The sequence below is a fragment of the Amblyomma mixtum genome, chromosome 5 (genome assembly GCF_055824585.1).
Source record: "Amblyomma mixtum isolate Tamu chromosome 5, ASM5582458v1, whole genome shotgun sequence".
In the NCBI taxonomy this organism is placed as follows: domain Eukaryota; kingdom Metazoa; phylum Arthropoda; class Arachnida; order Ixodida; family Ixodidae; genus Amblyomma; species Amblyomma mixtum.
In genome coordinates, this window is record NC_143016.1 from 169,297,046 (window position 1) to 169,368,556 (window position 71,511).

A 71,511-nucleotide genomic window follows, 5' to 3' on the forward strand; every position below is an offset into this window, starting at 1 on the left:
GTCGTCCAAGCGTTGTACGCGAAAAAAACGCCAAGAATCATAAGCCTGTCATGTCAGACACTAAGAACCGGAAGTATGACAGCAAGAAGTAGACATGAGTCGCCAGACAGAGAATTCTAGGTCGAGCACTGCGATTACAGCGGATGGAGCCGCGCGCTGGCGACTGGCAGCAATTTTTTCTCAGAAGCAGAACGATTTCAGCGAATGGGCGTAATGAAATCACTTTATTGCCGTTACATTTAATCGCAGTAGCATCTTTCTGGGCGTAATCACTATCGCATGCCAGCGAGCGCATATATTTCCTAATTGTCCTTTTGATTACCGGTATTTAATTGTTTGCTTATTAGATAATCTACACCATTGCCAAAAACCCGCCTTTCGTTGCTTATTTCCGTCACGTGCAAACAAGAATGTTCTAAAAAAAAAGAAGCTGCACCAATCTGCACCAGAAGCTGCACCAGAAGCTGCAACAACCTTCCTTTGGTAATACTAGTAGTAATATCGCGGGTTTAACGTGTCGAGTAGACATTGAGGCTATAGGATATACGGTGTAGTGGAGGGCTCCAGATTAACTGAGATTAGCTGAGGATTTGCGGCATGCGACAGAGCACACTGGTTTTTGTATTTTTGGAATCAGCAGCAGAGCTCCACAGCCATTTAGCCATGTTTTTCTTTGTTGCCCTACATCGTGAGGGATTTTATTTAGAACCTGCTGTCTGAGACAATGAGCGCCTACAAAAGTAAATGTTGCACTAAGTCTATGCACTAGATCATCTCATTTTGTCCGGAAACAAGAAGTATGCCGAAATGCAAAAAAAAAAGTGGGTCTGAACCGGCTCCCGAACCGGTTCGGAGCGGTTCCTTTGATTCGTTCCGGTTCGGGTTCAGTTCCAAGATGGCAAAAAAATTATGGGTTCGGTTCGGTTCCGGTTCCGGGCGAAAATTCGGGTTCGGTTCCGGTTTCGGGTTCGGGTTCGGTTCCGGTTCGACACCCTGAAGGCACCCCACGCGTTGGTCGACTCCGCCCACCGTACGGGGAGAATTAAAAGAAAAGGCGGGAGCTGGGCGTTAATTCGATTTAATTAGGAAAATCGGCCACACAGGGCAATAAATCGATTTTTCTGAGAATGCTCGCAACATGTACATTGAGTTCCCGCGGCAGAAAGACGAGTTCAAATTCCTCTTCACTGCACCTTTAAGGGTGAATAAAAGAGAGTGTTTTCCAGGAGCAACAAAACGTGTTTGCAGTGGTTATCCAAGTAATGGTTAGTGTGGTCGGGTGCTTGCTAGCGCATTCAAACCTTGCTCTTGCAGAGCATGATATCTCATTTCTCTTTTATTTTTGACCCCTCCACCTTTCCCTCATTAAAATTCATTTCTCTCTCTCTGTTGGAGGAATGCATTAGAAAAGCAAGCGACATAATCCTACTCATAATAATTCTACTCATAATAAGCAAGCGACATAATCCCTCCAGTTTTTTTTTGGTGTTTTCTTTAGAGCGTGAATAGGAAAGCTATTCTTCCCTGAGTACAGAGTCGATCACGCTTCTCTAGAACGCTCGAGCGGTGCCGTCCGGTAGTAATAATGCAAAATTCTAAAGTAGGCATTGACTTTCACTGATAATGCTTGTACTGGGGAGAAGGCTAATAGACATGCGCACCACCCAGGCACCAGCGCCTTACCCCCAGCGAAGCAGCTGCGATCAGATTTCACTTCAATTGCACCCCAGCATGCCACTCGAGCTCTCTAGGCAAGTGCGATCGCCTCTGTACTTTTTTTGTAACAGTTTTTTAGCCGTGTCGTAAAAGCCTGCGCCCAGTGTCGCATTCACTAAATGAGCGCGATATGTCGACAGCGCACACTGTCCTTTCGGGTCAGTAATTTCCTGCTACGTGCAGCCCTTTTATATCATGGCAGCGCGCTTCTGCGCTAATGGCCAACTGCAGCTGTATAGCAACAGAGCTGCAACCGTGGCACTTGCTACAGCAGACATCGCCGTTATGCTGTCCAACGAGCTTCACATAAAAAAATAACACACACACAAAAAGACTGATGCACAGTGAAAGCGTTCGACCTCCAGAAAATGTAGGGAAAACAGTCCAAATACTATATTTTTGTGACGTCGAGACGAGGGGAGATTTTAAAGCGAATTCGAAACAACTGCTGTCCATAAGCCGGCAGCCTATGCCGCACTTCTGCGCAGTAAATGAAACAGATGTACATTTTCTAGTGGAGCTAGGCACTCCCAGCAGCGCAACAGGAATGAAGAGATAAAACAGTTGCGTCACGTGCACAAGCGTCACGTGCGCAGGAAAGGCGGTATACTCTTTTTCTGGCTAATTGGTCCAAATACCGCCTACATCTGCGTACATAGGACGCACTCTGATTGGATAGGGTTGTTGCTACGCGCATACTAGAGGGGCTTTATAAAGCGCGGCGACAAAGTAAACAGAGAAAGAACTTTCCTTGTGCCGGGACTTAGGTGCTGAAATACCGCCTACATCTGCGTACATAGGACGCACTCTGATTGGATAGGGTTGTTGCTACGCGCATGCCAGAGGGGCTTTGTAAAGCGCGGCGACAAAGTAAACAGAGGAAGAACTTTCCTTGTGCCGGGACTTAGGTGCTGAAATACCGCCTACATCTGCGTACATAGGACGCACTCTGATTGGATAGGGTTGTTGCTACGCGCATGCCAGAGGGGCTTTATAAAGCGCGGCGACAAAGTCAACAGATAAAGAACTTTCCTTGTGCCGGGACTTAGGTGGTGAAATAATGGCCGGTCGTTTCATTTTCGCATGCTTGCTTTCCCTTGCCTTGGTGGCCAGCGTGAGAGGCCAAGTATGCGGCACGGCAGCAGGCCCACCGTGCAACGCTACAAAGGTAAGATGAATGGTACTGGGCTGTGGGATGGGCAAGCGGTGAGCAAGAGAATGCTGCACTTGCGCCTTTAAAGCGAAAGGAGAAGTTTTATTGCGTTCAAAACCGTTGTTGATGGGCACACTCACGAAATCACTTTTTCGGAAATCTGGCAGTCCACGATGAATGTACTCAATATAGTTTAACCCAGTTCGCCTTTCCATGAAACATTTTTTTTTGCGCTCTCAGGAGATGTTCTAGGAGGCCAGAAAGCTTTGTAAGCTGCAAAAGCGAGCGCATTATAATAAGGGAGACGAAGCTGACTGCTTTATCTCCTACTCCCGGTGTCCGGTAAACAACTGCATGCCGAGCTTCGTAAAAACGCATTTGTAAACAGGTAGACGCATTCTTGCAGACTAAAAATCGGTTGGGATTGTTTTTCTTGCGCGACTTCTCTGTTTATAGATGTGTGTTAAAAGAGGGATGCGAGGGTCAACAACTCGCCACTTCATGCCACCAGCATCTTAGAGGCGCCCGATTTTAAGCCAGGCTGTCTATTAGAAATGGTTTTTTCCCTGTTCGTCCGCAGATATTCTCTAACTTCGAGATGAGCTATCTGGCGCAAGATACATCCCAGACGAGCCAAGGCGTCTGCACCTACCTGGCCCGAGATAGTGAAGAGATCGTCGACGGCAAGGCGAATGCCTCCCTTCTCACACGCCCCGAGGATGGAACAGATGTGTAAGCAATGAGCCTTACTTACTACCCGTCGAAATTGGCCAAGTGGCGTGAGAATATAAGAATGCAATGAGGAGTGCAGTGGACAGATTAGCTACTGAAAAAAATTCGGAAATGCCAAGCAATCGATCGGGTATCTTGAAACCCTCACTTGATGTATTGAGTTCAAAAATGTGAGGAAAAGAGCATACCTAGTCCTGGGACATGCTTGCGACTTTGTACGAAGAGTTTAAGGTTAGAATTTTTCAAAATTTTAGAAGAGATGTTCAGAACTCCAAACGGCTGGCGCTGCACATATAGATCCAAAATTTGTGGTTGCACGAAATGCTAATAAGCTGGTAGGCGAATGATTTTCCAGAACTGTGCAATAAATAATTGCGTACAGGGTTAGACCTCTATTAGAAAAACTTTCATAAGCAACTCAACTTTCTCTCATGGAGAAGTTCTGTTTAAAGCTCTTGAGAGGACATTTGATCTCAATATGAAGGGCACGACCCGATGGCGTTAATGGGTCCCTGCAGCAGCTCGGAGTCCTCTTTGCGTATCACTTAACAGACACAGTCATTCTCTGCATTCCTTCCGTGGAGCCAGCACGGGAATAGGCACAAACGCATTTAAGATAAAGCTCAACGCTAACACTATCACACTTTACTTACTGGAAAGACAACGCATATAGGGGCGAGATCACATTTTTCTTTGTGGTCTTTCAGAGATGTGATGAAGCACAACACCTGCGTCTATGCACTGCACAAGAAATATTTTTCTCTTGCTCTTCAGAAATTTTCCTCTGCGCAAAACATCTCAGATTGACTGAAGACATACTGACACATGCCTGTCCGCCATGGTCTATCCCCAGTGCGTCCTTAATTCCGCGCACCAGGTTGTCTCTGCTCTTTCCAATCACAGCGACCTCCCTGACTTTTACATTGCATTTATGGTCCCGATGATGCAGGGCATGATTGCTAGATGGGGCCTCTTTGACTGATGCCAAGTGTTCTCGGGCTGAGTCATTAATGAATCAGCCAGCTTCGCCTATGTAGTATTGCCCAGAGGAGGAAGGTATCCTGTAGATTACGCCGTCTTGGCTCGCGCAGAATTGCTCCTCGTGTTTTTTCGAGCAAGTGCGACGAACGCTGCTCCCGTTGACATGGCGGCACATCTTGTAACCATTGTTAGGGACATAGACCAGGACTTTTGCGCAGACATTTCTGAGGCTACCTTTTTTTTCAAGTTGTGCGTGATGCCGTGGATGTACGGCAACACCCCGTAAGGCCTCTTTTCGTCCATGTAGCCGGCGTCATCTGGTGCTCTGCCCATAACACGGGTTAGCCGATGCGCCGCCAAGTAAACGGGAGCAGTGTTAGTCACGCTTGCTCGAGAAAACAGGAGAAGAGATTCTGCGGGTGCAAAGAGGGCGTAATCTACAAGATATCATTTTCATGCGCAATACCACATTGGCGCAACTGGCTGATGTATTAATGTCAGAGCCCGAGAACACGTGGCATCCCTCAAAGAGGCCCCATCTAGCAACCTTGCCCGGCATCATCGGGACAATGAATGCAATGTAAATGTCGGGCATATCACGGCGATTAGAAAGAAAAGAGACAAGCCGGTGCAAGAAATTAAGGACGTAGTGGCGATAGACCATGGTGGGCAGATATGTGTCAGTATGCCTTCAACCAATCTGAGGAGCAAACAAAAGAATTCTTGCGCTGAGTATAGACACAGAAGTTGTGCGTCATCACATCTAAGAAAGAACGCAACAAAAAAAAAATGTGATACGCTCCTATACACGTTGTTTTTCCCTTCAATTGTGTAGTTTGATAGTGTCAGTATTGTTCGTCGTCCTTCATGTGTTTGTGCCTATTCCCGTGCAGACGTCTCTCAATCTGCGTACCAGCCATTTCAGATACAACCAGTCTTGTTCTACATTCATAAATCAGGTGAGTCCTCATACCACTCCTTAAACAGTGCTGTAGTGATTAAGCGATGCGCCACTGCCCCGGCCGCTGGATGTTTCAAATAAATCCACCGCTAGTGCTTGTGAGAACCAGCTTGCTCTTTCTGAGCAGCCTCTCGCGACCGATGGTTAACTTAACTGCCCCTTGCCACGGCGGGCAGTTTGCTCACAACCAAGTGAGCAGGTCACCACCTGCCACCGTTGGCAGGTTGTGATGATGTCGCAAGGTCGCGTGCCCTCTGTGGGAGGCGGCCATCTTGTGTTTCGCTCACAACGCCGAAGTTGGATTTTCTGTAGAACGCGACACTTAACGCTATCGTGCCTATATACGAATAGTAATTCGAGGTTCATTAGTTAATTCTATTATATAGTTGCTAATTATCTGTTTTAGGATTTTGGTTATGTGGTTTAACGCCCCAAATGACACAGGCTATGAGGAATGACGTCGGGGTTGGTTTCGAATAATTTTGACAACCAGGGGTTCTTTAACGTGCAACTACATAGCACAGTGCGCCGGCCTATAGCATTTCGCCTCCATCGAAATGCGATCGCAGCGGCCAGAATAGGGATATATTCCGGCATAGCTTAACAGCCTCATTGCTTCGGAAAGCGGGCTTAATCTGGTGACCGGTGTCAAACCAAAGGAAGAAACTAAATACTTAAAATCTTCATAGCCAAGTAGCCGGATTCGACCCCACGGCGGTGTGAAGTTCCGCTGGCCGTACTTCAGACCACTACGCCATGGCTATTCCCCCCGTCCCTAACCTAACCCGGGAGGACTGGGAGGCGACCCTGCTCGGCTGCCGCGACTTATTGGCCCAACAAGCCTTATAGGAGGGCGCGCCCGGGTGGCGGCCGCCGCCACTCGGGTTCCAAACTAGGGACTTCCACCCAGTGCTTGTAAGGATCGGTCCTTTACGGGCTGATCCAAACATACCTCCTGTCCCTTCCTTATAAATGTTTTCACCACCACCAGTGCACATTTACTCCTACTCCCTCGAGCTGTCCTTGGTATGTCGTCGTCTTTATCAACTACCCGCTTTCACACGTGTTCAATTGCCAACATCTCGCGCTGAAGTTTGGAAGCCGTCGTCTTCATCCTTTTCCATTCATGATCAGACTAGCATGATTTTATATTGTGACATCTTTCGAAGCGGGCTTAAACTGACTGATCTGGGTTGAGTGCTTGGAAAGACAATTAAATAAGCATGTGTGGTTTTTATGCTTATATTGGTGCGCACCTTGTTAGATGTATTCAAGACAATGTATAACGGTACTGTGTGTGTTTGTAATTGGGGAAATATGGAAATATGAGAGATGTCCATTGCAGACTGACAGCTGGTGATGTGTACGTTGATAGATGTCTATGTGCCATCTTTGAAAAAAAAAATAAACAGGCTGCGTTGTTTGCTTCCCACTTGTATGGATCTTTATGGCGCCTCACGGCTTCCACAAAGGTGAAAAGGTCTTGAAAGGTGAGGAGAAGGGTTTTCTTTACTTTTGAAATTTTTATAGCCTGGAGGAAGGTATTAGTATTCCTCTATGTGATTGAGAATCACCTGGTTACTTTTGGCAAAGACAGTAAGTAATGTGACCCGGCTCCAGCGACCCGCACACAAGAAAAACTACTACGCGGGGAGGGTTTCTAAAAAAAATTCCAGTTCGTGAATGTCCGCAATAAATTCTAGAGTTCTAGAGGATAAGTTATGGGGCCAGGCGGACTGAAACTGTGAGGACAACTTTGGCGGTGAACATCATGCTTAACCAAAACCGGTGAATGTTTTTTTTCATCGATTGCAGTGAGCATGCCTGTTTATATCGGACATTTTAATGCAGTCGTAGAATTCTTGGACACCGGCATTTTCACGTATTTTCGCAGAGCTCATGCGTTTCTTAGTATTCACCACTGAAGCTTCAACTCAACCTGTTTAAGTGCGCATATAAAAGGACGAGGAATGGCGTAAAATTCTTGCTGCATTACTGCGTAACTTCATATCGCATTCTGTGCAAACTATGGGGAACAACAGACGAAGCAGACAACACTTCCTCTTTCACTGTCGACTTCTGCAACCGCAGAATAATAGTGCGAGATCACTTGCGCACGGCTCTTTATGGTGCTGAGCTATCATTGGAGATCGCTTTTTGGTACACTTTTCACACCAAGTGGAAGCACTGAGCATTGTTTTGCCAACTGGCTGCATGAAGAGCTGACAATGGGAGAATAATAAGCTCCATGTTCGGCCTTGGGTGCTAAAAACTGGCTGCTTCATTATGGTGCGTAGGGAAGATAGCTGCAGTGATAGCAATGGTGGAGATAGACGGAAATGTTTGATCAAGTAGCGTCCCGCCATCTCGAATCGCTCTGTGTCAACCTGTCTAGTGTTCATAAAGGTATCTAAGTATGTGCGCATTTCTGGTAACTTCAATAAAAAACAAATGTTGACAAAGAAAAGCATTCTTGATAAGGAAGTTAGTCTTAACAGCGGTTGCTTTCAGGCACGTTTGCTTGTGATTAAAGACGGATTGCTCGATATGACTTGTTTGGTTTCGTTTGGTTTATTAGGGTTTAACGTCCCAAAGCGACTGAGGCTATGAGGGACGCCGTAGTGAAGGACTCCGGAAGTTTCGACCACCTGGGGTTCTTTAACGTGCACTGACCTGGCACAGTACACGGGCCTCCAGAATTTTGCCTCCATCGAAATTCAGCCGCCGCGGCCGGGATCGAACCCGCGTCTTTCGGGCCAGCAGCCGAGCAGCGCAACTACTGAGCCACCGCTGCGGGGTTCGATAGCACTTGTCTGATCTGCATTAATGTACTGTGTTTCACTGGGAAGCAATCCGACTTTGTTAGAGTCGTAGCTTCCGTAAATTAGATGTCAGAAGCCAGTATGTTAACGACTTCACAAGGGTGCGGACATGGCTTGGTAACAGTTCTGAATGCTAAATAAGCATAAATACCGCTCACATGTGTGCCATCATCAGGACCTGAATGGGGGAGGTGTTGAAAGCAGTCTGTCCTTCGGAAATGGGGCCTTGATATATATGGACCAAGAGAGGGGCTGTCCTCAAAAAGTATTTTAGCTTGAGAAGCCAGCTTTAGAGTGCTTTGTACTATGAATATTGCCACCGTACGAACCAATCAGTGGCGCCGTACCGCGGCCGAACTGTTGTAGCTGCAACTTGCCATGCCTTGGGCATTCGAGGTGCTCGAACATTGTCTTCTTCTTCCTCGCTCGAGCTCCCTGCTGTCTGGAAGGCCCATATCATGTTATTAAACCTGGTCTGTGCTCTTCAACCGTTTGTCTGCGACAATATTTACAACACCCGTTCCCAGTCACAAACAAGTCTGTTTTTGCTGATGCAGTATAACTACTATGTTTAGCATGTAGATGAATGTGTAGAGTGGCATAATCTCGGAAAATATTTTTTGTGCTGATTCTTTAAAGTAATTGGAATCATATTTGCTAGCGGTTAGTGAACACATGGGACAAGAACACAAATACACAGGACAGAGTCTTGAACTGCCGTTTATTCGAAAAACAATCAATATAAGACATCTAAAAAATGCCGAATTCGCACACGCGCAGTAGCAACGCCACGCTTCAGGAACATTTCTTTTTTTGATAGATTGACAGACGGGGTGCTGACGCATTTCGAACCTTCATTATCAATGCACATAGCTTCAAAAATTTCACGTTACGATTTGGTTTTAATTGTACCTAGAATGATTGTTTCTGAAAAGATTGGTTTGCAAGGTACAGGGTCAGAGTCGCCAGGGTGCCGTTCGATAAAACAGCGTTTGCAGTGCACAGTGAAATTCCTCCCACCGATATGGATTCCGTTGCCAAGCGGTGCTCTCTCAGTCGTTCATTTATGCATCTTCCTGATTGCCCAATATACGCCTTGCCACAAGTGAGCGGGATTTTATACAGAACACCGATTTTGCATGGAACGAACTTCTTTTGGTGGTTCGTAGTGCACACTGGCTTCCTTACCTCGCCGTTCCCGAGCGGGCACAAGCGCACAAGTTTCCTCGGGGCAGTCAATAAAAGATCGACGCCACACTTCTTCGCCACCTTTTTTAGAGGGTGCGACATATTGTGCACATACGGCAGAGCCACAAATTGAGTCCGTCGTTGGGGTCTTCACGGTTTTGTTGCCTCCCAGTTCTCACTTCTTTCAGCAGCTTTTCCGGAACAGATGTTAGAGTTTCCTCCAAAAACCCGGCGTTCTCTAAGCGAAGCTTTTGCAGTGTCACACTTTCGGTGATAAAATGTCGTGCGAGCATTGCAGTATTCGGCGCAGTATATCACAACCCACACACTGCTGATAAAATATTTCTACCACAGTGACCACATTTTAATGTAGTCAGAAGAAAAACTCGCGAATTCGAAATTTCTGTGGTGTATTTAGCTGTTTTAGGAGGCTCAGTATGTATCGAAACTAGGCTGAGCGTTTATGATGGTCTTTGAGATATGGAAAAGTTCCTTGCGGTAACTTTAGGATCACTTCATTGCAGGACTTCGGTCACAGGAACAATGATTTTTACGGAGAACCCAGATGCCATCACCCTCGTCTTTGCTAACGGTGAGTGCAGAACTGCTCTTTAACGCTCCTGAAAAAGTGGGAAAATCTGTGGGAAAGCAACAGTTCTAAATCATTTTTATGGCTATAACTTCGGTTCAGTCGAACAGCGCAGCATTTTCTGTTTGAATGCCCAGCCTATGCCACCGGCCTTGAGTAGTATGAACATCCTGTGGAGTCACTCACCTAATAGTTACGAACAGTGGACTGGGTATTAGCTACCCTAACCTGCCTTGCCTAGCAGAGACGTGCAATGAACTTTTTATTTGTGTATTTGTCGATGTTGGACTACTCGAAAAACCCTAAAGCCTCCTTATATACTATCATTATGCACTCTTCAAGCTGTTAACTTTGCCTGCTCTTTTGTACGCCATTCCACATTACCATTTAATATCGTCTCAGCTTGCTCCTTGATGCACCTAAGCCTATAATTTAATGTCCAATTCTTTTTGCTTGCTTTACTTTACAATTTTCTGCACGTCTCTCCTACGGTCTTTCTTCCTGAATCCCCTCCTCACGAAGAGTAGCATGTGAGGGTCTCTTAAACGCCGCCTGAAATGTCTGCTTTTCACTCAAGGATTTTTCTCCCACCTTTTTTTTATGATGACAAAGTGAACAAGAGACAGGAAAGCCTCGGAGTGCTTGGCCAACCTTTCGACAACAGGACTTCTCTTTGTCTGGGCAAAGTGTTGATCATTGACGGGATTTATATAGGGCCTTCACTCTCAGGGGGAAGGCCCAGTGAGGGGGAGGAGGGTGTCAAGTTGGAAGGGTGAATATTATCAAGGCATGATGGCTTCTTAAAGTTGATTAACTGGATGACCTGCAAAACTGTGAAAAGAAAAGGGCCAGCTCCGCAGAAAGGAGTTCGGAAATGTGGAGCGTGCAGAGACAGCGAGCATGGGTTTGAAAGGCACTGTGGCCAGCTTCAGCAGGTGGCTTGGTATGACTGGCTGCGTTGACCTGAGAATCTTAGATCAGGAATTAGTCAGCATGGCGGATCCAGATACCGGAAAAATTAAAATGAACGAAAAAGAGAAAACATAGGGGCGAATTCAGGGAAAGCGTGAAAAGAAGGAGGGGCGGGGAAGATTGGGGAAGCCAAGGGTTCCGAGAATTGATGGCAAGTGATGGAGGGCATCAGCTAAGGATAAATTGTACAAACAGAGAGAACAGAGAGAAAAAAAGGCCAAATATGCAATTGAGCGGTTGTAGGGGGGGGGGGGGGGGGGGGAAGGCCGCGTCGGGGGACGGAAGGGTAGGGTGAAACTTCCTGATCATAATCAGAGGTATTTCCCAGCATTTCATACCGCCGCTGTATCGCTTCTTTCACCGTAGCTTTCCGCCCCAACCCATCATTTTCCGCCGAAATGGCATTTTTCATTGCCAGCTTTTTTCTCTCTCTTTGTTCAATTTATCGTCAGCGTATGTCATGCATCTGTTGCCATCATTTCTCAGAAACTCCTGGCTTCCACATTCCGTCCTCTCCTCCCCCCTTCCTTTACCGCTTTCTCTGAACTAGCCCCGTGTTTTGTCTTTTTCCTTGATTTTTTTTCTGGTATCTCTTTCCGCCATGCTAACTCCTTATCTGAGTTTTTCAAGTCAACGCAGCCAGTCAAAGCACCTGTCGCAGCTTAATGCAACGTCTTTCAATTCCACGTTCGCTCTCTATTCACGCTCAACATATTCGAGTTCCTTCTTGCTGAGCTGGCAGTTCTCTTTTTACAGTTTTGCAGGTCAGTCGGTAAATGAACTTTAGCATCCATCATGACTGGACAATATTCACTTTCTCCATCCTAACATCCTTCCAAGTTCACACCCTCCTCCCTCTCAACGGGAATTCCTTCTCGGATTGAAGACCCTATTTTAACACCGCCAATGATGAACGCTTTGCCCAGTCGAAGACAAGTCCTGCTGTCGAAACATTGGCAAGCACCCCGATGTTTCCACCTCCTTCGTTCACTTTGTGATTATCAAGAAACATTTGACCAGCTTCCCTCTACCGTGGACTGCTATTTCTTTGGATGCATCAACGCTCAGAGCTGATGTCACCTTGTGGTACCACATTCATGTCCACAGATCCAGACACCGCCTACAACGTGGAGCTGCCGTACGCCAATTACTCAGCATGCTTCGTAACTAAGTTCAATGCATCGATTGGTGAGAGCTGCGCATCATTTTGCTGCTCCTAGGCGCACTTCACTTATTTAATTTTGTGCTCCTTTAATAGATGGATATTTTCTTTGACAGTCGGCACCAACGATAATTTGTTCTATTTCTGTACCCTCGTTCGAGCACTATTTTAGTTGCTTTCTCATGCTTTCTCATTAAGTAATCAGCATAGAGAAGCTCGTCTGGCATGTGCCCGTGAAAAATTTCATGTCGAATTGGAGCATGTTATTTAAAACATCCACCACAAACAACTCTGGTGTGGTCTTCATTAGGTCTCGCAAGAAAGGAGTTCTGAAGATTGAAGATGTAGTTAGAGAGCAAAAAGTTCGGTGAACTACGCGGATTCGGGTGAAAGTGCTACGAAAAGGCACATGAGCGCGGTGTCGGGCTAGTCAGTACTGTGGAAAGAGCCAAACAATGTGTGAAACAAGGACAAACACCAATTTGTTTGTAGTGAGCGCTCAAGGGCGTTTATTGGCCTTTGTCTACGTTCCTCGCTGTCCTGCGTTTGAACGAAAAACAAGGAGTGATTTCGATCTTGGTCTGCTAACGAGTACTTTTGGTTGCAGTGCCCTTTGGTGTAGTCTGGCGTATGTCTTTGTTTAGTTAGATTTATTGCAGTGGCTTAAGTAATTAGTACTTACGAGATGTAGAGTGAAGTTGTAACTAAGCTCGCGAGGAGTCTACTTCAAAACTTCATCGCTGTGCTTTAGTGTTTTTGTTGTCATAAAACAGTCATGCATTACCCTAGAGAAAGAAAGCTGTGCAATGATTTTCATCAATTTTGCCTGCTGGAAAACGTGCAGCTAGTTGCGACCGTAGGAGCCCTATTTTTAATCACCTTTAAAACCGCCTCGTCGAAGCCCTGCTCTTAGTGCATGTCGTGGGTGTGTACCACTTCACCAGTCGCTAGGACCAGGAGGTGCTTGTGTGGTGTACGGTTAGGCAGACATGCCAAGTAACAGTTGAAACTTCCATCTATGCCATGTTGCACTGAACATGATTGTCAGTCTTTTGGTGCTTATTAGTGCGAAAACATTTCTAGGCTATGTCGGCGGGATCGTGTCAACAAAACTTGCCCGCAAAACGTGTCCGCAGCAGTTGTGACGTTCTCAGGAGAGGTAGCATCAAAAGAGTGGCTGTAATCAAAAGAAAATGATGTGACCATGCTGCGCAAAAGAAATCATGTAGACAGGATGATTAGTTAATTAATTAGAGTCAAAAATGCCGAAAAATTGTCGGGATGGCGCGGACGTCGTTAAAGTGAGAGGACGGGATAACAGCCGTGGACGGCAAAATAAGGAAAAAGAGGAAAACGAGAGGAAATGAAGTCTTAAATGAATTGAAATGTATTTGCTGAGTAATAATTAATGGAACAAAAATTTCATTGACTTACATTAATTAATTAACTATCAGGAAAACCATTAGACGGTTGAACAGGCTGGACGGGGATAGAGTACGTGGACGGGAGATCAAACACGGCGCCGAATTTGAAACAATGTGATTGATTGAGATAAAAGAAGGTATAATAAGAGTATAAAGGTGATATTTAATTAAATAATAATATAGTTACACTAATTCAGTAGTTAAATGAATTAACAAACAGAAGGAAACAGTAAACAGAGGCGACGAGTGCCGAGGAGGCGAACAATGCTTTCGCATTCTCCCAATGCGGGTCGCCGCAGTGATGTCTAAATTTTTTCAATTCGAAGCTATGGAAATGCTCGAGCATTAGTTTGCGTCGTTGTAAGACGAAGTAGCCTCAAAAGTGATGGAAGGCTACGAATAACAACTCTTCTATCGCAGGTTGCCGTCTCTGGGTGTACGAAGGCACAGCAACAGAAACGGTGGAAGCCTGCAAGGAGGGCAACGCCAAGGTGTGCGGTGAAACCTACAGCACCTACAACGAAACCCTTTGTGGCAGTGGGCCAACGGGATCCACGTAGGGCTCGGCGCATGCTGTTTACAGCAGCGCATGACCCGCTCCTGATTTGAATCACTGAACCTAAGCAAATAAAGGGCTTTGATAGTCCAGCAGAAAAAAACGTCCTACTTTAATGGTGGAGAGTGTCGTCGAAAGCCGTGTCAACTAACTGCGATCCGCACATGGACACCGATAAGTCCTGGGCGCTAATAAGAACATTGAATAAACAAAGGCATATAAATGTTTCCTCTGAGCGAATTAGGGTAATAGACATTCACCAACCGATTGTCTGGACCACAGATAACTGACACTGGTCCAGGGTGCGGTGTGCAAGGAAATCTTTTGCTCTGGAATGCTTACGTGGTGAACAACATGAATACCTTGTACAAAGCCGAAACACGATCTAGTATTGTTGTACGCAATACGCTGCAGAGAGAGAGAGAGAGAGAGAGAGAGAGAGAGAGAGGGAAAGGCAGGGATGTTAACCAGAAAGGATTCCGGTTTGCTACCCTGCACAGGGGAAGGGACTGAGGGGAATTAAAGAGGAAAGAGAGAAGTAAAGGGAAATAATCACAGTCTGTCAATTAAGGCAGTCGCTCTCAAAAAGCGAAAGAGTGCCTTGTAAGCCTTGATGGCAGTTGACTGTTGTGGCCACGGACCGAAGATCTTGGCCTCTGTGAAAGGGCGAGGGTCCAGGCGGTCCAGAACACATCGCAGCTTATGTCTTTCGGCTACAAACGCAGGACACTCACACAAGATATGGGTGATTGTCTCATCACAGGTGCAGTTCACACAAGAAGGGCTGTCGGCCATCGCGATCCGGGAAGCAAACTTATTCGTGAAGGCAACGCCGAGCCATAGACGACACAGTAGTGTTGCTTCACGACGCGCTACATTACACGGAAGACGGAGGCGCAGTCCAGGGTCCAAAGTCCTGAGGCGACGGTTGCACAATTCACCAGAGTTCCACGCTGAAAGTGTGAGCTCCAGCCTCAAGGAAAGAAGCCCACACGCTGCGTCAGCTCTCGTTACGGGGATACTAACGGGGATTCCGTCATTGTGGGCAGAACGGGCAGCTTCGTCAGCCTGGTGATTGCCATGAATGCCGCAGTGGCCCGGCAGCCACTGGAAAATTATGTTATGTCCTTTCAATGTGGCGTCATGGCAGAGCTTGCGGATTAATACGCTGCAGAGTCTAAATTACAGTTATAAGGTGAAAAGCGGATTTCAATGAAAAGCATTTCTGGATATTGTCACGTAGTGGTGACTGCAGTCCAACGAGCAAAAAAACAGCCAGAATGGCTTCCAAACGAAACTCTTTAGTGGGGCTGACTTGTGCCCGCAAATAGCAGTCGCGGCGGCGTAGCAACAAGCGTGCTCGGCGGTTGTCGAACAGACTGTCCGCCGCTATCGGCCATGCTCTTTTTAAAGCTGATAGCGAACGTTCGAGATAAAGCGTGCAAAGTTACTAGAACATTCTGGAATAATGTAGAGGCGGCTCCGCCTGGATGCGATCAATGGAGATAAATTTGGTCGCTTCTTGAATCCCAATTAAAGTGATAAAGCGGCGCTGGCAGCTTTAAAGAATGAACAAACAAAGGCCAAAAAGGATACTCATAACCAACCTATGTTTAATGATTGTTCCTGATTTGCGCAGTAGAAAATCAAGCTTTCTACCACGAATGAGGCGCACGAACTGCTGCCGCTAGTGCCCAGATACGCTCTTTTCAGCGAGCAGCGCTGGGAAAAATGGCATATTGCAACTTCATTTAACGCGCTAGCATTGCTGGCCACGGTGAGAGATGATAGCCATCGGTGTGTGGTCCATCTGCTCATATAAACAAAAAAGATCTAAGAAAAGAACTACGCCGGTTGCATTATAACCCAGGAAATACTCGTGAGAAGCTATTACGGAACCTCAAAGAGACGACGATATTTGATTTTATAATGGGGCTTCGGTATAGCACGATATTTCACAAAAAGAACAAACAATACACCGCAACAAGAAAAACCTAAAAGAGCACGCAGAAGGCAATGTATATGCTCACAAAGTACACCTGACGACGTTGTAATCTGCTAGCTAGTGGTTGGTTTCATCTAGTTGAAATTCGCGCCGATGTAACGAGGGTTCTACTCTTGGGAGACACTCTAGAATTTCCGCCGCCTCTTTTGGGAGTGGGACACCACGACCAGTGCCGTTTACTTGATGGACAGATGTGAACACAGATTGTGCGCCAAGGTAGCAGCAGTGGCGGTAGCGAACAGAAGGTGGTTTACGTGTACTATCGGGGACAAAAGTTTGCGGGCCACGAGTCCTTGGATAAACCTTTATTTTAGCTCTACCTCGTTACCCAGTCGGCTGATATTGTTACCCAAAGAAGGAGTACTTAAGCCTTTAATACTACATAAGCCTTTAATATTTTAGTTTCCGTGATTTCCGGAAAAAATTGGTTCACCGGCTCAGTGACCATCGCAGTCGCATTCATAGCTACTATCGCTGCAGCAATTCCTGGGCACTCGTTAGTCTCGGCTGTCGCAAAGCTCGCTAAGAGACGAAAACGGGGAAAGTGCTCGGCACGCCGCAAAAGAACAATGTCGGTCGATTTGCATCTCAACACTGGGCAGTCTGTGAAGCTGTCATTTTGACTACCGAATAAAAATTTGCTCATGAAATGGTTAATGCAGTTTAAATTTGTGTACTAAGTCTAAAATGTTTTCATGAAATTGTTCTGAATTTATATATGCTTTTTATTAACGTTAAGAGCGGGTGAGACGGCTCTCAAAAGCCTTTCAGATTTCAATGGTAACCCGTGAACATGCAGTGGGTGCATCCCCATGAAATGCAATGGATATTGAAAATCAAGATGCGGCATTTGGCAATCGACATTGAGATATCATCATCATCATCATCATCATCATCATCGTCATCAGCAGCAGCAGCAGCAGCACCAGCAGCATGACCACACCCTTTGCAGGGAAAACTGACTGAGATAACTGTTCATTTACTAAATGGGCATTGAACTGCCCGTGTGAAAAGTGCACAACAGGCTCACCCACGTCCCATGACCGGCAGCGGCCCGTTTTCCAGAGGGCCAGCTTCCCGCCTGCCCATCCTCATGGCTCAGGCTCAGAGCTTTCGCTGGGGGACAGGTTCGACAGTCCAATCTAAAATTTGTTTTACGCAGAAATGGATTCCTAGCTTCTAGTTCGCAGTTTCACAAGTGTTTTCATTCTGAGCTCGTCCATTGCTTAAAAAGAGTGACATCATGAAGAAAACAATTTCGGGTATGGTGAGGGTTTATTCTCTTCTGCCCAAGCGGCACCACCGCCGTCGGTACCACTAATCTAATCGCAAGTCTGATAACAGTTCCTTCCAGATGACCTGAAACAGTAGAAGTTGCTTATATAATCATGTAAAGGTACCGTCAAAAGTAAATGCAAGGCAATATTCACGAAGAAATTTAATCATTGGCCCCCCAATTCATGCATCCTTGAATACGTAAGTGCAGCCTAATTGTGAATTTGCGAATTGCACTGTGCACCAGCAAGCATAGACCATTATGCTTCAGATTTAAAGAAACTGAGTTTTTTTGACAAAGTCGTCTTCCATTTACTTTTGACGGCGAATGTACATTGCAACCAGTTTAGCGCATGTTATGTCAACTTTTGTAAGGTGAGCGCTGTTTTGAAATATGCACACGTGCGTTAGCGGCACGTGCGTTAGCACACCTTCTGTAACCATACATGAGTGAAATTTCGTATCTGGATTCGCAACTTTCTTTTGTGTGACTTTTTGCGGCAAGCGCCGGTGCTTCGGGTTGTCATTTGAGAGTATATAACCTGAGTGTTTTTTCAAATAAACTTTCAGTTGTTAGTAGCGCTTGTCCCTGCCCTTCCTTCTCTGCCTATGTTCCTCGTCGCAGCGCTGGTGAAGTTGTGAAGGTGTACCAACTAGCTCAGACCACGACGTTGCTCCAGAAATATGCAGCTATGGTCGTCTGGCAGTTCAAGTCTGATGCGCTAACTAATAAGTTAGAAACCGTGCAAAATATTGGATGCAACTGCTTGCAAGCTCTTATGATATTTAAAATAGCGTGACGGCCCCAAATGAACATGCTCACTTGGGGCTCGCCTGCTGTCCGCCGTACTATAGCTTGGCGTTCATTGTTAAATAAAAAATCATAATCATATAGCTTTCAAGCACGACTTTTGGTTTAAAGCCGCCTGCTTTGTGCCACAAAGACGTGATCACAACAGAAAAGTCGGCAGCTGCCGCAGTGCAATCCACGCTGGTGCAATCCACACGGGTGCAATCCAAGCCGCGGCAGTCGAATTTCGACGGAGGCGCAATTCTAGAGGCCCATGTTGAGTGCGGTGTTAGTGCGCGTTAAAGAACCTCAGGCGGTCCAAATTTTCGGAGCCCTTCACTACGGCGTCCCTCATAGCCTGAATCGCACTGGGACGTTAGACGCCCGTAAACTATAAATCAAACCAGAAATAGGCGCAATCTTGTGCAGAGCAGAAATGTTCCAGTCGACTTCCTTTCATCCTTTCACCGTAGCGATAACGAGTGGAACAAATTGCCTCAGGCCGTCGTGTGAATAAGTGACAAGCAAGGACATCTTTGTGGTAGACCGTAATCCAAGACTGGCACTGTACGTTGCAAATTGCGCTGTTTGTTTTTCTTCGGTTGCTTTTTTTTTCTCCAACAGCGGTGACTGTCCTGCGCATTTCAGCGTTTAACTTTTCCCTGTTCTCATTTGTTGAAATTTCCGTGTACATGCGTTTGCTGCAGGGATGATGCTTTGTTGACAACCACTGTTTGGCCGTTTCACTGTTCACGCTATACCACCAACAACAATGGCCTCGGACACTCTGTAGGACCCTATAAATTAATGAATTATTGAAGTCGGCAAAGACACTTAAGATTGCTGACATGTGAGAAGGCGTAAGCACGCCTTTCACATTGTAAACTCAGTCTGCGCGCGCAGAGGCATGATGTAACGCGATGCCACGCAGCTGGCAATTCTACCTTCGTCAAGATAATCGCCGCCGTAGCGCGGGCCGCGCTGCGCCTTAAGGGTATGGCGCGATAGCTAATGGGTTAATCGCCATATATGCATAATTGGTCTGTCTCTGCACAGCATTCATAGACCCCTGGGAGTCCTCGTAAGACTCGTGGCGCGATGGTGCATCGGTTAAGCGGTGCGCCACTGCCCTGCGGTGGCAGGTGCTGCCACCAGTGTGACTTGTGTGATCCCCCCCCCCCCCACACACACACACAGACGGGTTTGTGCTCCTTGAGGGAAGTAAGGCTTACGTCTTAAAAAATAAACAATAAACAAACAATTTGGAGGACACACAAACTCCGTCCTTAAGGTTATGACGAAAAAGCGTTAATGGGTCCCGTCGGTGACTCCACTTTACCTCCAAGGGAACTTAGGTTTATCTACAAGGGAACTGGGTACCTCTGTTGACTGCGCTTACCGCAGTCTAAGATGGCCACTTTTCTGGCAGTGCGCAGAAACACCATCATGAAAAGATGCAAATGGGGAACGGGATTACTCGCAAGGAATGTTCTCGGCATCTCAGGCACCTTCGACATGCGAAGCTTCACAAAAAAAAAAAAAACAACACTGGTAGCAAGAAATGTTTATGAGAGCTCACACGAGCAGTGATAGGGGGCCTATGAGACATGGAATTGCGCTGCGAATGGCTCGGCACTGCCTGATACCCGTTCAGACTGCCATCCAGGCGGAACAGTTGCTCGCAGCAAGCGAAAAGAAAAAGCTGCGTGCTCCTTTTCAGTGAAATAAAAACGTACAGCATCTTGAACGCTAGACATGAAAGTGTTTTTTAAGAACACCAGGACGCGCAATTTTCACCGCTAGGGTGCCAAGGTCCGGTGTTAAGATCAGTGGCTGAATCGGCTTTTTAAAAAAAATATTATATCTGCTTCTGCCGCTGCGTCTTCCGAGGTTGCAAATTTTAATTAATTTGCGTTGTTCAACGAATGCCAGTAAAAATTGTGTAGGGACGCAAGCCGTTGGTCGGAACTGTAATAGAGACATTAATCGGAAGGTAATTAATGGACATCGGCGGGCACGACACCCTGTTTGAATGCCTTATTTTCTCTCCTCGCTGGCCTAATTTGCTTTGCGTTCATCCCTACGGCCTCAGCTTGCACTTTTCTCTTCGTGTGTGCGTTTATTCACGCGGGAAACCTGGCGCCGCCCAAAAAAGTGTCGAAGTTACAATACTCGCAATTGGTCGAAATGGTGTGGTGTCTGTAAACGCGGAAAAGTACCAAATGTTAATCCATAATAGTCAGTTCTACACTAATCTGTAGAGTAGGCAATGCATTCAGGATGCTAACTAGAAAGGCAGTAGTGCACAGCACCTGGACATCCCGCTTGTAACGCAAGAGGAAGTAAAGAAAGCCTTAGGAGCAATGCGAAGGGGGAAAACTGCTGGTGAGAATCAAATAACAGCAGATCTGATGAAGGACGGTGGTTAAATAGTTCTGAAAGACTGGCCATCCTGTAAACGCAGTGCACTATGACCTCGAACATACCGTAACTTTGGAAGAACGCTAATATCTTCCCAATCCATAAAAAAAGGGACGTCAAGGACTTGAAAAATTACAGAGCGATAAGCTTACTGTCATTTGCCTAAACGGTATTTTCTAAGCTAATCGCTAAGAGAGCCAGCACAACCTTTGATTTCGATCAACGAAATGAGCAGGCGGGTTTCGTAATGGGGGCTTCTCAATAGGCCTTATCAAAAACATCATTTAGATGTTAGAGAAATGCACACAATATCACTCGCACCTACATATTAGCCTTGATCGCTTACGAGAAAGCGTTTGACTAAGCCAACGCCTCGGTAGCCATGCAGGCATTACGGAATAAGGGTCTACATGAGCCTTATGTTAAAATACTAGAAGTTATCAATAACGGTTGTATAGCCACCACAGTCATCCATATACAGTCAGCAATAATGTTCTGATAATATACTGATTTTCTGACATTGCCTTCCTAAGCCACTCAGAGCATGAACTGCAAAACCTGATCAATGACTTAAGACATGCAAAGTAGAACGGTGGAACTAAAAATTAATATCCATAAAACGGAAGTAAATGCTAACCAGTTTACAAAGAGAAGAACAGTTTACTATTGGTAACGAGGCGCTGGAAGCGGTAGAGGAACCGGCCTACTTAGGCAGGTAGTGACCGTAGATCCGGGTAATTTTGTTGATATAAATAGATGAATAAGAGTGGGGTGGAGGGGATTTGGCAGGCACACTCCGATCATGGATGGCAGTTCACCATATCCCTCGACAGAAATCTATATAACAGCTGTATATTACCGGTACCTTGCTATGGGGTAGAAACGTGGAGGTTAACGAAAAGGGCTCAACGTGAATCGAGGTCCACGGAGTGAGCTATGGAAAGGAGGAGGGCAGAGTGGGTCAGGGAACAAAAGCAGCTTAATGACGTCCTAGTCGAACTAGAGAAGAATAAATGGGATTAAGCAGGACATATAATGCCAAGGCAAGATAACCGATGGGTGTTAAGGATAACAGGCTGTATTCTAAGAGAAAACAAGCGTAGCAAAGGGCGGAGGAAAGTTACTGGGGTGGATGAGATTGAGGTTCGCGGGCGTAAGGTTGCCGCAGCTAGCACTAGGCAGGATTAATTGGAGAGATATGGGAGAGGTGTTGCAGTAGGTATAGTCCGGATGATGGTGATGAGTCGGTGCTAGTTAATATAACTGTACTAACTACAAAGTAATAGATTAGAATACAGTAGGAATAGAACTGAAATACACATGTAATAGAATGAAAATAGATTTGGGAATAGAATGGAAATACCTTCACATTACGCTCATGCAGGTTTACTGAGTGCGCCCAGTAGTTTCCCTTAGTCGCACACTCCCGTCGACATGCATGACTGAAATTTTAACGAGCCTTTTGAGCTGAATACTAGCAGTAGCGACACTGAAATCCGACAGCAGAGCCGCTTAATTTTTTCGCGACGGGAGAAAACCAGGTTAGTGACGAGCGTCGGGCTGCCAAGCGACAACGACACCGGCGTCGCCACCTGGCAGCCTCTCTGTGCGCAGAGTCACCGGCAGTGCCTGTTGCCGGGCTCGTTGCAAACGCAGGAGCGGTGCGGCTTAGCGCAGCATTACGCGACCCAGCCGGCCGGTGGGAAAGGGGAGGGCGCTGCCGAGGATGTCCGGCGGCCGGCAATCTCCTCTCCGGAATGCCAGTTGCACTCTCCGCAGTTGCGACACCCAGCCTGTCGCTGCAGAGAACAGCTTTCGAAACAGCTCTTCGGGCGTCTGGCATCGCAGTGCGAGGAACGAGAAGCTTTGGTGCGGGCGCTTGGTTTATCCGTTGAAGGAACTAAAAGGGTGCTGGTAGCAAGAGTGTGACCGATCGCGAAAGAAAGCGAGATAAAGCTCTGCTGAGCATTCACTGTTGTGCGCCAGCGGATTGGATCGAAGGGGAGCCTTGGGCGACGTCGGCATGTCCGTAACTATGTACAACCAGTATGGCAGCCCGCCCTGCGGATTCGTGCGCATGGTTGCCAGACATGTGGGTGTCAGCCTGGAGCTGCGCAACTTGGACATGTTCAACGGTGACCACCTGACTGCGGAGTACCTCAAGGTAAGGCTCGATTGCCGAAAGGAAATAGGGGATTCAAACAAACTTTTTAATAAAGGATCTGGTAGCCAAGCCCCCCAAAAGTCTCGAAATTAACGGTTGTGTTATATCAGGGATAAGTTTGGATATTACTTTCAATGAATGTTTTGTTGAATCAGACGTTATCGACAGCTGCAATCATGTTCCCGCAAGTATATTCCTCGTCCTTGTGTTTCCTTCACCCTTTTTTCAGTCCGCAACTATATATTGCTTCCTGGGTGAAAAAAAAAACTCAGAATCACTTAGAAGTTGAGGTGCGGGCTATATGGTTGATCATGTTTGATGAAAGAGCGAAAGCGAACAGCGCTTTTGTCTGTCCTCTTCTGTCTACGTCCTCGTTCCCTGTTCTGCTTCCTTAATCAGAATGTTTTTCGACCCAACCCTAGAACCCGGGGTATATTCCGTTTATAATAGTTTGCAAATTACACGCAGCCTCGACGCTGATAACATACAAAGTAGGCCTATTAAGTACATCCTTCCCAAAATAATGCAGTGTTCGAAGCACATTTATAACCTCGTTCTTCAGACAGGTGTCTGTCAAGTCGGTATGCAATCAGCAGAAGCGGTGGTAATTTATAAGAGAGGCGATAAGAATTTCCTGACTAATTACAGGCCCCTATTGGTATTATTATTATTATTATATTCTTATTTGAAGCGCATCATTTGAATGAAGAAAACACGCAAAATTAGCTCTCTATAGTGCTCTGAACATATTACGAACTGGATTCATTTTTTTTTCGGAATTTGAATGGGTTTCGCTAATGAGTGCTGAAAAAAAAGTTAAAATTAGGCCTTCCAGATTCGTGGTTTTTCTTTTTAAGCTTTGTGTGCTGAAAAGGAACCTTTATGTGTGTTTATGGCAGATTCCTTGTTTGCTTTGTTGGCAGTGGTGACAATAGAATTGCTTCGTGAGACAAAAGAGTTGTCTCTCTCTCGACCTATCCGTGGCAGTACGGTGCCTTTGACTGTTTTGACAAAACCTTTTGCGCTTACTTGTCTACAACCCTCAAAAAGTTCGAACTACACGTCGCTATTGTAAAAGTTTCGTTACGGATAAGTACACTGTTGCAGCAAAGTATAAATTTCAGTCTTGCAGCCAGGGAAATCTTTATCTCCTCAAGAAATTTAAGACTAGTCCTGTTCTGCGGCTGCCGCTGCTATTTTGTCAAGATAGCGGAAGTGTCGGTTTTATTCGAAAGGAAAATAGGTATAGCAATCGTAAAGCCACAGACAAAAGGCAATGAAACCGCTTCCCAATATTTGCTTACTTGCAAACTTCTAGGCGGAAAAAATCCGCTGCGTGGTGATATCTTTCTTTCTAGGAATGATATGCGCAAGCGATAATCCATCAAATCCGGAGAGCAGTGAGTCACCTGCGCGATAACAGTTGAAGCAAGTTGCTAGTATAGCCTTAGAAGATATTCTAAGGCAGTCGTGCTGGGCCTGCCAGTTTATTACGAGCAATGTTCACACAGAAGTCCTCACTAGTTGGCATTGGTGTCCAGATAAAGAGAGTAAGATTTATTTACTTTATCACAAGTAAGGCAGAGTCTCTAGTGCGCAAATGACCGCACAATCGATCTTTCGTTTTGTGCCTCAGGAGGGGCTTTGGGAGATAAAATAAGTCATCATTTTTGCCACACCCAAACATCACGCACCGTTGTTACAGACTGTGGACAAGAGTGGCTTATTTGTTTTTGACCCAAAGTGTAATCCTATGGGCTTGCACTCGAACAAATGAGGTGTGGGTGCCAATTTTCCCGCGTCTTTCTCAACAGCCCTGAAACGTCCGTGTAAGATCGCACCTCGTACACGACCTCGCTGGCTCTCCCCTTTGTACTTCCCGCGTGGCTCGCGCAGTGCAGCAACAAATGCGGAAGCAATTACCGGCATGGGGAGGAGGCCACTTTGGAACGCAGCCGTGACGCCTCGGGCAGAGGGCGCGCATGCGGCGTGGCGTTGCCGTCCCGAAAGGGGTGGTCTCCCTCCCACCGCGACTGATCAAAGGACTGATCCGCTGACTGATAGCGTTGTAGCCATGCGGGGAGGTAAACAAAGGTCTTCCGGTTGGACGCAGCACGAGAGGGTGGCCGCCTTGAGGCAGTTACGCACGTGCATGCACTTAAGATGAAAAGTGCGTTCTTGGGGGAAGGCGAGGGTGTTGCGTGGAGAGCGTTTTACGAATGTTTTCTTGATTTGTTTATTTATTTATTCGAGCCCTGGTTTCGAGGCTATGCCCAACCCACAGGGCCGTGGCTACTGCGAAATTAAGTAGCGATTGGTTGATCAAAGACTGGGGCGGGTCAAGAGAAATGACCGCCCCAGCGCCTTTGTTTATGTACGTAATAAAAACGGAAGGAAAAGCCAGGTATGGCAGTCCTAAACAGGCTCCGTGCTTCGCACGTACGGAAAACTTCTAGGCTCTAACCGAGACCTCCGGTCGATGAGTAAGATTTTCCTAAGTCGCATCTCTGTGTGAGATAAGTCCTAAACAGGCTCCGTGCTTCGCACGTACGGAAAACTTCTAGGCTCTAACCGAGACCGCCGGTCGATGAGTAAGATTTTCCTAAGTCGCATCTCTGTGTGAGATAAGTCCCAACCAGGCTCCGTGCTTAGCACGTAAGGAAAACTTCTAGGCTCTAACCGAGACCGCCGGTCGATGAGTAAGATTTTCCCGAAGTTGTATCTCTGTGTGAAATAGTATCTCTGTGTGAGATAAGTGCCTTCTAAGTTACAGTACTTGAACGTCTGTGTGACTTCACGCTTCTGCAACTGAGTTTGCCTTGTATATACTCTGTAAATATAATTTCCCTTTCGTACCTTCTGCTTCTGGACTCCTGTGCTTCAAAACACCACCGAACAACTCACGTTTGGAGGAGGCTGAACTTCCCCACAGAGAAGCAAACGAACCTAAAGAAGGAAGAGAATTTACTGTCCGTATCCAAATAATCTTGACTATGTTCGAATTCAAAACGTTGTACAGTCGGGGCCATGCATGGTATGTGGTTTCTTGAAAACCGAATACGCACAAGCTAAGATTAATGTGGTTGCAAGATTTGCGTGCAGATGTTTTAGCGCCTAAAATTCTGCCATGTAGTCATAGTTAAGAATAAATTAAATAGCATCGCAGAGAATTACGGGAGGTTTTTTTCGTTCTGTTGGACTTGAATTAAGAACCGTTCAGTCTCTTCTTCGTCAATAGTAGGCGTAAGAATTAAACGCATTGCCGCCCACGAGAAATTAGCTCTAGGGTAACTCGTAAACAACTCCGGTCCCGCTCGTGTGGGTGGGGTTCATCATCAATCAGTCATTATCAATCATCATCAACATCATCATCATCATCAATATCATGCACCTGCCGGTAAATAATCCCCCCATTACTTTAAGAAGGTCGCGTGCAGGTTGTTACGAACACATTCTTCAGTTTTAGTTAGAAGTCATTGAAAATAATGTGATGATTTCCTCGCAGATCAACCCTTACCACAAGGCGCCAACCATCGACGACAATGGCTTCATCATTTACGAAAGGTGATGGCAAAATTATTACTTTTGATATTTACTGCACGACTTCGCGCCCAGAGATGAGACGGTGTGCGTCTTCATGAAAGGTATCTTTTGATAATTGCCCGTCGTGCAGTACGTTTAGGGGTCGGGCCCTAAATTTTTATCTGAAGTCATTGTGATATTGGCTGTGAGTGCTTATTAAGGCTCTTGTTTACCAAAATGTCGACCTTGACGGACACACCGTACTCTCCAAGTTGCCCGAGCAACCAAATCAGTCAGAGATACTAGTTTTTAAACGAGCTTTCGAACGAAGAAACTGAAGGTACAACACGTGTCCTTGTCGTTGGCCATTCAACAAGACCGCGCCGGTCGCCTCTGATAATGAAACCCAGCTCGCGCCAGTATACTTGAGCGGATGCTTTTTTACAAGAGGAGTTTTGATTCTGAAGTCCGATGGCAGACGTTTTTAATTACGGCATGAAAGCGGCACTATAAAAAGCTTAAGAATCGAAGGTGACCTTACTTGGACATACTCTGGTCAACTCATCAGTCGGAACTCTTTAGCAGGTGCTATTTAATTTAGATTTCCTATCCCCTGTCAATCACCTCTGTGCTGCAGGAGTACGAAAGCTGAAAACTTCCCTGGCAGTTTTCATCGTGCTTTGTGAAACTGCAGCTCAGCGATCGCCTACTACTTGATCAACAAGTACGCGCCGTCATCTGCTCTCTACCCAAGCTGCCCCAAGTTGCGAGCGCAGGTCGACCAGGTGCTGGCAACCGTGACCAGCACTATACAGCCCCACTACTTCACCTTCTTCGTAAGTACTGTGCGAAGAGCCTTTTTTCTTGACCTGTAACGTGCAGTTCCTGTGGCATAGCACTCGTCTGGGTGAGGGGCACATCGTCATGAGAACTAGATTACTGAGTAAGGGGTGTGATATGGACTCCGGAAACTGGCATAATCTATTGCAGGTATGAAAAATGCACAACAAGGGCACAAAAATTGGGACACACATGGTGTGCGTCTGTGCCTGCATCTGGATGTCTCTACTTTTTTTTAGCGCTTTCTGAACTATAGGGCTATATATCAAAGCTTCCAGTCCAACCCCTACCATTTCTGAAGAATTCATCGGGTGCTGCTATGCAGCTTCCCGGTCCCGTGGAAGGACGGAAGATGACGCTGGACAACGTGTCAGTAGTCCGGTGCGGGCTACACAGAAGTGGGGCCCTGAGACATGTGGGTACGGTTGATACGCAACCTAGCGCCGATATAGCTTCAAATATTATAGCAATTGGAGGCACTAAAAGAATATTAGCCTTACTGTGTCAGGCTTGTTAGCCTGTGCTAGGGTTTTTATACAGAGTGTTCAAAGACTTTACTGATTTTTTAAGAAAATGCGAAACGCCGTACGCTAATGCCGCTTCTGTTCATTGGTAATGTGGCCAGGTGGACACAAATTGGGGTAATAATTGTCCGCAGAAACTCAGTTTAGCTAAAATCATTAATTAACTTTTTATTTCCTAATGTAAGCATGCATATTTCTATCGAGAGCTTGGAGGCATTTGCTTTTCAGGGCCATTCAATTTTGTACAATTTCAGTAACACGTCTGTGCCCTAAAATACGCATGTCTATAATTTCGTCTCAGTTCGTCTAATTACGCATACAAGACTGCGGCTCTCGGTGTGAAGCACCTCCCTCGTGTGACGCAGATCTTGCGTGTGGCACTCTGCCCTGCAAGAGCGACCGACGACACGGATGACTTTTCGTGATCCATTGGTTTCGCGCGCCAAGAAACAAAACGCTGCCGAGAATCATGCCGACAATTATTGCCCCAATTTGTGTCCGCCTGGCCGCATTACAAAGAAGCAAAAGCGGAATTAGTATACAGCGATTCGCATGTTTTAAAAAGTAAGTAAAGTCTAACTTTGAACTCCCTGTATACCAGGTGCCCGAGCTAAATGTAACCAAGCTTTTAAAAAACACGGGGTGTCCTAGCCGTCTGAAACCAAATGGGGGTTGTTTAGTGTCGCGTAACCTAGTCTTCGGTATTTTTTTCGTTCTTCAAGGTTGACTAATTAGTTAAGCTTAATTAACTAACTTTTTAGTTATTGACTTGAGGAACAAAGTGTCAATGGAAAAGTTGTAGATCGCTTTGAGAAACAGCTTACTGAGACATTTGCAGCGAAGTAATATTTACGTAAAGTAGTTTTTATTGCGAAAGCAATACTGCTTGCACTTTCAGCCCGTCGCGTAGCGAGGCCGGTAGCTACCAAACGCGGCCTAACTCCTGCTCCTGCCACACGCGGCGCGCTTAGCGGTCTGACGTCACAGCTGCAAGAGCGGGGCTCCAACTTGCGCCGTCGCGTAGCGAGGCCGCAGCTACCGAGCGCGGCCTAACTCCCGCTCCTGCCGCGCGCGGCGCGCTTAGCTGTCGGCTCGGGTGTCCACCGAGATGACAGAGAATTACTGCGCCATTTTCTTTCCTCATATAGCGGTGCGTTCAAAGGGCAAGGCATGACGCAGTAATTTGCTGTCATCTCGGTGGACACCCGAACCACAGGAAGGGAGGAACGCAACCACCCGTTCGGCGCGATGCCTTGCCCTTTGAACGCAACGCTTTTTGAGGAAAGGAAATTCTCTGTCATCTCGGTGGACCCCCGAACCACACCGTACAGGAAGGGAGGAAGTGGGAGTGAAAGAACAGGGAAGCTTCTAGACAATCATCCGTTAACGTCAGCCGCTCGTTTTGGCGACCGAGGCACGCATAAATCTCCCACCACGTGGGGTCCCCCGTGTGGTGAGTATAATGCCATGCAAAACAAATGGGCAAAACTTTCATAAATAAGCTTTACTAAGAGCACTACCAAGACACACCACCAGGCAAATCAGGCGCAGCCAGGGCTATTGCTTTCGCAACTTACCGGGCTTAACCAAGCTAAGCCTCTGCCAAATGTTTTTTACCGGCCTTTAACCATAACCCGCACAATAAGAAAAAGCTTCCACATGACAACTGTGCTACTTCAACGTCCCAAGACGCGCCTTAAAGAATAAAATCCATTTTTTCTGAAGTCCTCTCCTCGATGAGACTTTGGGTGCACATTAGGGCAGAGAAGTAAGCGAGCAGCTGGTCACGTGACAACTTTCTTTTAAGGCCAATAAATGAAGCTACGTAAATCGTAACTTGACGGTGGTTTTTCGAGGTGATCTAAAACTTTTGCACCGACACTTTCTGCCTGAAGTTAATAATTATAAAGTGAGCTAATTAAACTTAACTAATGAATTTACTTTGAAGAGCGAAAAAATACCGAAGACTAGTCCACGCGACTATGAACAACCCTGAGTTCGTTTCACTGAACTAGGAAACTTCGCCTTTTTTAAAAGTTTTGTTACATTTAGCTGGGACACCTGGTATATTCATTGTTTGTGTAGCAGTGTTCTTACCGAATAATGCGTGAAAATAGGCAATAAAGCAGAAATGTCAGGGTAGGTTCAGCGCTCTTCGAACGTTAGATTTCATTTTCACATCCGTGAGAGCCGGAACTCCATTCGCCGAACCAGAGAAAATTGAATATTGTGGAAATGGCTGGTATTGCAGAGTCGCATGAAATTGATATAGTTGCTGGGAAGAGCCCCTACAATGGCCGTACCCTTCGACGATACTCTGTACTAAGACCGAACAGTTCGTATCTTAAGGCTCCAATGTGTCCTTCGTAAACAGTGGCCCATTAGCGTCATCTTATGCTCCCATGACAGCGGTTAAACCACACGCTCGCACAGGTACGAACAGCGAGATCGCATTTAAGGCATGCTCTATAGAGAACGCTTATCAGTTTTCCTGAATTGCTGACGCCTGTTTACAAATATCTTGTTACATTGATGTGTACATGAGTACCTTCCACCAGAAAAGTTCATAGTAGAATTTTTCGCCTACCGTAGTAATTAACTTTTCTCCTCGGTTTTCTGACACTGCCATCATTTATAGTGCTTTGCAGAAGTGAAAACAATTTTCTAGATATTTAACGCCTTCGAAGAAAGAAAGGGTAACGTGTGTCGGCGTTAACGCAAGTGATGAATTTCAGTTGTCTGCTAGCAGTTGCGGGATAAAGTAGCCGCACCTTTGCTGGCGACCGCAAAGAGCGAGTAAGCGTATACGCTCTATGTCACACTTTTTGAATTAGCGGGCATGCTGTCGCAATAAAAATAGTCACTATAGCTAGGGGAATCTTCTAGAACGTATAGAAAGTCTTGGCGGGTAAAAGCGTCTTCATTTAATAGCCATTCTTACATTTTCTGACCTTATGTCAGAAAATGTATCTGTCATGCAGTATTGTATCATGGTGTGGGGCACAACTGGCGTGACAAACTTGCAGAAACTACATTTGCTACAAAAAAGAGCTGTACGTTACATAGCTGATGTCCATTATACATACTCCACAAAACCACTTTTTCCAAAATATGAAATTCTTCCTGTGTTTTGTCTTTATAATTACAGGTTGATGTTGTGCTATAAAGGTTTTGTAAAGTTTGGCATTGATTACATAATTCATCTGGCAAAACTCCAAAAAAACACAAATATTCGTCAGACCCGACATAAAGAAATGTGGTTTGTACACACCCCGAGAACCTCATATGATGAACAATCTCTGTCTTATACATTACCTTCGCTGTTAAATTTACTAGACCGACAAAATTTTGATCCCTCCAGAAACCGAAACTGTCGCATTAAACGTTTTTGTCAACTTATTCATTTGCAAGACTAAACCATGCCTTCCTATTCGCCTAATTTTGTTCACCACTGTTGCTTATGTGTGTTTTATCTGTATTACCTTTTGTTGCTTCTCCGATTGATTGCCGTCTTGTTTCATTCTGTATTACCCGTTGCTTTGTGATATTTTTTCATTTTTTTTTGTGTAAGACTGGCCGTCATCCTGCTGTCATGCCAACTAACAAGGGGTCGGGACCTCGTCAAGCTGTTCGAGCTTTTAGTCCCGTACTCCTCCTTTTTTAAGGAAATAAAATGAATGATTGATTGATTGATTGATTTTGGATTCAGGTAGTTCAAAACAGACGAACTTTCGCCCGGTCAGGGATAATGAAATTTGCCAAACTGCAGAGAAAATCTTGGCGGTGAAAATTGCCCTCTTTTTATAAACACTTCCGCCCTTTCTGGCCTTCCCTCACGCAGAAACCCCGATTTTTTGACCTCAAGAAGCCGACGCCCGAAGAAATCGCAGCGTTTGAGGAAAACGTCTTGGGCAACCTGAACCGCCATATCGGGAAGAGGGGAAGCTACGCGGTGGGAGAGTGTCTCACCCTGGCCGACCTGTCCCTTTTGGCCCACCTCTCGTTATGCCTGGAGGTGAGAGTTCTCCACTGTGGCATTAGTGTCCTGCAGATATTTGTGGACAAGGGAAAGAAACTTTGCTATGCTGAAGGAAACCATTTTTTCATATTACCCTACGCCACGATGACTGGAAGTGAGGAATAAAATTATTTATTTATTTATTTGTACCTCACAGGCCCCGAAGAGCATTGAGCGAGGGGGGCAAATCGAAAAAAGGAATATGCAGAAGGAAAAAACCATAACATCGGTACAAGAACGCGGTACAAGTCACATACATAAAAGGTACACGGAATTTATACAAAACGGAGTTAAAATAACATCAGACCCAAAAATAGAAAGAAAAAAAAGCGAAACACGAACATGTGAAAAAAAATAGGGCAACCAGGGGCAACAGAAGAAGTGGTAAATGGGAAAACAACGTTAAAAACAAATGAAACTGTCGTACATTTCGAACATCACTAGGGCAATAAATGTATACATAGATGTTTTTTAAACTCTCCAGGATCAATGAAAGAGATTATGTTGTCAGGAATATCATTCCAGAGTTAGAAGAGATCATTAGAAGAGAGAGAAGATCATTAGAAGATATAAAAGTGACAAAAAGCATAAACGAAATGGAGAAAAAAATAATAAACATTTATTATGCAAAAGGAGACCGGTGCGGATGGTGGGTGTGGTCCTCAGTCCAGGACACCAGTAGCTTCCGCCGACGCTTTGGCGATGGCGACTGGCGCCAGGGTGCCGCTGGCCAGCGTCATCTATCACTGCTCCAGCGCCGCGTTGGGCGGGTCAAAGTGGTTGGGATTAGCTGTGCATGTGTGTGAATGTAGGAATATCACCACACCAGGGACGCTTATTTGTGCCCTTGAAGCGGCCCTTGAAGGAGATTGTTCGCGCAGCCATGGGTTCAACTCCCAGTCATAAATTTTGCTTTTATTTATTGTATCTTCTCTCTTTTTCATGGTTTGACCTCTAACTCAGCTGGAGGTCAAAACTAGGCCCCCGGCAATCGAAGCACGAGGTCCGGTAGTGAAGCTTTCGCTTGGAAAGTGTGCTCTACAATAACTAGTAGGCGGCAGAAAGTTAGGTGGGCGGCTGAGATTATAAAGATGGCGAGGATAAGGTGGCCTCGGCTGGCACAAGGGTAGGTTAATTAGGGAAATGTGGGTGAGGCCCATGTCCTGCAGTCGGCCTAGTCAGGCTGGTGCATGAGTTAGATAGCCATGCTTGATCAGGTAAGGTTAACGTATGTAACCAATGCACTCTTCGCAACAGCTTCGCAAAACGTGCATTCAAGCTACTGCGAAGACACCATTGGTTACATACGTTAACGTTGCCTATTCAAGCATGGCTACCTAATTAATGCAGAGCACGATACAATTTACATCCGCCTCAAGCTGTCAACTCCTGCTCAGGTTTCGCTTAAGAAGCTCTTCGCCAACGGACGAGAAAAAGGCCAGTTGAAGAAGACCATACATTCGGTTCACCAACGGAATCACGTTTCATGAACATGACGTGTAAAACTGGTAGATTAAAACTCTAGACAAGGCATTGGATACGAGGCCTCAGGGAAGAACACTTCATAAATATTAGCATTATCTTCCTCTTTAAAATATCGCACAAGTTGTCCATTGAAAATCGCAGCAAAACAAAGTAGAAAGTATAGGCAACTCTTTCTAAAGTAACAACTTTCTAGCAGCTCATGTGTTTTTAGGGCAAACAGCTGGGGGAAAATATTTCTCTTGACTATGAAAGAATTCTTTAATTTCATGTAGAATTGGTGGTCGGCCCTCCTATTCCGGAATTTCCCTGGATCGTGCAGGCGCTCTTGCCCTATCGGTCAGCTCCTACCGAAATTTCAAATGTAATCTGGATAGCATTTCATCCCACTGCTCAACCATCCGTTCTTCCGTTATTTGTACTTCTGTTGTCTTGTCAGGTCAATACCATACGGTCCGCCCCTATGCAACAGTGTGCGCATTGTGGCTCATAGTCTTCTCTGTAGATTACGTGAAACCTTTTTGGGCCTGAGTGCGTGCTTGCTTGTATTCCTCTCAATGGTATTTCTTGTTCCTCCTATAGTTCCTCTATTGTGAGTATTGCCTTCTGTCTATCTATAGTTTTGGATTTCTGAGCATGTGGTAAGCATGTTCGAGTAGTTGTGCTCGTCCATGTGTACTTTCCTTCCATACGCGGTACGAAGAAATCACAAGAATAGCTGTGCCATGCCTCACGCGAAACCTCAGGACAGCTGTCTTCTAAGACACGTCATCATTGTACCTGTTGTAAGTACCGTAACTGTGATGGCGTAACGCGCGCACAGCGGCAACCACGAACCACAGATGAAAAAACAAGCGATAAATAAGCGCTCGCTGGTCTTTCTTTCATTTCTGTTTGTCCTCTTAATCCTGCCATGAAGTTGCAGGTAAAAGACCAATTTGCACAGCATCACGTGTTTTTCATTGTGACCGTCCTCTAGCTGTTGTTTCTCTTCCATGCTCCTTTTTACCAGCAGGCCACACGCGCAGAAATTCACGGGAGAGATCTGAACTGTCTTACTTTAGAGTAAATCATTGTAGAGTTTAATGACCACCTGAATAACATATTCATTGTTAAGAAGTTGATCGTGGCAGCTACAGCATGAAACATGTTATGGCGCCGATGGGAACGGCTCAATTCCCTCAGCATGTCGTTTGTGCAGACTTTACCGCTAGAGGCGAATGGTCAATCAGCCACTCACTAACCACACATATCTGCTAAGGATGTGTAGATGCACGCGTTAACAAGGGAAAGATGATGTCGTTCACAACTTTGCGCGCTCTTCCGTGAGGTGAAAATGGTAGCATAACCTTGTCTGTCTTCCGCTCCGCTAACGAAAACACCGATATCAAGGTTTGCAAAGGTTACATAACCATACAAGGCTCATATCCGTTAACCCCTGCACTTCATCCACCCAGTCAACATTTGATCAACATCCTGATCAGAAAACTCAGTCTTGCACATACGCTAGGTTTCAAGTCTAGACTTTGATGCAAATCTAACCATCACCATCAACCTTCGCATAGTACTGAGCCAATGGCAGTAGCGACGCCGCCTGTTCCCGACAAGGACCCCTGCTAAAATAACGCTGTAAAACAATTAATACACACTACGAAATTACACTACACTAATACAGTACGGTTGCTGATAAAGCAGGCTTTGCTCACGTTGATTAGATTGTGCACATATGTGAATGTTTCTTTTTGAAGATGCAATTGCATGCCTTTTTTTCTTTCCCACTTTACAGCTGCCCGCTCTTCGGAGGAACAAGTTTCCTGACCTGCAAGCCTTTTACGAGAGAGTCAAGTCGGAACTTCCATATTTTGACGAAATTAATCAGCATGGAATAGAGATGCTGAACAAGCGCATTAAAGCTTTGAAATAGAATGGAACGAATATATTTACCGAGCTCCATTATTTCGTTATTCATTTCTAGTGTAGCATATGAAAGGGTCGTTGAGGTGGATTCATGAAGTGATCTTGTATAGAGGGAACGCGAAAGCATGCAAAAATAGAAAAAAAGTCGAACTAATTAGATAGCGTGCACTAATCAATGAAGTCGAGGTGCCCTTGCCCGACACGAACTGCTGGGCGAGTTGGTCAGACATGATTTGTAGTGCAACGCCTCAACGGCACGAGGTCACAGGAAGAGAAGGGACGAGACAAGCGCTATGTCTCGTCGCTTCTCTTCCTGTGACCTCGCGTTGCCTGTGACCTCGCGTTCCGGTGACCTCCTATGGCCGTTGCACTACAACAAATAATGTCTGACCAACGTGCCCGTCAGTTTATGCTGTACAGCTTCATTTCTCGCACAAGGGCAGCGCTGTGTATCGCCGCTTCTCTTGCTGTGGCCTTGTGCCTTTGCGCTGCTGCTCTGCAAATCATTCCGTACTCCGGTCGAATAAACTGCGAAAGCTACAGAGTCTCTTAAAATTTTTTTTATTATTATTTACATGACCTGCGAATGGTTCTTAAAGCTGGCTGTAATAATAGGGTGCTAGATTTCATCCTGGAGGTAAACAGCTGCTTGAATGTTCGCAGGTTGCAGTAACGAAACAGTAGAAATTGAAATTCCGGTCCGATCAGTTGTGCCTCTGGAAGCGTAGGTCACTGATCTATCATTTACTTTAAACGAATTAAACACCGGAGAGACGGCCTTAATGACTTAAATGATATCAATCGAAGGAAAAACAGGCCGAAAAGTAAAGATTGGAAATACTGGAGGACATAAAACACAACGTCCCCAAAACAGATGATTGTCAAATTCTGGCAGCCGTAAAGTTGATGTGTAGTGTGTTCAAGGGCTCGCAAATGTGAACGCGTGTCACATCGCATCGAGTATTCAAGCTCTCACATAGGCAAAGCCGAAGATAGGCCGCGGTGAAACTACCTAGTGTTTTCCTTGCTGGACGATGCGACGTGAAACTTGGGCCTATTGCAAAGAAAAAATAAACAACTTTTGTGAGGCGCGTCTATGTTTTACGCATCGAAACACGCTCGGTTACTGCTCTCTCCCTTCACATCTAAAATAACGTGCCTTATCTTTTATTCTCTGCTCTACAGAGTACGTAGGGTCTTGATTCTGACACTCTTGAAGTCATGGGTAGTGCCAGAGGACTCTCGCATAGCTGCCACTTTCCCCATTCGAGAATAGCCTACATGCAGCTGTGATGCAACAGTATGTCCTACTTCTGCCATTAAAGGTGGGACGTGCACTGGTGACCAGTCTCAAGGTAAAACTACAAGGAACAGATGCATATTTAAAAGTAGAAGACGCAACCGGTGAAGCTGTAGCAAATTCGGTAAAGCACACCAGGTGCGGCATGCGGCTGTCGTCGAGAGAGATGAGACCTGCGACTAGTGGTTGATTTTCTTCTACTTTACAATTGCTCTATAAACAAAAGGACAGCGCAAATAATCTGCCATTTCTGACGGATGTGCGTGTTCAAAACAATTACCTTCGCAAGTGCTTTCCTTAGCTTCGGCGACTGTTGACTTCTTTCACTTTTATATTGTAAGTATCGCTAATCTTTTCTTTTTGGTCGCTGTACAGCAAATCAGCATTCATTAGAGACAACAAAACTCATGTTTTCTTCCACCATAAACCCATTTTCCCATTCATTCAATGCTTATCAAAACAGAATCAGGACTCGTTGTGCGTTCATGTTGTGTGGTGTCCATTTTCTAAAACGATACAACGGCACGCCGTACAATTAAGGGACCGGGTGACGATACACTACTGTGGGAGAGGCCACATTCGACGCTGCTTACAGCAGTGAACTTCGCAAAACACACACGCTCATCAATAGCTTTCGGCAGTGAAACGAAAATTCAGTGTCACCTGATACGGCATCTACATAAGGCGCACATAAAAAAAACAAACTAAATACAGCTACAGAACGAGAAGTGTACACGTTCAGCTATGTTCCCGTAGAGATGTGTATATGTAGATGTAGAAACTACATGCTACAGAGAGATATATGTAGAGCGAGGAAATCCGCCATCTGTATTAAGGAACGGCATATACTTCCGTCAAAATGCAGTACTGTGAGCGCAACAAAGCGTCCATGGGAAAGCTTAGCGCGGAATGGGGCGCATCAAGGAAGTAATGCAGTTTTCATTCCAGCATTGAAACCCTTCCATCTCGTGTGCAGAAATATAAAGAATTCGCCGCAAAAAACAAAGGCTCTACTCTTACACTGCAGAAAAGTATCTGCAAAACTACTCGCCTGACGCTATTTTGGAGTTCAAGAATACAGTTTTGTAAAAATCATGATTGGGCCCTACAAGGCTGTATCAAGTTTTTGCAAGTGAATATCGTGCATCTTAACAATAATAGACAACACCTCTCGCCCCATTCTTAAGCCCACAGAATCGTATATGCTAGACAGATATTTTCAGTTGATAATGTCACTCAAGGACGCACGCTGTATCTAAATTAACTGCCGCTTGGCAGTCGAAGGCCTCGGCGAACTCTGGCATGTTCGCCACGGACAACAAACACAGAAGCTTCGGCGGCACCTTCCCGCTTTCCGCCACACCACCACACGTAAGAAGGCAGAAGCGCCTGAAAAACGTTTTCTGCGCTAGCTTCCAGTAGCGGGCCCAGTTGGATGCTTTTCGAAAACCCTGCAAAGCCAAACGGAGCGCTTCATGCGCTGTTCTGGCGGCCATCATCCAGGTAAGGTCCAAGTCTTTCTCGTTCGATGGCTCACGTTGGTCACCTTCGCCACTAGCCGATGACACATTGAAGATTTTCACGGCAAGTTTTCGCGCGCAGTCCTGAAAGCTTGCTAAAGCCTTTTCTTCTCGTGTGCTCCATAAGCCAGAGGTATTACTGACCAGAATCGCTCGATGCAGCTCCTTGGCTATCAGAACGCCTAAGGTTCCTGCAGCGAACTCAAACGGCACGTCTTGAGAATAAAGTAATGGCTCTACGCGCAAAGACCCGGGAACAGTCAGCGTATTCGATATGTTGTGGTATGTGGGAGCTTCGTCAAAGAAGTGAAGCTTGTCGTTTTCACTTTTGGAGGTGGGGCTGCTAAGGAACAGCTGCTGCTGCTCTGCGCGCAGCCGCATGTAGATGGCAGGAAACTCCACTGGCCTCTTCACCGCCAACAGATCCGCTGCAGCGCGACTGGCATCCAGGTGCGTGGCGTTCAAATCGCTTTTGTCATGAAGGTGAACCAAGAGCGTGGAGAGCGTTCGATTAACGTGGCGCCGCATGACGCCTCCCATCCAGCGAAGAGACCCGTGGCCGTGTGAAATGGATAGGCGCACCCAGTGAAGGACATCCCCTGTGACACCACTGCCAGCTTCGTTGCTGCGATTACCAAAGATTACATCAGCCACAACATTCCTCGTGTGCCACATAGCTTCAGCACTTGCTTGAAAGCAGCCGAGCTGAACATCCACGTCCTTCTTGTCCGGCACAGTTCGTAAGTAGTCAAACCGGAACGCGTCAAGCAGCGCGTTAAGGTACAAGTAGTCTACTCCGTGATTAGGCAGGCTCGCGAAGAGTTCAAGGATGCTCTTCACGGAAGCGAACCTGTTGACCCATATGCTTGAGTATTCGTTCAGTTTCCGACCGGTCGGCAGGTGAGCGTTCAGAGCTGCTAGCCAGCCACTAGCGTCGAGTGGCCCGTTCAGGGACCCTAAATCTGCTGCCTTCAGTTCTTGCTGCTCAGTGCCATCACCTTCGCTGGCCACGAGGATTCGCCGGACTTGTTCCTCTATGTGCAGCACCGTGGTCACGTCGAGGCTCTCGCCAATGCTCTTCGTTGCAGCAACCAATAAAGGCAGGTACTGATCGAATGGCGCTGTCGAAGAGGGGTGAACTTTCTGCTCCAAGGCCTTTCCTGGAAATAAGCTAACGTAACGTACATCGCCGTGGCGCAGCAACCTGACACCGAATACTGTGTGCACATCTTGAGCTAAAGATAAGTTGATCAAGCGCACAATGACATCCCAGTAACGGTCAAGCGTCCGCAGGTCCCCGAAAAAACCGACGACAGTCCGCAGCATCTCCGCGCGTTGTGCTTCCCCACCAGGTTCGAGCATAAACGAATAGCACAACCGGTGGAACGCTGCTACAAGACGCGTGTTTCGGGGGAACAAGCTGACCGTGTTCGCGTTGAGAAGGCTTCGACTGACGCGCCTTGCCAGCTGCTGCACGCTCTCGTTTACGTAGCTGAGGCCGACAATCGCTTCCCACCGGCGGCACACGTGCGTGTGGAAGTCATGGCACGGTTCCACTGCATCGTCCATCAGGGATTGCAGCGAGGCGGCGGCCCTTGTGCACTCTGCAGTGGGGCAGTCCTCCACATGCGTGAATATGTTCCGCCTCGCGAGTAGGACGAACATGGCTACTAGCGTGGCTGAGAACAGCATCAGTCCGCACACCAGGCTGCACAGAAGTGGGTGGGCATCGATGAACGAGAGGCTCCCCTGCGTAAACTCGCGAATCGTGGTGGTCCCAACTGCACGCGCGAAGACGAATTTTTAGGTCATCGAATTTGGACTGGTCACTACACTAAGTGCAGATACATTGCACGCATGTCCAGAAAGAGAAAATCACTGGAGGCTCTGCAGGAAAATAACTAGAGAAGTGGTCAGCACACAAACACACAAAAAATGGTAGCTAAGGCACGCTACAGATAGAATTTTGATCATATCAGAATATCACATCAGCAATGCTGATGCCAAAGGACAGCAGCTGATTCTTTCAAAGCGCTCTCAGCCAGCGCCTACATTTAATACTTTTGGATGATATGTCGCCATGAACAAAGGTAAATTACGAGGTAAGAGGATGTCACTTGCAAAGAGAATTTTTGTTGAATCGTTGTACGAGGACCACTTGGTAATTATAAACGAATAGAATTGAGGTAAACAACGTTGCAGTAGTTTCATATGTAATTTGTACTTTTTGATTAATTAGTGGAAGGGGGACTGGCACAGTTGCAAATTATTCGAGTGGCGAGCCATGCGGTCGCAGGTTTAAATATTTGCGCTGTCTTATTTTAATGCTCTTCGCGTGAAAGACTACAGGAACTGTATATAACATATTTCGTTTAAGAACCGCCTTTATCAACATTTATGGCACTAAGGGAGGTGAAATTTGAAAGTGGGACAGTATAATCCCAGGAGGTGATATCCAAAAACTCGGTTTTTGGCCTATACGCAGGAACACTGCATGGGCCGCTTTACAAAAGCACCGAAATAAGCGTCCTACGTCCTGAAAAAGAAGCTAGAAAACGCTAGGCTCTGTTCTTTTCCTACTTTAGACCTCCCACCAATGGGTTCGCAAGCTATGCGACCCTGGAAAAAGGGCACGGAAAGAAATGCTTGCTAGAATAGAAGGGAAGATGATGCTAAGCGACATAAAACGCTCGTAAGCCATAAATGAAACTGGGAAATATAAGTCCATGGTAAAGAGCTTGCTGAGATGATTGTTGATAATCGCAAAGTGGACAAGGGAGCAAAAACCTCAGGATGCTTTCCAACGTTTCAACAAGAGGAATTGTGTTCGTCTGGGCCCAGACAAAGACAAGTCCTCTTGGCAAGCATCCTGAGGTTTTCCCTCGCTTGTTCTATCTTAGAAATAGCAGACAGATGGGCGGAGAGATCAATAGAGAGTCAGATATACATACATACAGACTAGCAGAAAGATGCAGACAGAGAGACATGAAAGGCAATCATGCTGGGGTGTATTTTGTGCAACAAGGCGGTGAGAAATGTCGCTTGGCTATTGAATCTCGAAATGGAAAAACACTGACGCCGACTGAAAAGGTCCCCATGAGCCGAAATGTTATCAGATTGTGAACAAGCACCTCGTGCCAGGAGCCCAGGGTTCACCAGATTGTGTGCAAACACCCGTGCTGGGAGCCCAAATGATGCCATAACTTAGCTGGCGGTCGTCAGTGTTTTTCTAGCATCGTCCAGGCCGAACTGGTTCCGTCACACTCTCGACTTGGATGTCTTCGAGATGTCTTCGAACTCAGTGCTCGAATTTTCTTAAGCCCCTACCTAATTTACTCTGTTGCTTTTCTCCAGCAGTCTTGAAATCATTCTTGTTTCCGCTGCTTGAAAGTCGACTATAACCTGATTGATTTTAACCTTACACAATTCCTGATCTCTTGCGTGTTGGACGACCGAATTAAATATCTAGACTACTACATTTAGTCCTTCATCTGGCGGCGGTCACCGCAGCTCTATGCGATGTTGTGGCAACTCAGGAAACAACCATGGCTGCTGCGTTTGCTTGGTTCAAGTAAGGGCGTCGAATCACCTAACCTGGCATAGGCCCTCCAGTGGAGCAGGAACTTTTGTGAGCACGCTGGCTAACACTTTAGGAGACGGGCTTTGCACAGTGTTCGCAATGCAGTTCCTTGCTGAAATACTGCTTAAAATGGGCTGCTCCCATTGTTGCAGAAATAACTGACATCTACGTTGCACGAGATTGCAACAAAGTTATACGTCATTGAAAACCAGATGTAGGGCTGGGCACAATGACGATATCCCACTGTGCAGCAACAGGCTTCACAGAAGAGCTTTACGGAGCCGTTCCTTCTGACGGTACACATCGTATGCTTTTTTTGGGGTAAGAGGCCTTTTCTCGCTCCGATCTCACAGCACTACCTGTAGTCCATCTGATCTCACAAGATGTGGACAAATGAAGTCCCTTCTATCCACACTGACGGCACAAAAAAGAGGGGGGTGGGCTTTAAGGGTGTGTCACTGAATGGAAAGAGACAGCGAAACTGCACGGATGATTTCGAATGCGTGTGAAGTGCTTGATAACTGGGCATGATTGAGGACAGTTCCCTGCATGTTCTCTCTCATTGATGTAGAAATGATGCTAAAACCACAAATCTTTGGCGCCGTGGCCTAGAGGGGGTTTTCATTGGCCAGTTCGTTTTTTCATCGCAAGGAACACTGAGAAAGAAGCTTCCGTAAGCTCAATTGTTGCGAACGCCCAGCTATGATTTAGAGAAACACCGACCCGACAGCCTTGAAAAGCTTCTATACGTCTTGTGCAGTTTAAAAAACAAAATTAACGCTTTCAGAGCATCAGCATCACATAAATGTGCTGTAATATTTGCCCTGAATATTTTATCGTGCTGTGTTTTCCACGGCGACTCACATCGCACTGACAACTTGCGCTTGGACCACGCAGTGTCGGAGGCGGAGAAGAACTTCCCAGGCTGGCTCTGCTTGGCGTCGGGCCACTGCATCACGTAGACCGTCGCCAAACAAGACAATAAAAATGGTTTTCGCAGACTCTGTAACATTCAGAGAATTTCGGTCCACCTTTAAGTACTGAAAGTGCGCAGGGAACCATTACACATATTTAGAACAGCGCGATCCGTGGCCGATACCGCAAGTCACGAGGAGCGACTTCACATGCGCATATCGCGCTGAAGGCGAGAGGGGGCGCACGATGCCTGCCAGCTGCGTGCACGCCTGCAGCGTCGAGGCCAATCAGCGCGTGCCCACTGGCAGCGTGCAAGCGCATCGCGGTAGCTGCCGAAGATCACCCTCCGGTAAATACCACTAGTATCCGATTGGATGAAGGGCATATATTGATACTTGCATAGGAATTGGTACTTCACTAGACCAGGTAACAACGTCTTATGACTTGTGAGCACACGTGTGGATGTGTTTTCACAAACCTATTCGTGTTTAAATATCATAGACAGCGATTTGTGGATGTTTAAATCGCGTGTAGTAACGCCGAGGATATAAATTTTGATAAAGATAAACGTAAAGATAACTGATTTAATTTTCACAAGAAAGTAATGAATCAGTTGATTACTAAATTGAGACCAGCTTCAAATGCAAGCGCACTCATGCTCAGCATGGTGCTTCTTTGATAGGAACACTTCCTGGGCATTCATAATCGAAATATTGCGTTGAAACTTGCGAAGAGTGCGTACAGCTTGGCTGCGGGCAAAAATTTCTCTGCCCTGTTCACAACCTGCCAAGCCACAAAACCACGCATCGCTTCTCACCCTCTATCCCACTTCCCTCTTCGTCCCTCAGTGCTTAAGTTGTGCACACACTTGTGCAGATATAGAACACTGCCTTACACAGTGCCGCTCGGCCTTCCATCCCCTGCCTATTCTTTCCCATCACCCCCCAGCGTGGCCCATCTAGCTCGCCTCCCGGGACCTGAACCTGCAACGCGGCCTCGTCACCTTGGCCAAGGACCTGTTAAACGCCTAACATAAAGGCCGTTTTAATAAACGTGTTACACCACCAATCCCTCTTTGTCCACTCCTCTAAACGTGGAGATGGGTATTCCCTCTCCATTTTGCATCCTACCCACGATGGCGGTGGTGGTCATTAATTTAATTGTGTAGTGGTCTGAGCGCCCGTCTCGGCTGCGGGAGGTGGGTGGTTCGAAACCCACCGCCGGGCACCCACCGGTCAAAAGGGTACAAACGTCCCCCGGCCTGGCGCTCGGCTCTCTTTAGGGGTGTACGTTTGGGAGGAGCAAAAAAATACCGAAGCGTGGCCTTGTGGTAGAGCATCCGCCTCGCATTCGGGAGGTGCTGGGTTCGATCCCCAGTGCCGCCGGGTACCCACCGGTTTCTTTAATGGGTACAAGATTTCTCCTGGCCTGGTGCTCGGCTCTTCTAGGGTGAAATGCTTGGGAAAAGGGTCCTAGACCAAACAGTTGCCTTGACGGATGAGTGATAAGTTCCCCCGCCAAGCAACCATAAGTCCGCCTCGTGCGGCATAAGCCCAATTTGTGGCCCTTTTCTTTTCACTTCTCCCAAACGTACACCCCTAAAGGAAGCCGAGCGCCAGGCCGGGGGACGCTTGTACCCTTTTGACCGGTGGGTGCCCGGCGCTGGGTTGGTTTCGAACCACCTACCTCCCGCAGCCGAGACGGGCGCTCAAACGACTAGGCCAAATGAAATATTGTGTTAATTCGATAATTAAAGACATTACGAATGATGATATAGATTCAACGGTAGAATTAAAGGCAATATGGGTAAGCAAAAGCTATAACCACTTTCGCTATAAGAGTTCAGTGAAAAGTTCTTGTCATGATTCATCGTAAACGATGTATATTTCGGACAGTCAGGGTCCCTTAGTAACGGAAGTGGACGAAGTTTAAGATTCCTATGCATGTGCGCATAGAAACTTACCTGTGACTTAAGCACATATTATGCGTGCTGCGAGTGTGAGATATGTTTATAATTTGTGGCCAGCCTTACACGAACTGTCGAACCTAAGAATTTGGCGGTTTCTGCAGTTTTTCAACCAAAATGAAAGCACGGTACGGCTATTCAGGCAGAGCGCCCCAACGTAGTAAAGCACATAGAGCATTTACCATGCGTAATTACGGTGTGAAAGGGATGGCTCGGCTCTCTCCATAGTACTCCAGGATGATGATCGCTTATGCATTCGACGAAATTCTTTAAAACATACCCCAACAGAACCACACAAGAAACACGCAAACAAACAAGCGCTATCAATTGAAATTTTATTAGGAAATACTCGTGCTTATAAAGGCTTCAACCCAGCACGCGCCGGCGCACAAAGCATGAAACACAACAAAACAACAGAAACAGCAAACGAAACCACACGTGCGCATTGCACGGCAGCAGTACTCTCAAGATAGTCCGGTTCTACCTGGTGTAACGCCACCGAAGGTTTTGCAACGCACGGAATGCGCGATGTGGCGATCAGATACGCCTCTACTATTTTCCGGCACTTCTGATTCCTGTGCCTGCAGACAACGTCGGCACGCCCCAAATCAGGAACACACACGCTATCATTTTCTTTACTGCAGTCACGGCAATGTAGAGCGATATTAGATGAAGCGGCAGATGTCCCCAGCGACCTCTCGTGCCCTCTCATGCGGACGTTGAGGCAGCTTCCAATCTGCCCATAATAAATTTTCCCAAACAATACGGGTATTTTGTACACAACGCCCGCGTTGTCCGGCACGTATCTGTTGGCGTGTCTGACAGCGCACACTCCTGCAATGAGCTTCGACTCGTCCGTTCTTTTCGTGACCGTGGCACAAATCTTGCCAACCTTATTCTCAACAGTAAAAACCACCTGTATCCCGAACCTGCGTGCAACTTTTTTGAGACGATAGGAGACACCATGTAGATATTGAATGGGAGCAATATTTCTCTGACCAGCATTAAGGATAGTTGCCGGGCCAGTTGGTACATGATCACACCGTAAAACAGCGCGCTTACACGGGACTCCATCGATGGCACTGACAAGAAAAGAGATTAAATACCTTGAATAACCTTTGACGACATGATGCGACAGGAGGATATCTCCTCGCCTTCCTTTGGTTGTTTTTTGTTTTCCTTTCCGGTATTTATTGCGAGCAATGCAATAAACCATGCAGTTGTAAGTTCAGCGCTGTGTGTGTGCGTGTCTTCTTTCTTCGTCCCGTGTAAGCGCGCTGTTTTACGGTGTGCTCTGACCAGCACTTTCCTGGGCTTTTTGGCCACCCCCTTTCAATTTCACCAAGTACCTTTCCGCCAGACGCGCGAGGCTCTGTACCGGAAAGCCAGCCTCTTTGAGCCTTGAAACCTGTGCGTTGAAGCTGTCCTCTACCAAGTGTGGGCAGGACTTATTCAATGATGACCCAAGGCATGACATTGCTATGCCATCTTTAACAAGCCTCGAATGACCAGATTTGTGGCTCAGAAGGGGTTTCTGCGATCGTAGTGCATATTTCCAACACACGTGATCTTCAGTAAAGAACGGATTGATGTCCAGAAACTGTATATGCCGACTATCTGGCAAATTAAAGGTTAATTGCAAGCCTTGTCTCTTTTCCTTAAAAAGTTTCAGCAGGTATACTGAGGTTCTCATGTCGCTCCTTCTCTAGTGAACACCAGGTAGTCGTTTACATACCGGAACGCTTTGGTTGCTAGAAGCTTGTTATCTTCTTCGAGCGCCCTGTCCACCATCCCAAGGAATATGTCGCCGAGGATTGGGGCAACTCTGGAACCTATACACACCCCCGACCGTTGTACGGAGCACCGATCGTCCCACTTCACGAAGGTTGAGGCCAGATAAAAGGAGAGCAGTTCAAGAAAACTGTCAACAGCGACACCACTGGCATTCACAAACGCAACCTCGTCCTCGTCCTCAGTTATGCACAGTTTCACTGCCCTGAACAGACTGTCATGTGGAAGCGAGTAGAAGAGGTCCTCTACGTCAATGCTCAGCGCAGAGGAGGCCCCTGGATTCTGCTGCCTAAGGAACTCAATAATGCTACTGGAACCTGGATGCTACTGGAACCTGGTGTGCGTGTTTCTTCCCCTGTCTTCCTTTTTCGCGCTGTACATAATTTTCAACGTTCACCAACTCGCCCAGTTTTCGGTTCTGCTTTAGTTCATCTCTAGTTCGTTAGGCTCTTTTTGTCTGTAACCCTTTTTTACAATAATTCTTCAATGTTAACCACACTAATTGCGGTTTCCGTGTGCCGAGCAAGAACTGCCTCTTGGCATGCCAGGCACCGCAGCTGTCTTGCGGATGTACAAGCTTTGTGTGGGTGGCTCCGGCCATCTCCTGGACATGCGACAAGGTTCTGCCGAATTTTGCCGTCTGAGTGGTGGAGGCAGACCCGCCTGTGGAAAGAGCATCTGTGGACCTGCTGTGAATCCCACGAGGGACTACGCCATCGTCGTGTGTTAACCGAGTGGACTAAGACTGCCGATTCGCTGATGGAATTCCTCTGGAAGGCTGTCCTGCCAACGTTGCCGAAACCAGCAAGAAGGTTACCTCCTATGGGGAAGCTACTAATTCTCCGAGAAAAGGAGTTAGATCCCAAGCACCGAAGGACATTGGAGTTGGGGCCAAAGTTTTGCCTTGAGCCAACGACTAAGCCGCTAGACCGGTTGGCGATTGCTCACCACATCTCTCGCCTCGCTACAGAGGTTGACAGGTCCCGCTGTAATCTTGAGGGTTCAAAGGTTGTGATAGGCCAGAAGCAACGCAGACGGGGCCAGGCCACTCTGAGGCCTCTGGTTGATTATCTGTCCGCCAGTGGATTGATTCCTTTGGTCTCCGACAAGGAGGGTTTTTTCGTTGTGGTTCCACAAGGCTTGTTCAACCAGAAAGTTTCTGAGGCGGTGGAAAAGAACTTCAGAGAAATAAAAGTGAACAAGGCTACGGTCAAAAGGCACGCACTCGCTATTCTGAATGAACGCAATCTAAAGGGGTTGTACGCAAGAGTAAAGGCGGCCGAAGGGTGTCAGCTGGACCTGTTTTTCATTGCTAAGTCTCATAAGCCAAGTATTCGGTTCCGTGCTATCGTCCCCGAAAAGTCAACGTGGCAGTATGAAGTGTCGGGATTTTTACAGAAGCAACTGAGGTCTGTAAAAATTGTGGAGCCGTTCCTAATCCAAGGTTCCAGTAGCATTATTGAGTTCCTTAGGCAGCAGAATCCAGGGTCCTCCTCTGCGCTGAGCATTGACGTAGACGACCTCTTCTACTCGCTTCCACATGACAGCCTGTTGAGGGCAGTGAAGTTGTGCATAACTGAGGACAACGACGAGGTTGCGTTTGTGAATGCCAGTGGTGTCGCTGTTGACAGTTTTCTTGAACTGCTCTCCTTTTATCTGGCCTCGACCTTCGTGAAGTGGGACGATCGGTGCTTCGTACTACGGTCGGGGGTGTGTATAGGTTTCAGAGTTGCCCCAATCCTCGGCGACATATTCCTTGGGATGGTGGACAGGGCGCTCGAAGAAGATAAGCTTCTAGCAACCAGAGTGTTCCGGTATGTAAACGACTACCTGGTGTTCACTAGAGAAGGGAGTGACATGAGAACCTCAGTAGACCTGTTGAAACTTATTAAGGAAAAGGGACAAGGCTTGAAATTTACCTTTGAGTTGCCAGATAGTCGGCATATACAGTTTGTGGACATCAATCTGTTCTTCACAGAAGATCACGTGTGTTGGAAATATGCACCACCATCGCAGAAACCTCTTCTGAGCCACGAATCTGGTCATTCGAGGCTTGTTAAGGATGGCATAGGAATGTCATGCGTTGGGTCATCATTGAATAAGTCCTGCCCACACTTGGTAGAGGACAGCTTCAACGCGCAGGTGGGAAGGCTCAAAGAGGCTTGCTTTCCGGTACAGAGCCTCGCGCGTCTGGCGGAGAGGTACTTGGTGAAAATGAAAGGGGGTTGCCAAAAAGCACAGGAAAGTACCGGTCACAAAAATATTGCTCCCATTCCATAACTACATAGTGTCTCCCATCGTCTCGAAAAAGTTGCAGGGAGGTTCGGCATACAGGTGGTTTTTACTGCTGAGAATAAGGTTGGAAAGATTTGTGCCGCGGTCAGGAAAAGAACGGACGAGTCGAGACTCATTGCAGGACCGTGCGCTGTCAGACACGCCAACAGATACGTGCCGGGAACACGGGCGTTGTGTACAAAATACCCGTATCGTGTGGGAAAGTTTATTATGGGCAGACTGGAAGGTGGCTCAACGTCAGCCTGAGAGAGCACGAGAGGTCGCTGGGGACATCTGCCGCATCATCTAATCTCTATCTGCATTGGTGTGACTGCAGTAAAGAAAATGATAGCATGTGTGTTCCTGATTTGGGGCGTGCCGACGTTGTCTGCAGGCACAGGAATCAGAAGTGCCGGAAAATAGTAGAGGCGTATCTGATCGCCACATCGCGCATTCCGTGCGTTGCAAAACCTTCGGTGGCGTTACACCAGGTAGAACTGGACTATCTTGAGAGTACTGCTGCAGTGCAATGAGGCTAATGCGCACTTGTGGTTTGGTTTGCTGTTTCTGTTGTTTTGTTGTGTTTCATGCTTTGTGAGCCTGCGCGTGCTGGGTTGAATCGTTTATAAGCACGAGTATTTCCTAATAAAATTTCAGTTGATAGTAAGCGCTTGTTCGTTTGCGTGTTTCTTCCACTGTCTTCGGTTTTCGCGCTGTACATAATGTCTAACCAGAAACTGAAAAAACGACCACCGCTGCGCCTTCTGGGTAGGCGGCTAGCTTAATCGCGAAAAGGACGCACAGTCGAAGAAACTGGCCAGAGTACATTTTTATGTCACTGCAAACGTGACACCGAGATGATGTATTTGTGCGTTAAACGACTCTAGCCGACTGTGCGAGAAGAGAGAAAACTGGGTTCGAGGAGAACCAGTTGCCAGAATAATGGGGCATATGTCTGGTCCCATATCCTCATGCATTTATGCTGTTGTGTGTTCTGGGGGTGAGAGGTGCTCAAGCAGTTCTAGATTTTACTTGGCCTACTCGCAACGTCCTCTTGTTGCGGAATAAAATTTCAATTTCACTAATTCTTTGAGGCTTGAAGAAATGTTACAATAAGTACGGCATTGGAAACTGCCAAACTGCCGATTGAACACTGTAGGCAGAAAGAGCGCGCACGACTGTACTTAATGGTGTGTACACACCTAATGTTTGCTTCTGGGTGCGTGTTTTCTTTTCTGTAATAAGGCGTAAGGCATTATTATACACGAATTACAATGAATTTTCCTACAACCGCTAAATAATTTATGATCGCATTTCTTCCTTGTGCTATTTGGCTTTCGGTTTCAACAGGCGAACGATGACTTTGAAGTCAGAGAGGTTATAGGTCTCGTGAGGCATGCAAAACTGCAATGTAATCGGTACTTCTGCATTCGTTGTCATTGCGGATCTTTAGGAAGGCTGGCCTCAGCACTGCAGTGAATTAAAACGATGAAGCAGCGATATCGCAGTTTTTTGACGTCTCATGTGACATATAACTATACTTCGATGCCACAGCCATCGTTAGGCTGCTGAAAGCGGAAGTGAAACACCATGAAAGAAAGATTCGATTTTAAATTATTCATTGGTCGTAGGCGATCACCACATGGTGATTCATGCATAGCAGTGCCTTCTGCATCATTGTAGAGAAGAAAACATGCCACCAAAATTAGGTGTCTATACTTCTTTAAAGCTTGAAACGCTGTCTCAGAGAGTTTCAAAAACAATTTTAAATTTCGTCACCTCGAGAACCATCTCCGTCGAATGACGCGTTCCCTGATCAGAAATTTCTGCTTCAGACACATCAGCTAGATCTGAGAGTAAGTTCTAACGGTATGTGTGGCATAACGCGTGCATGAATTTATTTGCTACAAACGGCTACGAATCTAATAGTGTTTGCATTACTAACATTTGCTGCGGACGTATCCACTTTGCTTGGGACAGCAGGTGATGCCATTTCCGCGAGAGCCCCGTGGACTGGAGTCGCCGCGGCACCATTGGCAAGGTAGCAGCCTCTGGAGAAGGGTGCCTGAGTTGGAGTCGTGTTCATAGAAGGCGACTCAGGGTGGGCGAACGCCAAGGGGCTCGGACCGATGCCAGACCCGGGTGTGAGAAGCGGAGAGACGGGGAACGTGGTCGGCGTCGCCGGGAACAGCGAAGATTGCGACGTGTGTGGACGCCTGTCCAGCGTTGTGGACGAGAAGGGCAAAGGCAGATCTGGCTGTGACGCAGCTGCTGCACCCTTGCTGCGTTCCTTGTGATCATCCTGTTGGTAAGGGGTGCATGCAGGTGACCTCACTGTCGATGATGCAGCAGGAGTCATGGCGTGCCGCTCCGACGATGGCAACACGCCCGTGTTGTGCGTCTTGTATTCGGTGGCGCCATCACTTGCTTCGTCCCTGACATGGTGGATGTCGGTGCCGGGTTCTGGAGAGACGAATGTCTCTGCCACATTGGAACAGGGTATCATGGGCACCACTTTCTCACTAGGAGTTAACTTAAGCTCCTCCTTCTCTGTCCTCGCCTCTTTGTGTGCAGGAGTCCTCTCCATCTCCACCCCTGAGCGAAGGCCCTTGCTGCCTGCTTGGGGCAGCGGAGTCTTTCCAAAGGTCGCGGCAGGAGGCGTAGCTGCATGAATTTACATGAAGATGAGGAGGTGCACAGTTGACATAAAAGTATTATTAGCAACATTCTATAAGCACTTCGTAAATAACTGTTCTTGAACATGAAAAACAATGGTAGAAATGTACGGAGCGAAGGCCACCCTTCCCCTTCATTGTTCACTATGACTTCGTAGAGAGGAGTTCCTGCCCAGCAACAGTCATGATTGCAATTCTAGCATCGCTTCGAGGAGTTTCTTCCATACGTACGCTCGCAGTCCCAAATCACTGTTGGTGAAAATACCTGAGTATTCTAAAGGAAATTTCAAGTAATCAATCTGCCAAGAGACGTTTCAGACTACGCAGTGTCACATCGCTACCTCTTGCCTGTGAATCGAGCGTCATATCACTCAGGTCGCAATATGAAAAGTGTTAAATACTACACAGGAGAAAAGCCGTTACAGTGCACTGACTTTGTTTAAGTTTTGGTTAAAGGAGCTGGCTTTGGTTAAAGGAGACAAAGATTCTTGGCAAGAGCACGGAAAAAACTGCACGTGTTAGTCTGGAGGCTTTCTACATAAAGAAATTTGGCTGTAGGTTTGCTAGCACTCCATCTTTATCGCTTTTTGCCTACGAGTACAATTTTCTAGATTCTGCTAACAGGCAACTGTTCTTTTTATTTTTGTTATTTTGGGCTGCCTGCCTGTTTCTGCGTTCAGAGATGGTTGCGTTTGTTCACCTTCTAATCCTTGTCACCCTTCTTTCCCCTCGAAACTTCACATTATATAAGGTGCTTCCTGGCTTCAAAAAAATTTCATTTCTGAGTTAGCGCTTGTGTCTCGTCGTCGTCCTTCTAGTGGTGTGCATGGTTTGCGCTATTTTTTTATGCGAAGCATAATATTACTAGAGCTACACTACAGCCCGTCGAGCGCGGCGGTGGAGCTACCATTGACCTTTAGCGTGACCACGTGACACCACGTGACAACATGACGTCACAGCAGAGGAGAGAGGGGCTGCCGGCTCGCGCGGTTGGCCGCGGCGGTGGAGGCTCCACATCAGAGGCGCGGCGGCTGACCACGTGACAACATGACGTCACAGCAGAGGAGAGATGGGCTGCCGGCTCGCGCGGTCGGCCGCGGCGGTGGAGGCTCCACATCAGAGGCGCTGCAGCTGACCACGTGACGCTACCGCGACCGCGATGTTATCAGGTTTGCCAGAATACCTATGGTTACCGCCATTTGCTCTTAAAATTACTTCAGAAATTATCTCTCAAAGCACATGCCTAGCGGTGAAATTACTGTTCAAAGACAGATAATAGCCAGTAAGCCTCTGCATCAAGAAAAGCGCTAAAGTAATTCGACTTTACATAAATGTATCAAGTGGAGCATAGCATCCATGGCGCATCGCTTATTATTAAGACGAGTCCGGATACTTTTGCACTGTGTCAAATCAATGTAAACACGCTCAGGGTTTAATCTGAAGATGTTTATTACATGTGTGCACTAAGCGGCCGTTGCCCATCGTCGTGAGAATAACCATGCTAATGAAACAAGCACGAGGCAACAGGCAGTCGAAAACCATGAGTTTAGCATGAAGCATTATGTCGCAGTAATGTATTTCACGGAAAGTTGAAAGGAGCTGTGTTTCTGCTGACTTTATACAAAATAAGATAAGTCTGCTCTGTGTAGAGATTTTATGATCATCATCTCCTATATCTCTCCAATTAACCCTGTCCCTTGCCAGCTGCGCCCACCGTGTCCCTGCAGACTTCTTAATCTCATCCGCCCACCTAACTCCCCGTGTCGATGGAACTGCACGACCAGGCTTGGGGTGCGGCGTGATCTCGGTGTCCAGAACCAACAACACACTCCCTCACCAGAAGAGCATTTGGCTACCGTGGTGTAGTACTTGGCCACAACCTTCTATGAACAAACCAAGTAACCCTCGGGCCTCAGTCCCCAGCGGCTGCGGAGCAAATGATCAAGTGGGCAGTCAGACCTGTGACGCAGCGGAGGGTGCTAAGAACCTCTCGCTCCGTAGAGGCCGCCATTGGAAACTGAACCTGGCAACGTTTAATGCTAGAACCTTATCCAGTGGGGCTAGCCTACCAGTGTTATTCTAGGAATTAGCGGGTATTGAAGGGGATGTCATAGGCCTTAGTGAAGTTAGGAGGACAGGTGATTGGTTTGCTTTATTCGGGTTTAACGTCCCGAAGCAACTGAGGATATGAGGGACGCCGTAGTGAAGGGCTCCGGAGATTTCGACCTCCTGGGGTTCTTTAACGTGCACTGACATCGCACAGCACACACAGGACAGGTGAGGAGTATGCAGTACTAAAGGGCGGGCACATACTGTGCTATCGCGGATTAGCGGATAGACGAGAACTAGGTGTGTAAGTTTTCATAATTCAGGGCATAGCTGGCAACGTAGCGGAGTTCTTCAGTATTAACGAGCGGGTGGCAACTATCGTAATTAGGCTCAACAGTAGGTAGAATTAAGCTGAAGGTGGTGCAGGCTTATGCGCCTACATCAATCCATGACGACCAGATTGTTGTAAGCTTCTGTGAAGACGTGTAATCGGCAATGAACAAAGAAAACCCACAGTACACTGTGCTGGTGGGCGACTTCAATGCGAATGCAGGCAAGAAGCAGGTTGGAAACCAGGCGGTCGGTGACTATAGGCTAGGTTCTAGGAGTAGCAGGGGAGAGTTATTAGTAGAGTTTGGAGATAGAAATAATTTATGGATCATGAATACCTGCTTCCGTAAACGAGAGACAAGGAAGTGAACGTGGAAGAGCCCCAATGATGAAACTTAAAATGAAATAGTCTTCATACTATGCGATCACTCAGCCATCGTGCAAGATGTAGAAATCCTCGGAAAGGTGTGTGGCAGCGACCGCAGCATGGTAAGAGGGAAAGTAGAGGAAGTCAGAATTTCGCTACCGAACAGATATTTCACTTTAACTGAGGAAGGCGACCGCAATGTTGAAACAATTAACGATAATCTCACAGCTACCGTTACGGAGTGCACTGTAGAAGTGGATGGTAGGATGGTTCGACAGGATACCGGCAAGCTATCTCAGGAGACGAAAGATCTGATTGTAAAACGTCAAACCATGATGGTGTCTAACCTTAAAGACAGAACTAGCAGAGCTATCGAAATTGATAAAGAAGCGCGAGGTAGCCGACATAAGGAAGTTTAACATGGAGAGAATCAAGAATGGTCTAAAGAACGGAGGTAGCCTATAAGCGGGGAAGAGGAAACTAGACGAAGGTAAAAATCCGATGTATGCGTTAAGAGACAAAGAAGGAAATGTCATTAGCAACACGGATAAGATAGTTAAAGTAGCCGAAGAGTTGTACAGAAATCTATACAGTAGCCAATGTAATCAGAACCTTAATGAGAGAGAATAGCGGACAGCAATGCGTCATCCCTTCAGTAACGAGAGAGGAAGTAAAGAAAGCCTTAGGAGCAATGCAAATGAGAAAAGCAGCTGGTGAGGATGAGGTAACAGTAGGTCTGTTGAAGGACGGAAGGAAGACTGAGCCAGAAAAACTAGCCACCCTGTAAACACAATGCCTTATGACCTGGAGCGTGCCAGCACCTTGGAGGAACGAAAAACGCTAAAAAAAGGGGACATCAAGGACTTGAAAAATTACAGACCAATCAGCTGACTGTTCTTTGCCAACAAGGTATTTAATAAAGGTAATCGCTAATAGAGTGAGGAGGACCTTAGACTTCAATCAACCAAATGATCAGGCAGGCTTTCATAAAAGATATTCCACAATATATGATATTCATATTATCAATTAGAGGATAGAGAAATGCGCAGCATATAAGCAATACCTATATATAGCCTTCATTAATTACGAGAAAGCATTTGATTCGGTGGAAACCTCAGCAGTTCAGAATTGATAGCCAGTTTCTGGAAGTGGAAAGGGAATGCGTCTACTTAGGGCAGGTAGTGACAGCTGATCCGGAACATGAGAGGGAAATAACTGGAAGAATAAGAATGGGGTGGAGCGCATATGGCAGGTTTTCTCAGATCATGAATGACAATTTAACAATATTCCTCAAGAGAAAAGTATACAACACTTGTATCTTACCAGTATTCAACTACGGGGCAGAAATGTGGAAGCTAGGAAAAAGGGTTCAGCTAAAGCAAAATGATAGGTGTAATGTTAAGAGATCGGAAGCGGGCGGAGTGGGTGAGGGAACAAACGCGGGTTAATGATATCCTAGTTGAAATCAAGAGGTAGAAATGGGCTTGGGCAGGGCATGTAATGCGAAGGCAAGATAACCGCTGGTCCTTAAGGGCAACGGAGTGGATGCTAAGAGAAGGCAAGTGTGCAGAGACTTAGCGCCAATAATACGCAGACCCACACAAGACTGAACCACGAATGCCCAGAAACTTGGCTGAATATCTTGCTCTATAGAAACCAAAAAGCACATTATATCCGTTATGCTGGCTTGGAAGACAGTTTTGGTAGTAATATATGATGTCACACACGCTCTTGCTTTGCGCTGCCTCGGCACAAGGCGCCTCACACCCGCTTATATGGTGGAATTAATAACAGCTCTTCGCGCATAGGTTGCGGGAGCGCATGTGCGAATAAGATAAAATTTATAAAAGTTATTAGCTCTGCAATGCGAAGAAAAAAGAATGATAATCAAGAACGCGTTTTTATGTGTTATTACGAAGGCAAGCAGGAGTGTGCTAGCTCCTGTGTGGAAACTGTTTTAAACCGTTTTTGAACCCGATGTAGAGAAAAGGTTTTACTTACGGCGAGTAGCGGCTTCTGCTGAGCTCAGGCCTTGGCTTCTGCCGTCGTTGACCGAAGCCTGTCGGGTAGGCAATGGTTCCGCACGTTGCCTGCGACGAGGCTCGTCCTCCGGCCGCTGCTCGGGATGGCGGCCTCCTTCGCCGTCGTCGTGCGCTGGAGGTGCGGGCTCCTTTTGGCGCTCGGACATGGCGGAAGTTGCGGTTGCTCCAGAGCCGTCGTCCACTGAACCTCACACAGGAATTAGGAACTTCTTCTTCGCGCGCATTACTGCCTACTGCGCGCGAAGAGCCTGGCGGTGGCGAGCAAAATCTAATTCTCGAAAATTACAGTGGACGTACTAAAGCGTCAAGGATGAGATATTGAAATTGCTGGCGTAGCATGCAGCCCCGCGCATCCGTAGCATTATTTTTTGATTTTGTGTCATATTGGAATGTACAGTAGAGAGCAAAAAGAGATATTTAAGTTTTATGCGAAGCATACTACTTTAGCTACCACCTCAGCCCTTCACCGTGGTTATGCGCCTCAAAATCACGTGATACATGACGTCACACCACGTGACACGATGACGTCACGACAGTAGAGAAACGGGGGCCCACCTCGCGCCGTCGCTGTGGTTGTGCGCCTCCAAATCACTTGATACATGACGTCACACCACGTGACACGATGACGTCACGACAGTGGAGCAACGGGGGCCCACCTCGCGCCGTCGCTGTGGTTGTGCGCCTACAAATCACGTGATACATGACGTCACACCACGTGACACGATGACGTCACGACAGTGGAGAAACGGGGGCCCACCTCGCGCCGTCGCTGTGGTTGTGCGCCTCCAAATTACGCGACACGATGATGCTTCGCATTCTCCAGGCTTAACCAAGTTAAGCCTCAGCCATTTTTATTTGAATTTAACTTCTTTTTACTGCTCTACAATATGCGCACGATGTTTGTGGAACAGCAATGTAAAACTTTTTACACAGCAGCAACTAATTTTTATCATTATGTTTTCAGCAAATTTATTGAAGATCTGCTTTCTGTGTTGCGTGAAGGTATGAGCAATTATATGCTTTTTTTTGTTACAAGAGTTAGTAACAATTTAAGAAATTCGTTTTAAAACTAACCTAATGCGTCACTAGTTCAAAGATAAGCCTTTTCTAGCGATCAGTGCTTGACTTCGGCGAAGCACGGAGTCCAGGAAGGTGTCAGTGAACGTCTAGTCCATGTGCGTGCAGCGAATAAAAGCCATTTGAACAGTTCTGATGATGTTATATTATGCTTACACTCCACCCACAGCTTGTAAAAGTATGGAGTGTTGCAAGTAACTGCAGAATATGTGAACCGAAAATATGAGCAAGTTCATAATAATTTAGAAAAGACGGACAATAAATGCAATGCGAAGCGCCAGTGAAAGGACAAGATTCAAAAACGATCTGAGGGCAAACAGTCACAACCCTGACAGGTACTGAGGGAATAATTGAGCATTATGGCATCATAATATATTCAGAATTAGCAAATATTTTTTATATCTGCAATATTCTGAAATTATGTGAAAAATTGAAGATATCTGATCTTTTTGTTCACTGAGTACTGTAGTTAAAAAAACAGCAAGTATTATTGTAGGACCACTAAAGGCAAAAATTTGCTGGCAGTTTAGCATTTCTAAGCACGAAATATTGTGCCAAAGCAGACTTCTGCCGGTGGAAACCACCTCCAGATACCTGGAAGCGCGACTGAGGTGTCCATTGATCCAGAGCTATCTATGCACCTTTGCAAAATTGTTTTTTGAGAAAGGAAATGGCACAGTATCTGCCTCTCATATATCGGCGGACACCTTAGCCGCGCCGCAAGGGAAGGGATAAAGGAGAGACGGAGAGAAGAAAGGGAGACTTTGGCTTTATTGACTTGATTAGGGCTTAACGTCTCAAAGCAACTTTCGACCACCTGGGGTCCTTTAACGTGCACTGACATCGCACAGTACACGTTCCTCTAGACTTTCGCCTCCATCATAATTCAGCCGCCGCGGCCGGGATCTAATCCGCGTCTTTCGGGCCCTCGCAGGAAGGAAAAGGTGCCGTACTGGTGGGTGCCGGAATAATTTCGACCACCTGCCGATCTTTAACGTGCACTGACATCGCACAGCATACGGGCGCCTTTTGAAGCGAAAGCTTCACTACGGGACCTCGTGCTGCGATCGCCGGGTGCCAAGTTTTCACCTTCAAATGACCTTGAGCTTCGAAAGCAAAGGAAAGGCGCATAACTGGCCCCCTGGAACAGTGGGCACCTAAGTCGCGCTTTAAGCTACGAAAGTAAAGGAGCGGGAGCTTGGAAAGCAAAGGAAAGGCGCATAACTGCCCTGTTAGAACAGTGGACACCTAAGTCGTGCTTTGAGCTACGTGGCGGCAGTGACAGATGTGCGGTGCGCGTTCGCATTGACAACGTTGTGCCAGAAACGCGGCACTGACGCCATAGCGCGTCGGCGTTCATTGTGTTCATTGGCGTTAGCGTACAGCGTTTTACACTTCGATGATTTTAAGGAAAGGAAGTGCGCACAACTAGCTACCAGGCCAGTGGACGCCTAATCGCCCTTATAGGTTTGTGGGGTGATGAGAGAGATGTGGACTGCATGCGTTAGCGCTTACAACGTTGTGGCAGACACGCGGCACTAGGCCGCAGCGTTTATTGGGTGAGCAAACTCTCGCGATCAACCATTAACTGCCACCTTCCAGGGTGGCAGGGTGGGTGCGCTGCCTATCCAGTGTCCGGAACGCACTCAACGTTACAGACGCCAAGCCGCTTATAGTTGCCCGATGCGCCATAACTTTCGCTCTCTAATCAGGTTCATAAATAAATAAATCAATCAATCAATCAATCAATCAATCAATCAATCAATCAATCAATCAATCAATCAATCAATCAATCAATCAATCAATCAATCAATCAATCAATCAATCAATCAATCAATCAATCAATCAATCAATCAAACAATCAATCAATCAATGAATCGATCAATGAATGAATGAATGAATCAATCGATCAATCGATCAATCAATCAACCAGTCAGTAAATCAACCAATCAATCACCTTTATTTCCTTTGAGAAGGAGGAGCACGGGACTAAAAGCTCGGAGAGCTTGACGAGGTCCCGACCCCTTACCAGTCAGCAAACAGCAAGATGACGGCCAGTTATACATCAAAGTTACAAAAATAGACAAGTATCAAAGAATATGCAACAATACAGACTGAAAGGGGCAAATACAAAAGAAAAACAAACAAAAATGTCGGTGCAAATAATTAACAGGATAAACAGAATCTGTCCCGAACAAAATGGAATTCTTATTTTAGACCTGCAAAAAAACAAGTTGGCAAAAGCGTTTGACGATATGGTTTGTGTTATAGGTAGGATCAAACTCCACTCGGTATAGTAAATTTGGCAGTGAGGGCAACCTGTAAGATTAAGATTGTTCATCGTAGGATGTCCTAGGGCTCGGCACGGACCACATTGCTTTGTATCTGGTTGGGCGATCACTTTTGTGTGCACCTGTAGTCTTGCAAGACGAATTGCATAATCCATATCAAATTTAACGAAAGCTCTATAGCGTACAATCAACCTATTATTGTATAATCAAAACACAGGAAGAATATCAAACTTTAAAAAAAAAGACGCTTCCTGGAGAAAGTATAATGTACATTAACAATATAACGCACTGCTCTTTTCTGCAGCAAGTGTAGCCTGGGCAAATTGGTCACACCAGTTGTGCCCCACACCATGTTACAGTACTCCATGAGCATTGTAAAGCATAAGTTTCACTTCAGCAGGGATAAAGCGCCATACCCGCGCAATGGCACCAATGGCAGATGAAAACTTGGATTGGAGGTAGTCGGTATGTACATTCCAGGTAAGATGCTCTGAAAAATATACTCCAAGACTATTTACAAAGTCCACCATCTCTAGCTGTTGGGAGCGAAGAAACAAATTCATCTGTTCTGTCATCACTTTACCACTAGGCGCATCCACTTTTATTTTTGTTTTAATGAGACTATTTTCAAACAATTCACCTCAGCCCAGACCTTTAAATCAACCAGTGTCTTGTTAGCCTTGCTTTCAATATCTTTGCGCAAACTGCCTGTAATAAATACTGTCGTGTCATCAGCATAAGAAATAACTGAAGAATTTTCTGTGCAGTCTACAATGTCATTTACATAGATTAAAAATACAAGCGGCCCTAAAATGCTTCCTTGCAGCACACCAACTTTAACCGATTTCATTGCGGAAGTGGCTTTGTTGGCATATACAAATTGGCCCGCAGATAATTGCACCGCAGGCATCCACACTTGCACCGCGGATAATTTTTTGCGTTTCGCTGCCGACGCGGAGGCGAAACGCAAAAGGCGCCCACGTTCTGTGCGATACGTCAGTGCACGTTAAAGATCCCCATGTGGTCGAAATTATTCCGGAGCCCACAGTCACATTCCCAACATCTGCCACGCGGGCGGATGAACGCGTCCGCGGGCGAAGTTAAGAATGGCAGTTTTGGAATCGCTAACTATATAAGTAGCATTGGTTTGGGCAATGGCTATTGCTATAGCTGCTTCCTCTGCTTCTTCCAGGGTACAGGGGTGGTCTACGAAATGAGTAAGTGGGGGGGGGGGGGGCTGCTGGATGGTAAGCCACAGCTACTGAACGGTCTGGACTACACGCGACGTCCACCAAGCGCACATCGTCTGAAGTGCCATATTCCTTATGGAGAGCTTTGGCTCGCGCGTCTCGGCGCGATTGGTGGTATTCAGGGGACATTCTTAGGAAGGTGTTTGAGGATAAGCGGAATGTGCATGGCGCGAGGGAGAGAGATGAAGTCTCTAGTGTGTGCGGGTATGCCAATTCCCAGAGGATCCAGTATATACCGCCCGGTGCCGTGCCAGCCAGACGAAGTTACTGTGTGCAGCGATGTGCATCTGTAAGTTCTTCTAAAGTGTTGTGCGTTCTTAATTTTAAGAGCCTGTACGTGCTAGTGCTCGTTGGTAGGTTGAACGCTGCTTTGGTAGCCATGTGGATTAGAGCATTGATGTTATCTTTATCCGGACAGGAGAGGTTCACGTAAGTAGTGGCGTAAAGAATGCGACTAAGCACAAAGGCATGCAGCATTTTTAGATTGTCTGCTTCGTCTAGAGTGGCTCGTGAATGTGAAACCCTTCTAAGAAGGTCGATGACGGTGTAAATGGACTGTTTTAGTGCTTTCAGGGTAAGGTTGTTTTTCCCCGTGTCCTGTAAATGCAGGCCAAGAATGCGGAGGGTAGGTGTTTGCGGTATGGGAGTGTCATGGAGATACCCCAGTAGCACAAGGTGGCGGACCCATCGGGTCCAACACGGGCATTGAGGGCTGGTGGCTGCCCGCAATAAACCCACATGGGTCCCCGTGAGTGCAGTGCTGGCACAAAACGCTTGGGCTGCCCACTTCGTGCCTTAATGGGACCCTCGTCGGCTAGGCATGGGCTTAATCAGACTGGGCAGCCCACCTAGGTCCCACCGCAGATACATGCGGGCTAAGATTCGGGCTCTATTATGATGAAGTGCGGGTAACCCGAAAGAGGCTGCCCGTACATCACCGTGAGGGAGCCGCAGTTGGTTTTGTGTGGGCAAAGAGCTAGCATTCCTGCCTTCAGCCTACATGGGCCCGCGTAGGAAATACAGGGGCGAAACTTTGGGCTCCACAATGGCGAAGCGTTTCAGGGATGCAGTTTGGGCTGTCTAAGCAACACAGGTGACGGTCCCGCTTGGGCTGGGCGTGGGCACATTTGCAATTCCGACGTCTTCACCACCTGTATTCTAAATCGGGTATGAAAGGGGTAAGCATGTGCTGAGTGCAGTTCATGTGCATAAAAGATGGGGTTGCATGATGGTCAAGTGCGGGCACACCCAACAGGGGCTCCCCGTGCAGCGCCCTAACGGAGCCAATTGGGCTGTGTGTGGGCTAACACCAGTATTCCCGCCTGTAGCCTACATGGGTCCTGCATAGAAAATACATGGGCTAGCCATGAGCACATTTGCGATTCTAACATCTTCCCCGCCTTTATCGCACATACCAGGTAGAAAAGGGCTAAGCGTGAGCTGCGGAGTGGCAAACCATGCAGTGTGTGCGGGCAAACGGCTAGTATATATCCGCCAGCAGCCTCCATAAATCCTGCGCAGATTACTGTGGGCTTCACAATGCAGAAACGTCCTGCGCCATTAGCGAGTTGCCGGGCAACACCTATCGACAGCCCCATGTACATTAGTTGTACAAAAGAAGAGTGGACATTCTCAAATTTAGCCTGCCTACTTATACTACATGAGAGGTAAAAGGGTTAAGCGTGCCAAAATAGCAAGACCTTGCATGTTTCACTCTGATGCAGAGCTGCTCTTGGAAAGTCGTAATAACAAAAGAACACGCTTCTGAGATTTGTACGTGGTTCTTTTGCGCTTATCGCATTGCATTTTTTTCTGGTGTGCTACGGTCGCCGCGGAGAAAGCTGCCAGCACAAGGTTTCTTGCTTTTTTCAATGCACTTCAATTACGCCAGCACTGCAAGCGCTTTCGTCGCCTCGACTGGTTGATGGAACATAGCGAGCCTCCGGCGACTGCTCCAGAGGCTGAAAAAGGTTTGTTACTGTCGCGTTCATTGCAGCAGCTTTCTTAATATCCGCTAGCAGCCGTGTGCGCATCGATCAATAGAGAAAATTCTTGGTTTCTGTGCAGGCATTCTTTACGCTTCTTCTTCCTCAAGTGATAGCCGATTGATAACGCAACTTGTCCAAGAGCCATCGCGAGCGGCCCCACCCTTCACACTATCAGGAAGAGATACTAATCTCAAATCGCCCAGAACATTTCTATCGATGAACAAGAAAATGTTAACTAAACAGAGCCGGCAGCTTGGGGTGTTCCCTAAAGGGCGACGCTTCGGACTAGCGAAAAGGTACAGCGCTCGAAAAACCAAAATAAAAACAAAAAAAAAGAAACGTCACACGAGGAGCCCGTCTTTGCGCAATTTTTTTTTCAACTCTTTTTCTTTCCTCTTACCGCCGCCTTCTCTGCTTTTCCTGGGTCGAGTTGCAACAAAAAACCTGTTCATCCCTGGTTTTTCTGTCGGCTTTTGTTCCTTCCCCGAGGGCTCCTCTGTGTCTGTCCTGTCCCTCCCAGCCCCCTTTCCCGAAACGACGTGGAGGCGCTCTCTCTACAACTCACTACCGAAAATTTTGAGCCGCCCTCCCGGCCACACTCTCCGCGACGCTTCCATGAAGTGGCGAGGAGGCTCCGATTCTACTTGTTTCTCTGTGCCCAGTCATGGCGGCGTGACGTCATGCAGAAGTGCTCCAAGGCCTTTCCTGCGCTGCTTTGCGACAGGTTTTTCTTACCTCCGGCGGTTGGGTTGAGCTTGAGGCGACGAAGGGAGCTGCGAAAATACGCTGGCACTCGCTCGTCCTCATTGAATTTATGTTGTACAGTTTATTGCGCCTTTCCTCGTGTTTCTTGATAAATCGACGATCGAAGATGACATCGCCTTCCATGCGTACCACGAGTGCAAGTATGGTGGAACCCTATCGTCCTTATCTCAGTGATGAATGACTTCGTTCCGAAAGTCGTGAGTGGTGAACTGTAACATATACTGAGATATGAGCGGTGGAGGCCACGGCGGTGAAGGCGGATATTATGACGGTGACGTCGTGCTGCTAGGACGTAAGTACGCATTTCAGATCACTCTGTTTTCTAAGTATTGCCTCTGTCTCGGTTATATGCTTGGCGTCAACAGAAACGTTCTAACTTTTAGTGTCTTTTTAACTAGAAATTTGTAGATTGCAGAGCGCAGAGAGACGAAATACGGCAAAATTTTCTTTCAGTTACATACCGAAAATGCTTGTTCTTCATGGTAACATGAGTAAGATTAGTTTTATGGTTTGTATTATTTCTTTACAGAGGCATATGGTGTATACGTGCGAGAGCAATCAGCGAAAAGCGTCCTGAGGGAGAGCGGCTCAAGGCCCTGAAAAACATCACGCACCGCATCGATGCTGCGGAATTTGTCGTAAATAAAGGAGGATGACCACGCAAGCATTGGAATCATCCTAGCAACCTGTCTACACAGCAACAATGTTACGACACAGAGTTGCAAAACATCATTGATTCAAATACGAAAGGCGTGAGGTACATTCACGATACTGAGCATCATCAATGCTCAGGGCCAGGCGTCCCTTCTATTTCGTCCTGTCGTCTTTTGAACGCATTGCCGCTTTTTAAGTGATGCGACGTAGAACATCCGCTCCGTGAGATTCTCGGTAGCTGCTTTCCCTCTTTTTTTTTTTCCTTTTCTTATTTCTTAGCGATTACCAATCCACAATCACATTGCCGATAACGATCGCCGATTTAATCCCAGTTATGGATTACCTATCATCAATCCCTATCTAGCTTACAGAGCACGGCATACTACGGCACTTCTACACATACACACCATCTGTTTCAGTACAGTGAAGCACCATAACATCCCTTTTCATTTTGTCCAATTTCTGAAGCATAATTAGCATATTAAAATTTGTTTCTTTTTCTCATTACTGTAAGACCAGAACGCATCCCAAACACAGGTTACTAAGTCATACACCCGACCACGCGTTCAATGAGTGTCCGTCAAGCACGCCTGAAACAGCGACCCTTCGTGGCCTACGGGCAATAAAGAAAAAAAAACCTTTGTGGCATACGCGCTACGTCCCCACCTGGCACAGTGGGGTGGGTCCGAGGCCAAACGCCCGCTATTTTCTTTTTCTATTTACTGGAATTGTGGGATTTTTTTCCGACTGACGAGGGGCGGCGCCGGGATTTCACCTGATAGAGCTCCTAATGCCGTCGCTTAATACCTGCGACTGTCCAATTGACCTTTCATGGAATGCATCAGAGCTCGTATTACTGGTTTGAAGGGCAAAATATAGCGCGCACCGAGGGGTCTCTAACCGGGAGAAGAAATGGGGCGGGGAAACGATCGTCCCAAGGAAAACCGGTTGAGAAGCGAAAGTGGACTGTTTTGCCTGTGGAAGTGCATATTGGGCTAATTAGCATAGATTCATAACGGTGGTTCAACAGCGCAAACACACAAAGATCAAGAAAGAGAGAGGACACACAGACCAGCGCTGAATTAAGCGCTGGTGTGTGCCCTGTCTCTTTTTTGGTCGATGTGAGTTTGCCAACCCATGCTAGGCCCGGCGTGGGCCGGCTTGGGCTAGGCCACGTGGGCCTGCATGGGCTAGCCCATGTGAGTCCCCGCTGGACTGCCGCCTAAGTCCTCCTGCAGGTCCCCACTGAGAAGCCCATTACTGCCCCTACGGGTCCCACAAAAGACCGAGGAATGCCCCCTTTATCGTTTTTATGCATGCAGACCACAGGGATACCCTGCTGGTCCTATGCAGCAAGCCCACTGGGCTGCTCCTGTGGGTCCCGCGCGATGCCGAGTTACAAATCCCGCACATATGTCACATCGGGCCCCTATGGGCTGCCCGTGACGGGCCCACGAGGGCCCGCAATTCAGAGCCCCGTTTGTGTTACTGGGGTAAATCGTAATGGGGAGGTAGGGACGCGCCGCGGTCGGATTATGAGGTGTGCTGACCTTGTGGGGGAGCATTCAAGCCGAATGCTTGCCGCGTGAGTAGCTATAGTTGTGGCTGCTTCCTGAAGGGTCGATTATATGTCACCATCCGAGCCGTATGTGGTCCAAACCGTTATATCATCTGCGTAATGTGTGTGTCCTAAGTGCGCGATGCGGCTGAGAGCCTTGGCCAGGGGGATGAGGGTGAGGTTGAAGAGGAAGGGAGATAACACCACGCTGTGCAGAGTACCAATGTTAACAAGGGCGAAGGACGGAGTCTGTATATCATCTATATGCAGGGAGGCAGTGCGGTCGTTAAAGAAGGCCCGGATATAGTTGTAGGTCTTAGGCCCCAACTGCAGCTCTTGGATGCCCTACAGGATGGCGCTTTGCGTAACTTTGTCAAAAACTTTGGAGTGGTCGACTGCCAGGATTGCTCTGGTGTGATATAACATGTCATTGAGGATATGATGTGAAATCTGCATGAGGCGTCCTGTGCAGAGAGATGGCCACGAAATTTTACCATAGTATGGGGATATAGTCCATGGGAGAACCATGTGTTGCGTGAGACGGGTGAGGATGGCATGATCAAAGAGTTTGCCTAGGCACGAAGTCAGTGAAATGGGACGGAGATTTTGGGCATTAATGGTCTGAATTTGCGCATATTCGATCTTCTCCGAAATGCAAAATCTCCGTTCAGCTTTCTCTCGCAAGCGGCCGAATCCGTGAAGCGAAGGAGCTTCGAATACTCGGTCTCTTCATTAATCAATATCGTAAGGCAGACACAACTCTTGCCAAACTCCTTAAAGTCGGCGACCAGGTGGGCCGAATGGGTCGCCGCGTTTCCAACAAGCGAGGAGGGTTGCGAAGTAAGGATGCGATGCGGCTCGCGCATGCCTTCGTAACTAGTCGAGTACTGTACTAGACTCCCTACGTACGCTTACGGAAACATCATGAAGATTGCTTGGAGGTTGTACTCCGCAAAATTTTCAAGACAGCCCTCGACATCCCGATCTCCACTTCCAACGCGCGACTCCTAGCGTTGGGGGTGGTGAACACCTAACGAGAACTTCGCGAGGCGCATCTCGTTAACCAATACACGCGTCTCGCCCAGACCGTGTACGGTCGCCGCCTCTTGGACCGGTTACATATCAAACATGATCACCATACGACGAAACGGGTTCGAGTGCCCGAACTATGGAGACGCGCCCTTTACGTTCGACCCCTTCCAACAAAGATGAACAAGGAGGACCATAATGGCCGGCGCTAGGCGCGGGCGGATGCCTTGCACCGCCACTATAGCTCAAGAAACACGTCTTCTACGCCGACATTGCAGGCCCCTACCGCTCCAGGGGGGAATGGTACACGACTGCAGTCATACACGAGGGAAAACAGGTGGACGGCCTCTCGTTCAGAGCGCCCAACTCAAGGTATGCGGAGGAGGTGGCGATCGCCCTCGCAGCCGCCCATCCTGACAGCCTGTCGTAACTTTGAGTTCGTTTGGATCACTCCACTCGTTCGCAAAATTCTTCACCGCAGTACTCGCGAAAGCGATCCAACTCATCGCTCAATCATATGGGTCCCCGGCCACCAAGGCATGCCAGGTAACGAAGCCGCCCATGAGGCCACCCGCGCACTCACTCACCGGTCCCCAGGCGTTCCTTGGGAAGACCTCAACCCAGATCAGAGCCCTCTTCTTTCTTTTAGACATTACTGAGCACTACCCAGTTCCTATAACCGGCGCTACACAGTTCCTATGAAGGGACTAGGTAAAGCTGGCGAACGAACTCTCCTCAGGCGCTTTACAAAGACCCTGTTGTGCCCGGCAGTTCTCAAACACTTTAATCCTTCTTTTGACGGCCCCTAGTCATTCTGTGGGGAGGTGGCCTCCTCGAGGAGCTTTGTGATCTGTGCTCCTTTGGAGCTTTGTGATCCCCGCATATCCGTCCACAGACACCCCTGACTACATAGGCTTCCCCAACGACCTCCTCGACGGAACGATCACCGAGCCGGAAGTCGGAGCACGACTTAGGCGCCACAACACGTCCTCAGCTCCTGGCGCCGACGTAGTGCCAAGACACTCCGAATCTTCAATTTCCCCTCTGTCAAAGCCCTAACCGACTACTTCAACGAATGCTGTATGCGGGGAGACCTCCCACCTCAAGGGAAAGATGCCAAGTAGTCTTTATTGCCTAATCTGGCAAAACACTTCTCCTCGCCAACCTTCATCCCGTCTCGCTTACGTCGTGTGTGGACAAGCTCATGGAGCACGCTCTCCACACCTGGCTCAGCCGGTATCTGGAGAAAATCAACCTCCTGCCATCATGCATATTTGGTTTCCGACCGGTCTTACCTACCCAGGAAGTCTTTCTAAAACTCAAACACCACATCCTTGACTCCTCCGCGGGTGACAGCATGAATATCTTCGGCGTTGACCTAACAAAAGCTTTCGCCAACGTTACCCATGCAGCCGTCCTAGAAGGCCTCCACGCCCTAGGCGTAGGCCCGCGGAGTTACAATTACATCCGCGACGTCTTCTCCGAACGCACAGCACTCACTCCGAACAGCACTCACTTTCCTGTCTAGGCAGTAATTTCCTGCCACGTATGTCATGATAGTGCCCTTTTGCGGCAAGGTCAGTCGCAGCTGTATAGCAACAGGGCTTCAATTATACCACTTGCTTGAGAAAACATGTCTCATCCCATGAGCAGAATATTAAAAACTCACGAAGAGGCCTGTACAAAATGCAAGTTGTTCGACCTCCAGAACATGCAAGCAACACGTTTCAACTACCATATTCTTGTAGCGCAGAGTCGCGGAGAGCTTCTCGAGTGGCAGTGAAATAGCTGCCATCTATTCACCGGCAACGTAAGTCGCAAATAAGTGTGGTAAAAAGAAATCGAAGCTCATTTCCCGGTGAGGCTAGGCACGTGTTATAAGAAAACACTACACAGGATGATGTCAGCGCACGGCCGGTTAAGAGCCCCAGGTGGCTTAATAAACCCGCAGTCTGACAGTACAGCGTCAGTCTTAGGGAATTCGTCGCTTTAGGACGTTGATCTCCATAATTCAATGCATTTGCACAGGATGTTCTCGAAACTCTAGCGCTCGGAGTAGCTCAGAAGGATTATGGACATGGAACACTTGGGCCACGTGAAAAAACTTATTGTACGGAAAACACAGTGCTTTATGGAGGAATAATCCTCCTGTGCTACTCCGAGCGACGCACTTTTGAGAACATCCTGTGCTCTGCTTATTCAGACACGTGTGTAGCTCCACTGGAAAGTTGGATTTGGTTTCTTATTTTGAGCACTGAAAAGAGACATAACTTGTCGGCTTATGGAAGGCAGTGACATGTACAAAAGCTTCTGCACCGGAAGCGTAGTGTTCTCTTTTACTTGCTGATTGGTCCCAACATCGCCCACATCTGTGCATACAGCAAGCACTCTGATTGGATCAGATGCTAGTCGTGCGCTTGCCAGATGGGCTTTATAAAATGTGGTTATGAAGTCAGTACAGGACGAGGTTGCTCGCTGTGAGATATTAGGTGCTGGCAGAATGGCTGTCCGTTTCATTTTCGCATGATAGATAGATCTTTATTTATTTAGACAACAACGTCTCGGATGCAGGGGCAAAAGGCAGATGCACTCTGCCTGACGGGGCCCAAGCACCCGACACAATGCTCACGACAAGCGGCAAAAGAAGCAAGAGCTTCATACACTCTCATTAGAAAAAACAACACATAATTATACAAGGTAAAAGTAGGAGGAAGGTGCATACTTTTGCAATGACATAATTAAAGTAAATATTTACAAGACACATCACAACAAGAAAAACACGAGAATTCAAAGAGTTGACAGAAAAACAGGGACATCAAGAATTTTAATCATTCGGGCGAGAAAGGAGGTAAGCTTTAGCATTTCTATTGAATGACTTTTGGGAAACAGATTTCTGAATAATTTCTATGGCCTGTGTATGTTTATTTAGAAGACTGGGAATTAAATATGAAAGCATTTCGGTTCCATAGTTAGTCCTTACAAATGGTACTCTGTAACTGACGTGCCTTAATTTATAAGGCGCGTCACTACTAGAGTTTAATTGAACATATTTAGTGGGATGATGTTTGAAATCGTTAAACACATAAGAAAGCAGTTTCAACTCAAATAATTCATTGATTTTTAGAATAGAATGCTTAGTGAAGTACAAACCTGTATGATCATTGTATGCAAGGTTTTCGACATAACGTATTGCTTTTTTCTGTAATGTTATCAGTCTCGTGAGGTTAGTTTTCGTTGTAGATCCCCAAACAAGTAAACAATAATGAAGATGTGATTGAATTAGGGTATAATATAACTGCCACTTCAGCCATTTCGGAACAAGGTCTCGAAGTTTATATAATACACATAATGACCTTGATATGCTGGCATGAATCTTATTAATATGCAGGGTCCAACTCAAGTGTTCTTCAAAGATTAGGCCTAAAAATTTGTAGGAAGAAACACGCTCAATTACGCTATTTTTGAATGTAAGATTAATTTCACTGTTATCAGGCTTGTTACGTGCCTTAAATACAATAAGCTTTGTTTTATTAACATTTAACTCTAGTTTATTTATATTCAACCATAAAGACAATTCTTGTAACCATGCATTTGCCTCAGCCTGAATATTACTAAGATGCATGCCAGAAAAAAATACACTGGTATCATCTGCATATAAAATTATTGTGGGAGTTCGAGGGATGGCTATTATATCGTTGATATAAAGAATGAAAAATACTGGACCCAAAATAGACCCTTGTGGGACACCGTATATTAATTGACCAGGTTGTGATTGATGACCATTCAAACATGTATACTGAACGCGACCGGAAAGATAAGTACGGATCAGATTTAAGGCAACTCCTCGAATGCCGTAAAAAGGTAGCTTATAAAATAAAATATCATGTTTAACTGAATCAAATGCCTTCCTGAAATCTAAAAAAAGTCCAACTGTAAATTGTTTGTCATCCATATTAGAAAATATTTTTTCCTTTATACTAAGCAATGCCATTTCTGTTGACTTCTTCTCACTAAATCCGAACTGTTCGTTAACAAAAATTTGTCTGTCGTCAAAGAACTTACACAGTCTGATTTTGATCAAATATTCCAGCAGTTTAGAAAACAAAGGGAGTACAGATATAGGTCTGTAGTTGTTTATATTGTCATAAGGGCCACCTTTGTGTAAAACAACCACTCTGGCAATTTTCATACCATCTGGAAAAATACCTTGAACTAACGCGTTGTTACATATATGCTGCAAGGGCAAGCTAATTAGATCGGCAACAGCAATAATAGGCTCGGTCTTAATTTCATCTGCGCCTGCCGCAGTGGATTTGTCTAGGCTTCTAAGAAATGTGAATACTTCATGTTCGCTGCAAGGATTCAAGAATATGGAACTACCAATTGGAGAGGCAATATACTGAGCAATTTCATGATTTCTATCCTGCTTCTGAGATGATTCGCCAGAGGATAGGAAATGAGCATTAAACTTGTCTGCCAAAGCAGCGCCACTGTATTCAACACCATTGAATGTTAATGTGCTGGGAATATGGGTTGTCGCCCTTCCCGTGAGGTCGCTCAAACAATCCCATATTTTCTTAGGGCAATTGGAGACTGCTGAAAATTTATTCTCATAATACTGTTTCTTAGCTTTTTTAATATCAGAGCCTAACTTATTTCTAAGTTTTTTGTATTCCTTAAGTATGACTGGATCTTTTGATTGGATGAATTTGTCAAAAAGCCTGTCACGGGTTTGAATTCGTCGATATAACTCTCTCGTAACCCACGGCTTTCGAGACTTTTTGTGAGTTTTTCCCACTGTCAAAGGAAATGCGGTATCATATTTGCTTTTTACTAACTGAAGAAAGATATTGTACGCTATACTAGGATTTAACTC

General features: G+C 46.7%; 3 protein-coding genes across 4 annotated transcripts in view; all 3 read left to right on the plus strand.

The window, feature by feature from the left end:
- The first annotated feature begins 2,452 nt into the window (after positions 1-2,452).
- LOC149344649 (uncharacterized) lies at positions 2,453-14,407 on the plus strand. Of its 2 annotated transcripts, XM_089546322.1 has the most exons (5): positions 2,454-2,884; positions 3,450-3,601; positions 10,078-10,145; positions 12,222-12,302; positions 14,121-14,405. In XM_089546322.1, the coding sequence occupies exons 1-5, from the start codon at positions 2,777-2,779 to the stop codon at positions 14,258-14,260; spliced, it is 549 nt and encodes a 182-aa protein (XP_089402448.1). In that variant the 5' UTR covers positions 2,454-2,776; the 3' UTR covers positions 14,261-14,405. The 2 variants fall into 2 exon arrangements, with proteins under 2 accessions (XP_089402449.1, XP_089402448.1); XM_089546323.1 differs by lacking the exon at positions 12,222-12,302 and having other exon boundaries at positions 2,453-2,884; positions 14,121-14,407.
- Positions 14,408-22,484: 8,077 nt separating this feature from the next.
- On the plus strand, positions 22,485-35,223 carry LOC149344650 (glutathione S-transferase 1-1-like). Its single transcript, XM_089542649.1, has 5 exons — positions 22,485-22,911; positions 26,417-26,475; positions 27,128-27,269; positions 31,639-31,812; positions 35,084-35,223. Exons 1-5 carry the CDS (start codon positions 22,771-22,773, stop codon positions 35,219-35,221), a joined length of 654 nt encoding a protein of 217 aa, XP_089398775.1. The 5' UTR covers positions 22,485-22,770; the 3' UTR covers positions 35,222-35,223.
- A 32,965-nt stretch (positions 35,224-68,188) lies between these two features.
- The window catches only part of LOC149344651 (uncharacterized), a 15,935-nt gene continuing 12,612 nt past the window's right edge, over positions 68,189-71,511 (plus strand). The window contains exon 1 of the mRNA XM_089547272.1: positions 68,189-68,212. Within this exon, the coding sequence (XP_089403398.1) occupies positions 68,189-68,212 (24 nt within the window). The remainder of the gene's footprint in view (positions 68,213-71,511) is intronic.

Bases quoted from the DNA above. Each gene is read 5' to 3' on its own strand.
- LOC149344649 (XM_089546322.1), top strand. From the start codon at position 2,777: ATGGCCGGTCGTTTCATTTTCGCATGCTTGCTTTCCCTTGCCTTGGTG. The intron at 3,602-10,077 runs GTAAGCAATGAG...ACTTCATTGCAG, and splicing joins CCCGAGGATGGAACAGATGT to GACTTCGGTCACAGGAACAA. The intron at 12,303-14,120 runs GTGAGAGCTGCG...CTTCTATCGCAG, and splicing joins TAAGTTCAATGCATCGATTG to GTTGCCGTCTCTGGGTGTAC.
- LOC149344650 (XM_089542649.1), top strand. From the start codon at position 22,771: ATGTCCGTAACTATGTACAACCAGTATGGCAGCCCGCCCTGCGGATTC. The intron at 26,476-27,127 runs GTGATGGCAAAA...GTGAAACTGCAG, and splicing joins GGCTTCATCATTTACGAAAG to CTCAGCGATCGCCTACTACT. The intron at 31,813-35,083 runs GTGAGAGTTCTC...CCCACTTTACAG, and splicing joins ACCTCTCGTTATGCCTGGAG to CTGCCCGCTCTTCGGAGGAA.